Source organism: Lactuca serriola, chromosome 3 (assembly GCF_051521515.1).
Source record: "Lactuca serriola cultivar US96UC23 chromosome 3, Lser_US96UC23_V15, whole genome shotgun sequence".
NCBI lineage: Eukaryota > Viridiplantae > Streptophyta > Magnoliopsida > Asterales > Asteraceae > Lactuca > Lactuca serriola.
In genome coordinates this window covers 260,973,995-261,046,083 of record NC_136410.1, presented here as the reverse complement: position 1 = coordinate 261,046,083, position 72,089 = coordinate 260,973,995, and the positions used below count along the sequence as shown (strand labels likewise).

Sequence of the window (72,089 nt, the reverse complement as noted above, 5' to 3'; positions counted from 1 at the left end):
CTTTGTAAGAGTAAGATGATTGTTGTGATCTGGAGTGATTAAAGTATCATCGGGTGATCATTGGTTAATAAGAATTGTTAGAAGAGAAAGAAGCCAGTGGCCGGCTCGAATCAGTTGTCGTAACTCTGTGAGGGAAGAGTTGGACTTTATAGAGATTTGATAGCAGTGTTCGGAGGAACCTGAGTAAGTTGATACTAGGAGGTGCATTGTGGGAGAATTATCTGGAATTGTGTGCTGCAGCACGCTTCCAGGACGAAGTCTAATTTAAGTGGGGGAGAATTGTAACATCCCAAGTCAGAAACAAGAGTTCAGGGGGTAAAGTGTAAGTTTGGAAAAGAGGGACTCGGCGAGTAGGAGCTGCAACTCGTCAAGTCTAAGCGTGTGCCGGGAAAATGTTAAGTGACCGGACTCGCTGAGTCGGCGGTTGGACTCGACAAGTCCGTGCTGGAATGAGAAACCCTAATCCATAGGGTTTGCACCCTATTTAAAGAATAATATGCCTTCATTTCAGCCTCTATCTTCCCTGAGTGTTCTAGAGAAACCCTAAATCGTGAGAGACTCCATTGTTGAGAAGATTGAAGTTTGGAAGAAGAAATTGGTGAAGAGAAGTTGGAGGAATTTGAGGATAGCATCAAGAGAGCTTGTGGATCTGAAGTCTGCATCAGTTTAGACTCATCTCTAAGGTAAGAGGACATTACCTTAAGCTACTTGCTTGTTATTTCATCCATGGTGTGTGATTTAGGGCTCTTTAGCATGGTTGGGATCTATTTCGGGTATACAGACTAGATCTGAGGTTGCAACTTCAGATCTAGGTTGGTTTGGAGCCATGAGAACAGAAAGTGATAGCTTTGAGGCATGATTGAGAGTGTCCTTGCCTTAAACCTTTATTTTTAGCTTGTTGGAGCTTGTTGAGCCTTGCATGCACGTAAAGTTGGAAACTCTACGTGTGAATATGGCCTAGGAGTCTAGATCAATGTATTGGAAGCAATGGAATGGCCTGAAATCGTCTGGATGAAGATGTCACGTCTGGACTCGACAAGTTGGAGGAACAACTAGGCGAGTATATTGAAGATTGCCTTGGACTCGGCGAGTCTGGTTGTGGAACCCTAGCCTTTTCTGGTTAAGTCATGAATCGGTGAGTCGAGGGACGACTCGGTGAGTTTGAGTAGGATGAGACTCGGAGATTACTGAACTCGACGAGTCTTGGGGTAACTCGGTGAGTTGAGTCGTGTTATGGGAGTTTCTGAGTATAGGGACTCGACGAGTCATCGGGTTGACTCGGCGAGTAGGGTCAACCAGGAAGGTTGACTTTAATTGAGGACTTTGACTTGGACCAAGGGTTGACCAGTTTGACTTCCAGGGGTATTTTGGTAATTATTGGTGTTTATTGGATTTGGTTAATTTTGTAATGTTCAGTGGGGGAGTTCGTGCTGGTGGTCGGAGCAGCGTGATCTTATTTCTTCAAGTCGGCAGTTGCAGGTGAGTTATCCTCACTATATCAACAGGGTCTAAGGCACCAAGGTCGGCCCTTTATCGGATGGAAATCCGGGTAGTTGTTGTTATGTTATTTCTTTGCTATGTCTGCATCCTGGTAGTTAGGATAGTGTATGTTAGAGACCTGGTTATGGTCGGTATCCTGGTATATAGGATGATGCTATGCTAGTGACCGGTTATGTTGGTATCATGGTTAGGATGTTGCTATGTTATGTGATATGGTGGATCAGTTTGATTAGTTGTGAGATGTAATATAATTATATGTTTAGGTGCACATGGTTGTTGGACTGGGGTTGGTTTGAGGTGGGTCCTGCTTTGTGCTGTAGGCCAATATACTCAGGGCGGACCGGTTAGACCGAGGGCCCGACGAGTGGTATGGATAGGCTGAAGGCCCCAAGAGGGCGGACCAGAAGTGTCGAGGCTCGGAGAGTGGAACAGACAGACTGAAGGCCCGGTGCGGGCGGAACAGCATACTGTAGACTCAGAGAGAGGACCAGGTGGACTGAAGGATCGGTGCGGGCGTAGCAGTCATACTGTAGACTCGGAGAGAGAGTGAACCGGGTGGACTTAAGGCCTGGTGCAGGCGGACCAGTCACATTGTAGACTCGATATGCATGGCTGTTCTGTTTATGATATGATATGATATGTGTGTGGTATTGTGGTTGGTATTTTGGGGGTAACTCACTAAGATTTCGGGCTTACAGTTTCAGTGTATTGTTTTAGGTACTTCAGGAGACCGTGGCAAGGCGAAGGCGTGATCGTACCACTCCTTAGTTTTATGTTGATGTTTCTGGGATACTCTGATAATAAATGAACTGAAAACCTTTTTGTAATAAATTAATGAATATGGGTTGTTTTTGAAAAGTTTAAATTGGTTGTAAATTTTCACGGTGTTACAAAAGTAGTTTAGATTCATTGTATTTCGAATAACTGATAAATATGTACGAATAATTTCCCCAGAAAATCCGATATTTTCCGTTTTATAGCAATGTTTAGGTTTTTGTATCCTTAAATAAGAGTTTTGTATTGAAACCCTCAAAGAGTTTATCTATAAAAGGGTTAAATTTTGGTATCAAATCCCTAAATGAGTTGTAATAACCATGCATGATAATGACTAGGTCGCTCGTCTTGGTATTTTCCCAAATGCTGGTCTTGATAAGGATGTTGTTGCGCTAGACTAGCCTAGTCTAGCTGTAACGAACAACTAAGGCGTGGGGGGTCACCCTGTATAGATCTATACACAAACTCCCGCTTTCCACCCATGAAACTCTGATTATAACTACAGGCTATGATTATACACTCAGTGGTGCCAACCGTCATGTCTCACTAGATTCTCAACTCCTTTTTCGTACCATGTTTAATGTTCACACATATGTTGTAGGTTTGGATTCAAAAGGTACATTTTTATATAAGTATAAGACGTTAAATGATTACGCAATGGTATAGTTTTGATCGCAAGCATATGAATTCCATTCCAAGCCCAATTAGCATGTAAATGGACCACGAAGGCCCAATAACATGTAAAAAGGTAACTTAGGCCCAATAGACATGTATATGGGCCATAAAAGCCCAATACACATATAGTCCATAATTTAGGCTTAAATTAACATGTAAGTGAGTCGCAAGGCCCACTAAACACGTCATGGAACACATTGGGTTCAATATACAGTTAGTTAGGCCCTTTGGGCCCAAAGACCAGGTGTCGTGAATAATAAGCCCAATAATTGATTATCGACATAATTTGTTCGTTCTTTTTTTTTCGTGGTTTTTTTAGCTACGGGTTTACTAAATTGACGTAAAGAGTTTTTTTTTTTTTTTTTTTTTTTTTTTTTTTTTTTTTGTTTTGTTTTGTTTTGTAAAAATGACATTTTAGTCCATAAGTTATAAAAAGTTGCAGTTTTGTCCCAAATGTCTAAAAACTTACGGTTTTGGCCCAAAAAGGTATATTTTTACATTTAGAATCCTGTTTTGCAGAAAAGAGCATTTTTGGCACTTTGTTTGTAAAAGTTTACATTTTCGGCCCAATTTTGGAAAGTTTTACATTTTTGGTCCATTTTGAAAATAAATGTTATTTTCACCTCCAAATTTGATTTAATTACATTCATGACTCCAACTTTGGCCAAATAACATTTTAAACCTTAAAACTTCATGTTTTTTGCAAAATGGGCCCAAAGGCCGTGAGGCCTAAATGTTTGGCCCAATAAGCCTAAATTTGCATTTTTGACCCTTTTAAAAGTATGTTTAGTATAAAAATATCTTTTTATACGTATAGGACTTGTTTGGCCCCCTTTAAAACAAAATTTTCGCTTTTTACCCCTTATCTTTTGTTTTCTTGACAATTTTTGACCCTTAACAAGATTTTTGTTGAATTCTTTTGTATCTTAAACATGTGTTCTTCTTTGGCTTGGTAATATGATATGTATAATGTAATAGTTCAAGATTTGCTAAGATCTAACCCATTATTACCAAAAAAACAAGTATTCACACAAAACATGCATATAACACATAGATCTACACATTTTTCTTGTATTCTCCCCCAAAAATCATATGAAAACTGAAAACAAGGGGGTATGAACTCACCATTGCTTTGATGATTCAGTTTTGAAGAAGAAATGGAGAGAGTTTTCAATCCTAGTAAGTTTCATTGAGTTGATCTCGAGTTCTATGAGGTCCAAGAGTGTGCATCACGAAATAATGTGGGTTAAGAAGAGATTTATTGATGAATTCAAGAAGTTAACCCATAGATCTAAGTAAGAACTTACCAAGGTTGGTGGTGTTATTGAAAGATCCTCTTGAAGCACTTGGAAATCTCGAAAATTTTGATGAAAGGAAGGAGATGTTCTTGAGTGTTTGAGAGAGTTTGAAGGGAAATTTGAAGATGGTGGTGTGGGTGTGGGTGTGCGGTCTCGACCGAGAATAGAAGAAGAGGAGAGGGAAAGATAGTTGAGATTATAGGTGCATGGAAATATGAGAGTTCATAGATGTATGTTGTGTATATTGCATGGTTGACTAAAGGTTATTAGTGAGGTGGCACTTCACTAATCACCCTTGTATTATATTTATTTTTTTATTTCTTTATTTTTTTTAAACATGGGCCGGGAGTGGGCTAAAGGGAGAAGAAATAGGTTAACTTGGCCCACTTCTAATCTTGGTTCGAGATTTTACGGCCCATATAGAAAGTTTTCGGCCCATTGGTCCTTTAGAGTAGTTCACGACCCAATTTGAATACAAGAATGGCTTATGACTCACTAATGGTTAATTCGATTAGTTATGGCCCAATTAGGCCCATTATGGTTAAAATGGATCATTCTAGACCCAAATGGTCCAAAATGTTTTAGATTTATGAATTGGGTCCAGTTAGGATCCAATTAGGGCTTCTAAGTCCAATGAGGTTGAATTGGGTGCTTATTGGCCCATTAGGCCCAATAAGGAACTCCTAGTCTAATATGGACTTAAACTAGGATTCTTAGGGTTTTTAGTCTCTTTGTTGTACGTCATTGATGAATCTAATGAGCATAGTGTGAGGTTTACTTAGGGTATAAGATTTACAATAGTTGAATGGTTACACAGGAATAGAATTTCCTAGCTAAAATGTTAGTTGTGACAGATGATGCTGAAAAGGAAGAGATGCATGAAACTCATCAAGCACATGCATGGGCTCATATTAGACCATCCCTTAGAGCCGTTGAAGATATAATGAATGTCAGTGTTAGGCTGAAGATAGGTGTTGTAAAACTAAGAAATGTATCAAGGTCAGACTTCAAAGATTTTCATAGAGATGTCAATTTTAATGATTTTTAACTATTTTCAATTAAATAAATACCTTTTCTAACATTTTTAGTGGAATCAATCGATTTAAGAAGCAGTTTGCTGTTATTGAGGAGTAGAACGTCAAGGAAGGAAGAAATTCTCCACTTTAAGGCAATATTAAAAGGAGAAACATGTAAAATGATCATTTATAAAAGTTGTATCTTAAATTTACAAATAAAAAATATATAGAATAATTATCATAATATTTCTTATTTCAGAACTTATTAGAAAATATTGTTTCACAAACCTTTAAGGTTTATACCTTTTTATTTGTCTTAGTTTTTTTACCTAATCCGTTTAATTTTATATATATTTGATTGCATAACATTATCATTTTATCATTAATTTATACATAAAGATCTTTGCATCCCCTATCCCCTAATCTAATAAAGAAAACCAATTTTGCCACGTGGCATGCTATTAGCCCCCTCTCAATCGATTTATCCCGCTCAAATGTGTAAGTGAAGTTCCGATATTGCCCATATGGTCAAGTCAACTCTATACACGAAACCTGATTATTAGATACTCATTGGTTTATTCCATACATTACTCATTGTTTCCTTTAATTTTGCCTTCTTGATTTTGGAAACCAAATAGTAATTTAAATTTGAAATCATCAAATCTCGCAAGCAATTCCAAATCAACAATTTTGGAGGAAATTAGGGTTCTAAAACGAAATCATCTCCAAATCAATTCTTATAAACTATGACTGTGTACTTTCTTCTTAAACCTCACTGGTAATGAAACCTCATTAATTTTCGTTTTTTTTCTCCCGTCTTCCACGATTTAGGAATTTCAACATGTACTTTCTGTTATAGTTCATCGTATACGAGGTCTCTATTGATATCGTTTATTTTCATCATCTAGGTTTCAGTTTATTTATCGATTTGATTCCTATATTTGTTCATTTTGACCTTTAAGGCTATTTTTGTCATTTTTTTTTCAAAATAGTCATTTTTCTCATTTTAATCAGGTAAAACAAAAAAGTAAGTAATTTTTTTTATCATTATGGCTTAGCTTTATAGGTAAAAAACATATTTGGACCATTTTGCCCATTCTAACCATTAAATATATTTTTTCATTTGATCAAGTAAAACGTAATTGTTTTTGGTCATTTTAAGCTTGACAATACAAGTCATAAAATAAATTTGGAATTTTTTGGTCATTTGACCATTTATTTCTACTTATTTGATTTCATCAACATAATCTTTTTGGTCATTTGAATCGGGTAAAACAGGAAAAGATTAGTATTTTTTTTGGTCATTTTAAACTTAGCATTAAGGCACAAAAAATACACTTTGGCTATTTTAAACTTGGTCATTTTAAACGAAAATATGTTGTTATTTATTGCATTTAACCTTTTTATGTAAATGCAATAAATATTAATATACTTCTATGATTTGTTTGGGAATTATGATAGCATCCTACTTTCATTTTTTTTCCTAACATGCCTTCTAACTTGAATCTATAACTTTTGGAAAAATGATAGTATGTAGCTATAAATAGGTAGATACTTTCATTTTTAAGGAAGAGATAGCATCCTACTTTAACTTTTAAGCGGAAAATAGCATGCTACTTTGTCACACCCCCAAACCAAGGATGGCGGAAACGTCCGGGGGTGGAGGACTTCATGTATAGTATCATAACAACAGAGGCAATAGTGATGAAAGTAAACACAAATCAACATATATATAATTGAAAGAATTACATCATTGTAGGAATTACATGATTCAAAATCAATTACAATATGTTGACAAAATATGAAATGTTTGACGCCTTAACGTCCCATCCTCAAAATGCACTTGATTTCCTGTTTAGTGATTTCCTAAGAATACAAGTTGTTTGAAAAAGTGTCAACACAAAGGTTGGTGATTTGATAAGAGATTTTGTTAGAGAAGTAAACTGTTTTCCTTGTAAAAGCGATAGAGTATGTATCCAGAAAATCCAATATTTTCTTTAATATGTATATGTAGTCCTAAATCCCAGGACCGAGAAATAACAAGTATTTGCCATACTTAAAGATATAAAAGTGGTTTTAAATCGGCATAAAACCCTTTTCGATTTATAAAAAGTCCCGTAAACTTTATGTATTGTTAGCTCCCTATGTGAGTCGCTATAAACATACTATGACTAGAGGTAACCTGCACAACGTCTTTCAGACGCCCTGATCCTATGACTCTTGTCACTCACAGACCTCCCGGTCCGGCTGTAGCTACCAGCGAGGCGTGGGATATCAACCCCAATATAGATCTATACACAATTATGACGCTCTCCCTACAAGAGATTTTGGTTATAACTTACAGGAATTTGGATCCCGTACTCGGACGTACGGGGAGAGAATGTCTCAAAACCTGAGTTAACAAGTTTACGTGTGGTGTGCGTGAGTGTAGAACATTTTCGTATAAATGTACCCTTTTTGTATGAGTGTGTTATGTGGTGTATCATAAACTATACCTATTATAGTTTATCAAAACAAAGGTAAAAGTGGTAATGTACATAAACTATACTTAACATAGTGTATTCAAATGTTTGTACGTAATAGATGTACTTTGATTATAACACATTGTTATTTCTATGCTTTGTCTAGAAAAATCCATTTGTTAAATGATGTATGTCTACATACTAAGACAATATTGTCATATATTGAAATAACATATAATCACATAAAGATATACACCTTGCTCAACATATTACAAGGTGAAATGAAATTAATAGTATTTTTCTATTGATAACATTTTCTATCCCTGTTCTTAGAAAATTTGTAGAAAAATCATCAAAGGTCAAAAATCAGAATCCAAAAAATCTGAGAGTTTGGAAAATGAGTCTACTTTCTCCATAATTGTTCTCATGATTTTTATTGACCTCTAACATGTGTGAACAAGTCCATAATTACAGACTGGTCCGGATTGATGTTTGAAATGATAGGCAGTTTTGTAAAAATCATCATAAATTGTAGAAAAATCGTATGAAGATGTGAAAGTAGTAATTTTAAAGGTAAGAACTTGAACTATTTGAAACTAATACAGTTTTGAAAAATAAAATGTTTAAGTTGTCCAAAACAGTCCGTGAATGGAGTCCAACTTTTCTGATGAAGGCTGTTAGAAAAGTTTAGTTATTTTCTTGGTGTTTTAACTTGTATTCCCCCCTAGAAACTTGAGAAAACATGAAAAATGTAAAGGAATGAACTCACCTTGAGTGATTTCAGTAGATGATTGTTGAAGAATGGAAGTGTTCAACTCAAGAACACTTGAAGATGCCTTGAAGATTTTTGAGAATCTAACATTAAAGTGATGGAGTTTGTGTAAGCAATCGATGATTGGAGTAGAATGGAGTGTAATAATCTCATGGAGGATGTTAATACTTACCAAAGGTAGAAGAAAAGCTTGGAGAATGGCCTTGAAGCTCGAATTTTAGAGAGAGAAAATAAGAGAAAATGAAGTTTGATCTTGATGGAAGAATGAGGGAAAATGAGAGAAGTTAGGAGAGAGGATGGATGTTCCAGCCCTAAGGACGTGGGGAGGGTTGGTAAATGAGTGGAAAGGACATTGAAGTGACCTAGGTAAGGTGGGGAGGTGTGGCTGGTCATAGAGTGGGTGTGGGGTGGTTGTTTGTGTCATAAGATAAGTCAAAGTCAACACTGAACCTTTGTACTCCACCCACACTCATTTCTTGGATAATATTTATATTAAAAATGTGATTAATCAATATTTAGGGGGCCTTATATGTTAAAATAAAGTTTTGGGTGAAAATCCCGCGTTAAAACGATGAAAAAGGAAGCTAAAATGAAGTCGTAGTCGAAAACCGGGAAAAACTTAGTTTTCTGCGAGGCCTCTCGGTCCTGGCCGAGGTTCAGTCCTCCTAATGCTAGGCCCGATCGCGAAATGGAGCGAAAGCAGCAAGGAGCGAAATGGTGCGAAGGTGACTTCGGCCCAAAGGCTTCGGGTTCTGTTCCTTATGCAAGGTTCGGGCCTGAGAGGACTTTCGGTTCAGCAGCTTTCGGGTTCGGTCCAAGAGAGTTCGGTCCCTAAGAGGACTTTCAGCCCTAAGAGGGGTTTCGGCTCCTTAAGAGGGGTTTCAGCTCCTTAAGGTTGTTTTTCGCGTAGACTTCCGTTTTCGACCGGGTTTTGACTAAATTAAGGGTCGGGATGCCCCGAGTGTTTTTGGAGAGATTTGGGAGAGATTTGACATTCTTGGAGAGTTTTGGGAGAGATTTGACATTCTTGGAGAGATCTCACATACGGAGAGAAATTTGGGAGAGATTTGACATTCTTGGAGAGATTTCACATACGGAGAGAGATTTGGGAGAGATTTAGGAGAGATTTGACATTCTTGGAGAGATTTCACATACGGAGAGAGATTTTGGAGAGATTTGACATTCTTGGAGAGATTTGGGAGAGATTTGACATTCTTAGAGAGATTTCACTTACGAAGAGAGATAGAGTGAATACGATTGAGAGAGGTTTCGTTTGTGACATTTTTGAGTGTCCGGCTTCGCAATGCAAGTTCCGTAAACCTCATTAAGCCATGTTTTAGGATCTTACACACTCCAGATGAGTATGCAACATTGTTTTATCGGTTTGGTTCATTGTTTAGCACTAAGGCTAAGGAAAATTAAACACACGAATTTTCCAAGTGATATTTTCTCATTAAAATAGTGAGTTATACAGTAATTACATAACACAAACCCTAATATACAAGGTTTAATTGAGTTGACTGGTTTGACTCGATGACTTTGTTCGACTTTGACTTGACCCGAAATTGACTATTGTCATATCATCCCCCCGTTAGAGGGAATTTTGCCCCGAAATTTACATTCTGACAGGGACTTCAAGAGTTTGGGAAAAGATGTGGGTATTTTTATTTCATTTGGTCTTCGTGTTCCCAGGTGAACTCAGGTCCTCGTTTAGCATTCCATTGGACCTTCACGATGGGAATACGACTTTGTTTTGTTCTTTTGATCTCCCGATCCATGATCTCGACTGGTTCCTCCACGAAGTGGAGATTTTTGTTAACTTCGATCTCATTGAGAGGTATTACAAGTGTCTCGTCAGACAGACACTTCTTAAAGTTGGATACATGAAATGTGGGGTGTACGTTACTAAGTTCTTGTGGTAATCGGAGTTTGTACGCTACTGGCCCAATCCTGGCAAGGATTTCAAACGGTCCGATGTACCTTGGGTTTAGTTTCCCACGTTTACCAAATCGTATCATTCCTTTCCAAAGGGAAACTTTTAGTAGTACTCGATCACCGACCTGGAATTCCAAGGGTTTGCGTCGCTTATCTGCGTAACTCCTTTGTCGATCAAGAGATGCCTTTAGTCATTCCCGAATTTGAACAATCTTTTCTATGGTCTCCCTTATGATTTCAGGACCAGTAAGGGTGCTATTAGGGACTTGCCCGCTAGCTAGTTGAGTGTCCCCTACTTCTGCCCAACACAGGGGTGATCGACACTTGCGTCCATAAAGAGCTTCGAATGGAGCGACTTTAATGCTAGTGTGATAGCTGTTATTGTAGGAGAACTCAATCAACGGTAAATGGGTATCCCATGCCTTACCAAAGTCTATCACACAGGCTCTCAACATGTCTTCTAATGTCTGTATGGTTCGCTCACTCTGCCCGTCGGTTTGTGAGTGGTAGGCCGTACTCATGTCAAGCCTAGTTCCCAGAGATTGTTGTAGAGACTGCCAAAATCGCGAGGTGAATCTACTATCTCGGTCAGAGATAATGGATATTGGTACACCATGCAGTCGTACAATCTCCTTGATGTACATCCTGGTTAACTTCTCCATCTTGTCGGTTTCCTTTATCGGCAGGAAGTGCGCAGACTTGGTCAATCTGTCTACGATTACCCATATGGTATCAAGCTCGCCTAACGTCTTAGGCAACTTTGTTATGAAGTCCATGGTTATCCGTTCCCACTTCCACTCCGGTATATCAGGCTGTTGTAGTAGTCCTGAGGATTTCTAGTATTCCACCTTGACCTTGGCACAAGTCAGACACTTGCCCACATAAGTGGCAATCTCGGCTTTAATGTTCGGGCACCAGTAATACTTTTTGAGGTCTAGATACATCTTATCTGACCTTGGATGGATGGAGTATCAAGTCTTGTGTGCTTCATTCATGACAACGTCTCGTAACCCACCAAACTTTGGCGTCTAGATCCGATTCATGAGATAACGTGCTCCATCATCCTTGACTTCTAAGTTTTTATCCATCCCTCTTAATGCCTCACCTATCACATTTTCTGGTTTCAAGGCTTCTAGTTGGGCTTCCTTGATTCGTGTGGCCAGATGGGAATAGATGGTCATGGTTAAGGATTTTACTCGGCGGCCTGAATATTCCTTTCTGCTCAGAGCATCGGCCACTACATTGGCCTTGCCTGGATGATAGCGAATTTCGCACTCGTAGTCGTTCAACAGCTCTACCCATCTTCTTTGTCGCATGTTGAGCTCTCTTTGATTGAGAATATGCTGAAGACTTTTGTGATCGGTGAAGATAGTGCACTTCGTGCCGTAGAGGTAGTGCCTCTAGATCTTTAAGGCGAACACTACTGCTCCCAGCTCAAGGTCGTGGGTAGTATAATTGACTTCGTGTATCTTAAGTTACCTTGACGCATAAGCAATGACCTTCCCTCTTTGCATGAATACACATCCGAGACCTTGATTCGAAGCATCGCATCACACAACGAAGTCTTCGGTTCCTTCTGGGAGAGACAAAATCGGCGCGCTGCATAGGGCTTGTTTTAACGTTTGGAAAGCAACTTCTTGTTTATCTTCCCACTTGAACACCACACCTTTCTGAGTCAAGGTGGTGAGGGGTTTGGCAACTTTGGAGAAGTCTTGTATGAACCTTCGGTAGTAGCCGGCAAGCCCTAGGATTTGTCGGATTTCTGTCGGTGTTGCAGGTGCTAACCAGTTTTTGATTGCTTTGATTTTTGAGGGATCCACATGTATCCCTTTCTCGCTAATTATGTGGCCAAGGAATCCCACTTCTCGGAGCCAAAATTCGTACTTTGAAAACATAGCATAAAGCTTCTCGGCTCTTAGAGTCTCCAGTATTAGTCGCAGATGTTGCATGTGCTCTTCTTCGCTCCTTGAATAGACCAAGATATCATAGATGAACACGATCACGAACTTATCTAGGAAGGGTCCACACACTCGGTTCATCAGATCCATGAACACCGTAGGCGCGTTTGTTAATCCGAATGGCATCACTACAAATTCGTAGTGTCCATAGCGAGTTCTGAATGTTGTCTTAGGGATATCTTCTTCTTGAACTCGCAATTGATGGTAACCCGACCTCAAGTCGATTTTTGAAAAGTAGCTTGCTCCCTGAAGTTGGTCGAAAAGGTCGTCGATTCGGGGTTGGGGATATCGATTCTTGATGGTAAGTTTGTTCAACTCCCTATAATCGATGCACATGCGAAAGGATCCATCCTTCTTTTTCACAAATAGAACTGATGCTCCCCAGGGTGAAAAGCTCGGTCTGATGAATCCCTTGCTTAATAGCTCGCTCAATTGACTAGATAGCTCTTGCATTTCTGCCGATGCGAGGCGATATGGTGCTTTGGCTACGAGGGTAGCACCGGGAACCAAGTCGATTCGGAATTCGACTTGTCGTGCGAGCGGTACACCTGGAAGATCTTCTGGGAATACGTCGGGGAAGTTGCATAATTCCGGAATGTCTTTGATGTCCTTTACCCCTTGATTCTTATCTACGACGTGGGCCAAAAAGGCATGATATTCCTTACGGAGATACTTTTGGGCTTTGACACAAGAGATGATTTGTAGGTTCACACTAGGTTTGTCGCCATAAACGACGAGAGTGTTGCCATTCGGCAGATTGAGGCGGACGGCCCTTTCGTAACACAAATTTTCAGCACGATTAGAACTCAACCAATCCATACCAATGATGACGTCGAAACTTTTTATTATGACCGGCATTAGATCGATTTTGAACGAATGGTTGTCTAGAGTGAGGGTACACCCTGAGTAAATATCATTAGTGCGCTCAACCTTTCCGTTTGCCATTTCTACAACGTACGAATCTTTTAATGACTGGGGATTTTGTTTAAGTATTTGTTTGAATTGGTGACTTACGAAACTTCTTTCTGCCCCATTATCGAAAAGTACGCATGCATAAGAGTTATTGAGGAGGAACGTACCAGTAACCACCGTGGGGTCCTTGATTCCTTCTCCATGCCCTAAAGTTAGGACTCTTCCTGTACCCCCAGCATTATTGTTTCGTGCTTTTGGGTAGTTTCTTTTGAACTGCCCTGCCTCTCCACAGCCGTAACAGGTTTGACTTGCTCCGGTGTTGGCGGCCGGGGCGACTCGAGTGGTGCTTTGGGCCAACGTTTTACAGAATCGTGCAGTGTGCCCCTTCTTGTTGCATTTATTGTAGTGTAATTCCCGACAAGCACCATTGTGGTGGAAACCACATTTGTCGCACTTAGGGAGTGTCCCAACATATTGCTTCCGTGGGGCCGGAGTGGATGGAGTAGTGGCAGCATGAATTGTGACAGTTTGCTGTTTCTTGGCAGACTCTGGTACCGACTATTTCTTTTTGTTACTCCAGAACTTTCTTTTATTGTTACCTCCTTTTGTTTGACCGGGGGTGGTGATCACGGTACCATGGCTGGCCCTATGGTCGATAAGTTGTTGTGCCAATTCCTTGGCACTCTCAAAGGTAGTGGGTTTCGAGGCTAATACACTATCATGAATCTGGAATGATATCCCCCAAAGGTATCGTTCCACCCTTTTCTCCTCTGGAGTGACCATTGCGAGACAGAGGAGTGCTAGGTCATGGAATCGGGGGTATAAGCTTCGAGATCCGTCCCCGACATCTTGAGGTTCCAGAGTTCCTCTTCCAGTTTTTGCACTTCGCCTCTTGGGAAATATTCCTTCAGCATCAAAGCTTTTAAATCCTCCCAGCTTATAGAGTTAGCCATTGCAGGAGTAAGCGACTTAACTCTGCCGTTCCACCAGGTGAGAGCTCTTCCGATGAAAGTGAATGCCGCATACTTGACTTTGCTCGCTTCGGGGCAAGCACAAATTTCGAAGACTGCTTCGGTTCTCTCAAACCATTGCATTAGTGCGATGGCGCCCCCGCTTCCATTGAATGAATCGGGTTTGCCATTTGTGAAGTCCTTGTAAGTGCATTCATTTGTGCGCCCCGAACTGTCACCCTGATTAGATGGTGTAGCACCAGATCCAGAACCACCATTTCCATTAGTGCCGATTTGTAACATAGCTGCCGCCACAACCGCTATTACTGCAGCCTGGAACATTGCTAGGTCAAATTGTGGTGGCGGTGGCGGAGGAGGTGGTGCTTCGCTACTGGAAGGTCTTGGTCTTTTCCTTGGTGGCATAGTTCTGTCATAATTTTAAAATGACAAGTCGGTAAGACTTCAATAGTAATAACGAGTCGAGTGTTACTCGTTTCATCTCGTTTGTATTATATCCCGAGTTTATTACTTAAGCAGGTAATTCATCGAAAAGTTTATGCAATTAAACTTATGAATTAAATAGTGTTGAACCAAGCAGGGTCATGTGCTTGGTTCATGTCAACATCCAAGGAAGTAAAATACATGCCAATTTCATTGATAACTTGTTAGTACATATTGTTTTGAGAAAATTTGACCTCACAAGGGTCTACATTACATCATAATAAAAGATAAAGTTTTGGCAGTACAAAAACCCCTTTTTTGACTAGTTTGATCACTTAGTCGCAGGGTCAACCTATTCGCAATAAAGAGTAGCACCAACGCATACTCGAAATCCTAGATTTATAACAAAACATGAGAAGTGCGAACACTACTCGCGACGGGTGGCATCTGGTCCATGGTGGCTCTGAGATGAGGTCAAGGCTCCCTGAAGTTCCGCAATCCGGCGTTCGGCCGCGATCACTCTCTCCTCGAGAGCTGCGTGCCTCTCCTGGTACTCCCTTACCTCTGCTCGAGCAGTGGTAAGGTCCTCGATCAGTTGGTCCAATGGATAGAAGTCCCTCTCCAAATCCCTGGTGCGTGCATCGGTGGCTACCGTATTAGCGCTGAGATTTCGAACCTGATCTGCCATTTCCCTACTCTGGTTCCCCAAGTTCGTGATGTGTTGGACCATGACGGGGAGGGCTCTGTCAGCCGGTCCCCCGTGGCTGAGGTCATAGTAACCTCGTTGGTCACCATATGGTGACCGTTGGCGTTGTTGCCGGCTCCACCTCTCGATCATGGTTGCCCAACGGGGCTCAGGCCCGTTGTGGCCAAAGCGGTTCGCAGGCACCCTGGCGATGTAAGGAGGGTTGAAGACTTCTTCCTCTGGTTCTTCTTCACCTTCGTCCTCATCCATGTCTACCTCGTCATCTTCCTCTTATTCTTCTTCATCTATCTCCTCTTCTTCTTCTTCTTCAAGTTCCTCTTCGGGGTCCTCTTCAATCAGCTCTTCGGGCTCTTCTCCAATCCAGCCGACACTTCCTTGATTTGGAAAGTATGAGTCTCCTGGTAAGTGGAATCCTGCCATGTCGTCTGCGCGAGAATAGGGTTGTAAGAAGCAGGTAACGGTTAATAATAATAACATTGCGCTATAGCAACATACAAATACTCCTATAGTATTTTAAATGTTTAGATTTGGTTCTTAGAGCATTCTTTGTAGGGTGAAGTTAGGTTATTAGCTTTGTCTCCCCCTACGACTATCCCCCGGTATGAGTAAGCCACTTCTCGGACAGATATAGTTGATCAGGCTATATCCTTCCCAAAACTGATTACTCATACCAAGGCATACTTGTAGCGTTCAACTTCTCTTCTTTTAATTTGTGTTCTTCTAGTTATGACACTACGCGAGTATGTAATTCATGTAGGTAGACTTTTAAACAAGAAAAACTATTTATTTTCTAAAAGTGTGACCCGTTAAAGTGTTTTAAAATCAGAGACTTTTAGTCCTAAATGTGTTTATAGTTTGTATATCCTATGTTGTTTGATATACTTAATTCACTATAAACCATGCTCTGATACCAATCTGTCACACCCCAAACCAAGGATGGCAGAAACTAGGGGTGTCGAATGAGTAAAATTTTCGGGTTTCGGGTAGAACGGGTATTTCCTTAAGAAAATAATACCTGATACCCGACCTATATTATAATTCGGGTTTTCGGGTTTCAGGTATTCGGGTTTGAGGTCGGGTCGGGTAATTATCGGGTATACCCAAAAATTTCTTAAATGACACTTATTAATATTTTTTTTACGTGTTGGTTGGTTTAATAAAGAATTGGGTAGGAAAATACTTCATACAATTAACAAGTACATCTATAATAACAATACAAATCATTATAATATGTTATGTACTTTTTTTAATTCCATTACGTGTGATAGAGAAAAACTGAGAATTGTGATGACGGTTCAAGACTTCAGCTTCAGCGTCGTATTCCCTTTGCAAGTTTGCGTCGACCGTCGAGCCGTCGTTAATAAGAAGGAAACGAAGAGTTTTGTTTTATTTGAAGTGTGCGTACGTGATTACATTGTATATTTGGTATTATTTAAAAACGAATTCGGGTATTCGGGTATACCCGAAAATAAATATTCATACCTAAAACCCGACCTATATTATTATCGGGTTAATCTATTACCCGAATGTCATACCCGTTACTCGTTCTACCCGACCCATTCTACCCGAATTCGAAACGGGTCGGGTGGGTAGAATGGGTTTCGGGTTTTTTCGACAGGCCTAGCGGAAACGTCCAGGGGTGGAGGACTTCATGTATAGTATCATAACAACAAAGGCAATAGTGATGAAAGTAAACACAAATCAAGATATATATAATTGAAAGAGTTATATCATTGTAGGAATTACATGATTCAAAATCAATTACAATATGTTGACAAAATATGAAATGTTTGACGCCTTAACGTTTCATCCTCAAAATGCACTTGATTTCCTGTTAAGTGATTTCCTGAGAATACAAGTTGTTTGAAAAAGTGTCAACACAAAGGTTGGTGAGTTCATAAGAGATATCGTTAGAGAAGTAAACCGTTTTCCTTGTAAAAGCGATAGAGTATATATCCAAAAAATCCAATATTTTCTTAAATATGTATATTTAATCCTAAATCCCAGGACCGAGAAATAACAAGTATTTGCCATAATTATAGATATAAAAGTGGTTTTAAATCGACATAAAACCCTTTTTGCTTTATAAAAAGTCCCTCGTGAAGGAGATGTTATGATATCAAAGCCAAAAAAAAAAAGTGCAAGTGCTTCAAGGGAGATCAAATTGAAGCTGTATTTTTGTTAATATATGTTTAATTCCAAGAAGTAGATGCTACAATATTTTGACTTTTGTTCATCTTGTTGGTTGTCGGAGGTTTTATAAAGTCGTTGGATTTACGAGAAATGTTTAGGGAACAGAGGATGGAGGGGTACCTAATTGATTCATAATGATATAAATATTAATATGGAAAAATAAATAAATCATAAAAGAAATGAATAAGGGCAGTATGGTCATTTCAGGTCTAATAGGGACCAAACGCGTAACAAAAAAATATATTAGGTACTGTCCGAGTTAAAAAAAGAGATTAAGGACCAAACATGCAGATTACCCTAAACCATAAGGACCATTCATGTAATTTACCCTTTTTTTTCTCTTATTTACCTAATTATGATTAAAAAACATAAACACAGTTTATCTTAGTTTTCAATTAATAATATTATATACCTTTATTTATTAAAAAAACTTTAAAAAGATATTTCTTGTTATTTTTTTTACGTTTTATAAATTTAAAAATATAATAAATAAGAGTACATTTAAAAATGTAAATTATATATATATATATATATATATATATATATATATATATATATATATATATATATATATTAAAACGCATTGACAAAAAGAAAACAATATTCTTTTCTATATTTTAGGACTTTTGCCACATCTTTTCTACATTTTAATGCTGAAACTTCTTATCTTCATAATTTGACCATTTTATTGTATTTCTTTATAATTTTGCCACTAAAGTTTCAATAAACACTTCATTGTTATAATTTTGCCTCTTTATTTTTTACTTATTGATATTTTTGACAATAAACTTTCACTTTTACTTCTTTACAACCATTTTTCTTTATTCTTTATCATTTTCGTCTACCGTATTCTTCTATCCTTTATTTTTTTTTATTCTTTGGAATTTCCGTCAAATATATTCTTCTACATTTCATTTTTTCTAAAAAGAATGACCCGTGCAAAGCACGAGCCTTTTCCTAGGTTATATTAAGATACAAACTTTGACTTGACTACGGTTGAGTTTACCCAAACAATAACCTAAACATAATAAAACTATTAGATATTAGATATACTATTATTATAATCATGTGATAATACTAATATATCTAATATCTAATAAAAACAAATATATTACATAGGTATTACAACTAATAAAAACAAATAAATTACATAGGTATTACAACTTCTATTATATGCACTTACAATTTATATTACATCTTACGTGCCGCTTTGAAGAAAATAATGTTGATATACATGTAATCCTATTAGATATTACATATCATCATATCTTTAGGAAACGTGTCTACAATAAATGTATTGGTTAAAAAAATTTAAAGATGTAAAATTAATGGAAATTTTAAATGAAAATCTAATGATAGAACATTTAAGGGTCGATGAATGTGTGGAGCCCACACTGTAAGTCCCCAAAAACTAAGAACCAACTAGTGATCAACACAAAGAACAAGCCAAAATGATAAAACAAGGAGTAGAAACAAGAAAGATCCAAATTGCACACGTTTATATTGGCTGCAAACGTCAGGTACAATGGACTTGAAACACACACATACGACTGTAAACTGCTCCAACAATCTGGAAACTACTGACACTATATGTAGGGAACTGTGGTTGCAAACACGTTTACAGCCGTAAACAACAAACAGACAGCAAACACCACTCAGCTGCAAACCCATACAGATACATGAACAAAGACTAACACAACATATACAAAAGAATGCCTAGCTCAAACCAACTAAATATGACCTGATAGTCTCTGCCTTGGTTTGAGGCTAGCATGAACTCAATCTTTCTCAATGATCAGCACGTCAGATCTTCCCATGGCCCCTAACCACATCTTCTTGTTAATAATCTCAGCGATCATACGTGTAAACTCTTTAGCGGCAGACTCGAAAATCTCATTTTTACCACGATTTGATGTTGAGCCAAAGTGTTAATGTCACATTCACCAAACTGTAGGAGATCCTTTGCCGTAACGACAAGAAAGACACCAGTTGGAAATTTGATTACAACAGTGGCTGTGGCCTCGTCGAAAACCCAATATTCCATATCTTGAAGAGATCCATCACAGAAATGCTGAATAATGGGGATTTCTTTCATTTGCTTTGTAGGAGGCCACATCATAGATTTCATGGCTTTGTTGGTTTTTGGGTCAAGAACATCTTTGACTTTCTTCACAAAAGATTTTGCTGTCTTCATTCCATCAAACTTCCTCTTTACTTGATTCTCTTAAAGGAGTTTGAAGTCACTCCCCTGAGGATCATTTGATGGGTTGTAGAAAGGAGCATTAGCAAGTTCAATAAGATCTACTTTTGTCCAAGAACCAAAGTCATTCTTGTGCTTATAGTATTCCGAGTTTCCGCTCTTTCTTTTTACCACCCAAATATTTAATTTATCATGAAATCCCCACATCAGAATTCCTGACCGGTCGCCATATTTAGTTCTGAATCGCTTCTTTTCGACCTCAGTCACGGTCAATTGAGGCTGGTTGTGACAACCCAAAAATTTCTACCTGGTAAAGCCAGTCAATCCAATCAAATGTTAGATTTGTTTCTGCTATCTTTTTAGCATTGCTAAGGGTATGTTTGAGTGTTCTAAGCCTAGTACACTTAATGATTGTGTGTAGGGGTGTGTCAGCTTAAGTTCATTGGGTTTCAAAAGAGTCGGAAACTCCATCACAAGGAGTTTACGTCCGTAAACTCTTGTTTGGCCATGAACTAGTCTCAGAAGTATATATTTCCTTCATTATTCTTCACTTCTCACACTTCCAGGTCAAGAATACTCATTTCTCTCTCAAGTACCATCAAGAAGACTTCCTTTTCTCTTCAAATTTGTAAGTGATTCTTCCATTATTTCTTGATATCCTTCTTGATCTAGTAAAACCCTTTGATTTCATCCATGAATTCATCACTTTTGGTCTAGATCTTCAAGATCATCATCTTTCACCAAGAACACCAAGAACACACACTTGTTCTTGGTGGCCGTGAACTCCCAAAGGCTTCCAAATCGTAAGTATCTTTCCATATTCTTTTTAACCACTAGAAACTCTTGAAGCCTTATGAAACAAACACCCTTTTAGCATGAATCAAGGACCAAAATGCTTGATCTTCAAGAGTTTATGGCCATAAACTCTTCCTTTGGCCGTAAAGCCTTCATAGGATCATGACATGGCCGTGAACCCTTCATCCATGGTTGTAAACCCTTCTTAAGGCCAAGCTTGGGTCGTAAACACTTCAAGCATCATTGGCCGTAAACTCTAGTGTGGCTGTAAACACACTTTGTGTGACCGTGAACTCCCTTTAATCAATCACATGTGATTGTAACACTTCATTTCAAGTGCTTCCTAGTCCCTAAGGTTGTTTCCTTGCATGTTAGTTGTTTTAAACACTAATTACATGCCTATATATATGCCATTATATGTCATTTAGGACTTGTTTGTGTCTCGGGAATTCATTCGGGGAACTTCTCATCTGTCACACCCCAAAACCATGAACGGCGGAAATGTTCTGGGGCGGAGGACGTCATGTTCAGTATCACAACAATGCAAAGTAGTAAACAAGCAACAACATCATCCATTGCATTAATAATATTATTTCATACAAGTGTTTTCTGTCAAGTTATATAGACACCCAATGATGAGATTAAAACCTTAATCTTTGATGATCGATTAGATCTTAAACAGGTAATTAATTATAAAAACAGCAAGAACATGAAAATAAGAATAAGGCAAGAGTGAATCAATCATGTCGAATGATTAAAACAAAATCCTCAGAAGAGCTCGATTAAGAACATCAACTGTAGAGGATTGGTAGGTTACAAAACGCTTAAAGAAATCTGGAAATCCTATCGTTATGCTCTAGATGAATCGTTCAATCATTAACCTAATATGCATGCAAGCATATACTTATATAATAAACATAATGGGCTCTCGGTTGGACAGGCCCAAACCGGAATACAAAATAAATAATCAAACAGCCGAGCCCAAATGACGCAATCTTCAACAAAATCTTCAGCCCAACAATCTCCCCCTTTGCGTTAATTGGAGCGAGATCTTCACTTGTTACTTGGGCCAGCAGCTGAAGCAGGTACCTTCTTCTTCACGGTGTTAAACAGACATTTGGTGAGAGAGAGTATTGTCTGTCTAAACCTGACGTACCACTGGATCATGTCTTCGAAGTACTTGACATCATCAGCTGAATTCTCTTTACACCTTTTAATAATCGATAACACATGCTCCAGACAAGCAGTGGTGTAAAGGTGTTTGTCAGCTAAAGCAAAGAGACATTTCTGTCCTTCTGCTCTAGTGAACATAACCGAGTTGCGTCTCGGGTCGATCTTGCCCATTTGCATTTGGTTGAGATCACTGGCCGATCCCACAGGAGCTATCTTCGGTTTCTTCTTGAAGACTGTGGCAACCTCCATGAGGTAGCAGACTAACATCCTTTTGATATGGTCTATAATGGGACCATATTCGGCTTCATTTGTCAAAAGGATATTATGCAGGACAATCCAATCATGAGGATTTAAGTTCGGTAGATCTGCCAGGGAGATATGATGTGCAGTCTTTGCAGATCCTCGAATCACCTTGAACCGAACGTTTATGAACCTCCCTTCGGTGTAAGGCTTCAGTACCCGAACGTTCACTATCTTCTGGGCGCTCCAAGTTAGATACTGAGGACGAGCAGCCTTCAGATAGAAGTCAATGAGCTCCCTATCAAGTTCAGCATTTGGATTAGGGACTTCAGAGATATTTGAGAAGGCGTGGAAGGTAAACGCCTTTCGAGTCAGCGGCATGTCGAACTGCGAGTCGACAGAGTTGTAGCAGTCGAACGAGATAACCGGCTCGAGCCATAAGATGCTGGGAGTATCTATGGCCTCTTTGATCAAACGCTCCCGAGTCCAGGCAGGGAAGCGAGTCTTCCTGCTCTCGAGGAGATCGTGGGCTTCCTTCTGCTTACGTTCGGCTTCTTCAGCCTCTCGCGCCACACGATTAACATCATCATCCACATTGCGACTGTTCTTTCGTTTCAACAGGTCAGCAATGGTTTCATCATCTTCATCTTCATCTTCTTCCTCAGCTATGTTTTTCCCTTTGTCTTTCACACCCGAACCCGAAGCTTGACCAGTCAGAGGTGGTTCGGTTGTGTGAGTAGCTTTGGAGGAAGGAGGTGGTTTTGATCCGGTCTTTTTCTCTTCTCCCCCTTGTTTCGGATGGGACACGAAACTAGGTAAGCCTTCTATTTTGCTGAGAAGGTCCATAGCAGGAGAAAGCTTTTCAGCAAGTGTTCGCCTCACCGAATGGTTGAGAATGGGATCGTGTGCTTCTAGGATGTTTGATAAGGCAGCGTGTACATCCGAAACACAAGATTTGATGACCTCCCTTTCGGATCGAAGAGCTTCAAGTTGTTGTTGTGAGTTTGAAAGCTGCGTGCTCTTGATCTTGAGGGCGGTTGTTTTGCTCGCCAGAACGTCCATCAATGAATTTTCAGCTGCGAGATCCTCCTGAAGCTTAGCGAGGCGCTCATCGATGGAGGCACGAAGGGCCGAGTTGTCGTCGCTTAGAGATTGGCGAAGTGTTGCGAACGAGGTCAACTCCGTAGAAACAAACTTTGCCAATTGCTGAACAATCGGTTCCAAAGTTGTCTTTGTGGCGTCGGCGCTTTCCTGTAAGGACTTCAACAGGATAGAAGCGTCGGAGAATAGTTTATCGACTTTTTCGGTCGCTGCCTCACAGGCTTTGGTTGAGGCGTTTATAGCGGCAGTGGTTGAGGCTACCGAATCATGTTGAGCCCTGGAGAAGGCATCAACAATCTTCTGAAGTGCAGCTTCAGAAAGAGAGGACTGTTGGTTGGAAGATGAGGCGAGAAGTAGGTCAACCTTCTCGTTGAGCTCCTTAAGATGCTTCTTTGTCACTGGAGCATCATCCTCTTCATCACTTTGAACCTGAAACGGACTATAGTAGACCGAATCGAAGTTCATGTTGTCACCGCCAAGAAACGGGTTATCTCCATCAGAGGCATTATCTGGAGATTGTGGAGGTGGTGAAGCTGGGGGTGTGGTTGGTTTGGTCGGTTCAGGTTGAGTGGGTGTGGGGTTAGTTTCGGGTGGTGGTTGAGTATGGGTAGGATTGGTTGTATGCTGGGTTTCGGTTTGAGGTGGTTTGGTTACGGGTGGGGTTTCGGTTACTGGTGGTGTTTCGGTTGCAGTTGTGAAAATGGGTGGTGGTATAGGGAAAGATGTTGGAGGAATAGTGGTAGTGGGGATTATGGTCGGAATGGAAGTAGGAATGGTTGGAGGAGGTGAAGGAATGGGTGAGTTGTGGATTTCCATATCTGGGGTAGGTGATCGAGGTGGTGTGTTGCCTCGTTGAGGGGTTTCGCCTCCTTGAGAGCCGTCCGAACCCGAACTCTCGTTCTCTGAGTCACTCGAAGAAGAGGGAATTACAAGCTTTCGCTTCTGTTGAGTCTTCCTCCTCTTCAGTTGTGGGGACTGTGCAGCTTTAGGCTGTTTCCTCTTCTTGGGAGAAGGACCCTTAGGAGCTTTGGTCGCTTGCTTCCCTTTGTCCGCCTTTTTTCCCCTGTTCACCGGTTTGTCAGCATCATGGATTGACTTTAGCATTTCCGGTGTAAGTTCCCTAGGACCAGTTGCCTTGAATTCCTTGATCGTCCGGATTAGTCTGCTGTCAGAGGGGACGTCGCCATACATTGTCTCCGGAATAGAGCCAATGAATGAGAATTTAGATGCATCCGAGACGATGATCTTCTTGGTATGGAACGTACCGATTGAAGACATCGATGCACCTGCAGCAGTGGGAATGTCGAACTTGTCCATCGCCCACTTTGTGATTAAAATCCAGAATCGGGCCAGCGACACCTCAGAGTGTCGTGATGATGAAGAAAGGCTCTGGATGAGCTGTTGCCAGAGGACCATCCCAAAATCCAAATTAACCCCGTTGTAGACTGCATACATGATCGACAAGAAAAGTCGACTAACCCCGTCGGATCCCGAGCTCCGTTCCGACAAGCCCTTGAAGAGGACCGTGAACATGCCGTTCCACTGTGGCGGCAAGCAAGATTTCTTGAATTTAGCGACGGAGGTGAGAACCTCCGTGTACCCCATATTGTAAAACATGTTATACAGATACCCAACCGGAATCGTCTCCGGGTTTATTCTCGATGGGTCAACAGCCAACCCTAGCATTGTGCAGAAACGTTGTCGAGAAACAGAGGTCTTGTGTTCAGCAATCTCGAAGAACACCCGGTCGACCGCTTTGTCGTAATAAGCAGTCGCATAAACCTGCGAGAGGGCCACCATCGGCACAGACTCGATTCTAGAGAGAGCCGTAGCGATTTGGGAGTACTTCAGGCACTCGATGATCGGCGACATGTAGGAGTCGTACGCCAGAGGGTTGAGATCGATCACCAGGCATTGTTGCGGACGAATAGGAAGGATTTGTGATGTAGCATGGACGGAAGAGGATTCTGCCATTGTTGAAGGTAGTAGAAGAAGAAGATGAACAGTGAAGCTTTTGGGAGTTTTTGCTCTCTAGAAAATCTGGAAGCAGTAAAAAGGTAAATGATAGTTTAGACTGCCTTTTATAGTGAGGGAATGGAGAGAGAAGAATCGTTTCAAATCTTCTATGCGATGATCACGTAGGAAAGAGAGTGTCAGATTCCTAGGATCACGCCACCCAACAAGCGCCGTTTCAGAAGAAAATCGGTTCAAATCCTCACGCGCCTTTAAATTCCAGAGGGATGTCGCTTGGATTTCGCACACGCGTCCATAATGTCAGTAAAAGTATGGGCGTTTCAAATCCACACGCGCCCCCTTTTTGTTACCGTCGTTTGAATTTCAATCCGTTTTAACTCCCGCCGAGTCAGCAACCTTTCGTCTTATCTTTTTAAATGGCATCTTTTGAATTGAATACCCACGTGGATTATTTTTTACCACAGCTTCACAATTAACCACCAAAGTAATAATACAGCCTGTAATAATTAGTAACGGAGTTTTGGAAAATCAAGGATTTTCGTGCAAAGAGTGTAAAAGGAAAAGAAATAAAGCAACTCTTTTAAGGATTTTCTGTGATGTCAATAATGACACGAAACTGATGATCCCGGGCACGAATCTCTTCCTTCAAGGTCAAGAGAGACCTTAAAGTGTTAGTGTGGATTCCCGTTGAATTACGATCAAACACTTATTAATAAATGTTGAAAGGCTTCTTTTAATTAGGCTAAATAAGGGTGGCTTTCACTTTGATTCAGCAATTCTAATCTTGAAATAAGAAAGAAAGTGAACAAAGTACTTGTGAGACCAGTGTAGCCTGTTGAACAAGTAGGTAGGAATTTATTTTAAATTGGCTTGGAAAAATATAAAATCTCAAATATAAAATTTAAAAATTGGATCCCAAGGGAAGAAATGTTATGGTGTTTAACAATTTCATAGGAATCACACAAAATAAAATTTGAGATTTCGTGAAGGTACATTCGTCAATTCTTTGGTGAAAACTTGAGCAAATTAATTGTTCACCGTCAATTCAGATTTGGTGTTGAATTTTGGGTTTCACTCAGCTCATAGTGGCACGAAACTAAGATCATAAACACAGATGTTGTGTAACCATAAACCTCAGTGGTAATTTCTGAGAGTCTCAAGGGTTACGTGGAGGAAACGAATGTAACGGAGAAATGTAATGGAGATGGTGTAAGAAGATAAAGTACCTCTGCTGTGAAAAAAAGGACCAAGCAGAAAACTCTTATCTCATGTGAGAAGAGAGTGAGGTAGCTCACGATTAGAATAAATGTGTTAGCCTTATTGGGAAGACAAGGTTTGTGTATACCAAGTCATGAATGTTATTATTCAAAATCTTATGAGGCTTGGGACACATACAGCAGCATGCTTCTAGGGACACTTAATTAAGCCAACATTTATATTCCCATAAACGAACGAACACACAATAATAAAAAAATAAAAAATATTTTTGGAGTTTTTGAGATTTATATATATAAAAAAAATTAAGAGAAAAAAATAAATAAAATAAGTAAAATAAAAAAGATTAAAAAAAAATAAGTAAGAAAAAAAAACTGAGTTAAAAAAAACTTTGAAAAACCGAACCCAAACGTTCAGTTAGGAAAAATTTTAAAAAACCGAACCCGAACCTTCGGTTGGTTTCGGTTCCAGAAAATTTTGAAAAACCGAACCCGAACCTTCGGTTGGTTTAGGTTTTGGAAAATTTTAAGAAACCAAGGAATTTAGACATGCAATTGGAAAATACTTTCAATATTAAGAAAAAAAATTTTTGTACAAGTAATATACAACCAAGAAAAACTACCTTTGAAGTGATGAGCGAATCAGATGGGTTAACCGAACCCGAACGTTCGGTTAGATTCGCTTCTTACGTTTGAGGCTGAGAGATAGTGTGAGGTACTGACTCTGATTCCATCATACCTAGCCCTTGCAGTATTCTGTTGAATGATGCTTCAGGAAGAGCTTTGGTAAAGACGTCATCCAGTTGATCAGTGGTTCTTACGAAATGAACTTCGACGTTTCCATCTTCCACGTGATCTTTGATGAAGTGATACCTCAGTGCTATGTGTTTGGTTTTAGAGTGTTGCACTGGGTTATGACAGATCCTAATTGCACTTTTAGAGTCACAATATAGTGGGATCTTCTTCATATTGAGTCCATAGTCTCGAAGTTGACTCTGGATCCAAATCACTTGGGAAGTGCAAGATGCAGCGGCAATGTATTCCGCTTCAGCAGTAGACAGCGACACACATGTTTGTTTCTTGGATTGCCAGCTGACCAACTTCCCATCAAGGAATTGACAGCCACCAGTTGTGCTTTTTCTGTCGAGTCCACATCCTCCAAGGTCAGCATCCGAATAAGATTGAACGAAGAAGCCTGAGTTGGAAGGATACCATAGACCTAAGGAGGTGGTTTGCTTGAGATAGCGTAAGATGTTCTTCACTGCAAGCATGTGAGGTTCGCGTGGGTTTGCCTGAAATCAAGCACAATAACACACGGAAAACATGATGTCAGGCCTGCTAGCAGTAAGATACATTAGTGAGCCTATCATTTGACGATAGAGCGTGATGTCGACAGCCGGTTTGTCTAGGGATGGAGTTAGTTTGGTGCCGAATGCCATTGGGACTTTGACTTTTGAGTCTCCCATCATACCAAACTTTGCTAGGAGAGTCTTCGTGTAAGCTTCCTGATTGATAAAGATGCCTTCGGGTCCCTGTCTAATATTTAAACCAAGGAAAAAGTTAATAGGACGCATTGAGCTCATTTCAAATTTAGTCTCCATTAACTTTCTGAATTCAGCTGTTAAGCTGGGATTCGTAGAGCCAAAGATAATGTCATCGACATAAATTTGAACTATCATAAGGTGGTTACCTTCCTTTTTGCGAAAGAAGGTTGGGTCAACCGAACCTTGTTTGAATTTAGACATCTTTAAAAATTTTGTAAGCGTTTCATACCAGGCTCTCGGAGCTTGTTTAAGGCCATACACAACTTTATCCAGAATATAGCAATGGTTTGGATATTTTTCGTTCACGAACCCAGGAGGTTGCTCCACATACACGGTTTCTTCAAGTTCTCCATTAAGAAATGCACACTTGACGTCCATTTGGAAAACTTCAAAGTTTTTGTGAGCAGCATAAGCCAGAAATATTCTAACAGATTCTAGCCTAGCTACTGGAGCAAAAGTCTCTTCATAATCAATCCCTTCCTCCTGACAATATACCTTTACTACCAGATGAGCCTTGTTCCTTATTACATTCCCTTCCTTGTCCATTTTGTTCCTAAAAACCCATTTGAGACCAACAACCGATGCATCTGGAGGAGTTGGAATGAGGCGCCAGAATTTGTTCCTTTCAAATTCGTTCAGTTCGTCTTGCATTGCTTGAACCCAATCAGAGTGATCGAGGGCAGTGTTAACTGTCTTCGGTTCAACTTTTGATACGAATGAGTTAAACATACAAAACTCAACCTTTGAGAATAAGGATGTCTGTTTTGCCTTCAGTTGTGATCGGGTTAGAACCTTTTCAGAGACATCACTAACTACTTGAGAGATAGGATGATCTCTGGTCCATTTGGTAAGAGGAGGGTAATTTGGATCAAAGGTTGGGTCTAGTTCAGCGTTGATCATTTCTTCTGGCTCAGATTGGCTATCGTAGTCAAGCGTCATATCATCATGCTCCCCCTCGATTGATGAGCTTTGAGAAACTTGAGGTTCAGGAGTTTCTTGTGATGCTGGCCTGGCAGGCATTGATACACCTTCGGTTGGAGAAGCACTTTCGGTTGGAGAAGCATTTTCGGTTGGAGAAGCATTTTCGGTTGTAGTTGTAGAGCTTGGCTCCCCCTCGACATTTGAGCTTGGCTCCCCCTCGACTTGTGAGCTTGGCTCCTCCTCGACTTGTGAGCTTGGCTCCCCCTTGACTGAAGCATTGTTGGATGGAGGGACATCAGTAGTCGATCCTCCTTCATTCATTCTCTTGGCAGCTTCTTCGACAATTTGCTTCATGTGGTCGACCTTGTTGTCTGCTGCACCTGCTTCTGAGAGAGAAGCTTTCTCTGGTTCGTCAAAGAGCTCCAAAAATTTATCATATAAATTAGCGATCAAGACTGTGACTTGCCCAGTTTGAGGAAAGATTTCCCCACTGGTGTCTTCTTGTAGCCTTTTGACATAGCCATCGTCAAAGGTCACGTAATATGTCTCTTCAATTTTTCTCGAACGCTTGTTTAGGACTATGTATGCCTTGGATGTGAGAGAGTATCCCAAAAAGATTCCCTCGTCGGCTTTGACGTCGAACTTGTTGCGGTGTTCTTTAGAGTTGAAGATGAAACACCGTGAGCCGAACACGTGGAAAAATTTCACATTAGGTTTTCTGTTAATGAGAATCTCGTATGGTGTGAGCGTGAATCGTTTGTTAAGATAAGACCTGTTCTGTGTAAAACAAGCAGCAGAAATAGCGTCAGCCCAAAAATAAAGAGGTAAGGAAGCGAAACTTAGCATAGTTCGGGCAGCTTCACACAAGGATCGGTTTCGTCTTTCGACAATTCCGTTCTGTTGTGGTGTGTAGGGAGCTGAGAAGTTGTGACTTATTCCCTTCTCTGCAAGAAATTCTTCAAACTCCCTGTTCTTGAATTCTAGACCATTGTCGCTTCTGATGTTGCGAACGACCTTCTTGAGCTGAACTTCAATCTGCTCGATGAACACTTTCAGCTTATGAGTCGCTTCAGATTTGAGCTTTAGAAAGAACACCCATGTAAATCGTGAAAAGTCATCAACAATAACAAGAATATACTTGCTACCACCGATGCTTTCAATAGATGAAGGACCACACAAATCGATATGAAGTAATTCGAGTGGTTCAACAACTTTTGTGTTAATTACAGATGGGTGACTTTGACGACTCTGCTTCCCCATTTCGCATGCATCACACAAATGATCTCTGTCGAACTTGAGCAATGGAAGACCCCTAACATGACCTCCAGTGACAAGTCGGTTGATATCTTTAAAGTTGAGATGAGAGAGTCTTCGGTGCCACAACCAGCTTTCGTCAGATTGAGCTTTTGATAACAGGCATATAGCTGGGTTTCCTTTGATGGGTTTCAGGTTTAGAGGAAACATTTCACCCTTTCGCTCCGACTTGAGAATTACCTTCTTTGTCTTTTTCTCAATAATTTCAGAACCTTCATCATCGAATGAGACTTTAAGACCTGTACCTCCAACAAGCTGAGATACACTGATGAGGTTGTGTTGGAGTCCTTCCACATAAGCCACCTTCCTTATAGTAAAGTCACCATTTGTTATCATCCTGTATCCCTTTATGGTGCCGAAAGAATTATTTCCAAACTTGACATTGCCACCATTTGCAAGAGACCTGTATTCCCTGAGCTCCTCTTTCCTCCCTGTCATGTGACGTGAGCAGCCACTATCGATGTACCATTCTTCGTCGAACTGCTCGTCACTCATAACCTGCAAAAATTAAGCAGATTTAGGAACCCAAAGTTTCTTGGGTCCACGTGAGCTTTTCATGGGAACAGGCACAGTAAGAGAGATGTCAACAAGATATGTTCGTTTTATAAGTGTTGTTTCATCTTTCCTTTTAATGGTAAAAACTTTTATTTTATTAGGATTATGTGAGTTCGGTTTAGACTCTGGTGTGGATGAAGAGACCTTCTGTTTTCCCTTTTGTTCAGACGACGAATGAACAGAATGAACTTTAGAGCAAGATGGAGATGAGTTTGTGGAATTAAAAGAATTAGATGAACTAGAAGGAGTGGGTTTAGATTGAGAGGACTTCTTGGCCGGAGATTCTAAGTGACCCTTTTGCTTTTGATCATTGGAGGGACTGACCTTAGAGTTTTGATCTCTTTTGACTTCAGAACCGAACCTTTGCTTTCGGTTGGAATCGTTCTCTGAACCGAACCTTTGCTTTCGGTTGAAGTCATTCTCAGAACCGAACCTTTGCTTTCGGTTGGTATTTTCCTGTGAACCGAACCTTGGCTTTCGGTTAGTATTTTCTTGTGAACCGAACCTTGGCTTTCGGTTGTTGTGACTCTCAGGTTTTCCGACAGGATTGTTTTCATACTTCAGATTCTTGTCTTGATGTGAGAAGTATGCATTCTGGGATTGCCAGAATTGTCTCCTTTCAGAGAGATTCTTCTTGTATCTTTGGTTCCTCTCTTGTTTCTTATTCCTCATCTGCTTTGGTTGATGATGAACATTAGCTTTCATTTTCGGTTTCTCCTTGGCTGATTCATTTTGAACTGTAGGAGTTTCATTTTGCACTGAGGAAGCAGAGGGAACGTCTTCTGTTGCCGAACTTTCATTCTCCTGAGGAATGTCTTTTGTACCGCTGGTACTTGGCTCATCGAAATTATTTGGCTTATTTAAGGGTTCAGGTATGTATCTACCTTTACTCATCCAAGAGGTTCTTTCTGATAAGCCCACCGTTTCATCTGCATTATCGATTGGAGCTGACCAGAAGAACTCATCACATCCATCAGCATTGTCTTCGTTTACAATAGCTGTGAGTTCAGCGGTCTGATGTTCGGTTACTCCAGTGACCTTGTACACTTGATTTGGAGTGGTCTGGACCTTTTGATATACAACCGCTTTCTCTACTAAGATCGAGGACTAAAGTTGGGACAATCGAGCGAACTCCACTGAATTTTCAGAAATTAGATTCTTGTGGTTTTCAGGTTCGTTTTTCACAAATTCTGAGCAGTCAACCGTGTCCTCTACAGAAATTTCACTCATGTTGTCGTCCTCGTTAAGCTCAGATGCATTTTCAACATCGATTTTTTTTTCTGAGCTTACATTGGCGTTTAAAGAGTCAAATTTTTGTACGGTTTCGGTTCTCAGTTTAAGTCTATCATTTTCATCCAAAAGGTTTTTAAGCATGTCCTTGTGGTCTTTGGATTTAATGAAAGATTCAATTTTGTCCAGTCCATACATGTAGGTCGGATTTACATCATCAGATGATATCACACTCTCACAGTTATAAGCTTCGGCATCAATTTCATCCTCCTTAAACTCCAGGAAGGGTAAAATCATGCGATGGATCTTTTGGCCTATTTCACAGTCTAAGTGAAGTTGAGTAATATTAGAATAAAGACGTTTTGCAATTAAACAAAAAACATTCTGCTGTTTTAACAATTTTAAATTGTCTCTTTGTAAATAAATGTTTTCGTCCTTAATTTTAACTAATTTAGACTCCTTCAACTCGATCCACATGCGCCGCTCCTCACTCTTCGACGACACCCTGCTTAATTGATCAGTTAGGTTAGAATTGGTGACTCGAGTTTGAATTAAGCTACTATCTAGATGAGAAATTCTTGTATTAACATTTTTTAGTTCTTTCTCATATGAGGATTGTTGTACTTTAAATGAAACAAAAACCGATTGTACCTTCTTTATCAGTTCATCAAGCTCATTGAACTGTTGGCTGAGTGGTTTGCCTGTAAAGCACATGTCCTCCTGCACCTTCGATTCATTGCTTCCACTATCGGTGTTATATCCCCTCATCTGAGATACATCAGACACCATGAAGCATCTTCCTCCACTGCTCTCCTCCTTTGCCACATAAGCCTTTCCGTGAGTAGGCTTCCTCACTTCATCGTCTTCTGAGTCAGTAGACCAAACTTCCACTCTACCGAACTCATCATCAGCAACCGAACCCTGCACAATAAGAGCATTTATAGAAGGGTTAGCGGTAGACTTCTTCTTTCTCATCTCATCGAGCCTTTTCTGCAGCACAGCTTCCTCATCCTTTTCATCATCCTTTTCAGCCATCTTCTTAAGGACACAATCTTTAGCATAGTGGTTTTTCCCACCACAGTAGTAACAGCTTACTCCAGAATCACCATCAGCCTTCGGTTCCTTCTTGGGCTCTTCAACCTTCGGTTCATTGTTAACTTTTTCTGAACTATAACTCCCCTGCCAGTTTCAGTTTTTATTGCTGGGGAATCTCTTCTTTATAAACCTCTTGGGGTTGGACACCATCATAGCATAATCCTCAGACGTGAGGTCATACTCCTCCAAGTTAAGGTCTTCATCCTCCATCGCAACTTTACTTTTTGACAGGAGGGCCAGCGAACCAAGGCTTGAAACAACGTTCTTCTCCTGCAGTACAATCTTCTCCTGGGACTTGAGAATACCCACCAGTTTCGCCAAAGAATATGATTTAAACTGCTCATGGGCTTTGACTGTAGACACCACTGCTCTCCATTCAGACGTTAGACCATTTAAGAATGTAACCTTCTGCTTGATAAGCTTCCTTTCGATATCATGCTTGATCATCCTGCTGAGAAGATGATTGAAGCGATCGAACGTCTGGGTCACTGTTTCTTCTGCTCCTTTCCTGAATTCTCCAAACTCCGATAAGAGCAAGGTTTGGATAGAATGTTCAAGATCCTCGTCTGTAGAGTACAGTTCGCAAAGTCTATCCCAAACTTCCTTTGCCGTCGTGCATGAGCTGACCAACCTGAAGGTGTCGGATTGAAGGGCAAATCTAATCAATCTTAACGCCTTGATATTGCACTGGAATTTATCCTTTTCATCTTGTGCAATATCTTTAACATCCTTCAGCAGATCATTATACTCCTTTTGAGTTTTGATAATCCTGGACGTTGCAGAATGAGAAAAAGGTCCATTAATGATAGCTTCCCATAGGAGGTATCCATTATCCTCATATCCTATCACGTAGTCTTCGAAGTGATGCGCCCAGACTTCATAGTCATGGGTATATAGGATTGGAATCTTTGTCGTCGAACCGATGCTGTTGGAAATATTGATAGGATTTGATTGCGATTCGTCCATTATGATCGAAAAAACCTGTTAAAAGATCAGACTTGTAATACCTCAGATTAGGGCAAAACAATAAATATCAAGATACGTCAATAATGAGATGACGGCTCAATAAATATCAGTAATTGCGGAAAAACCCTAATTGAAACCTTTTCACAGAAAAGATGTGTATCGATTACGCAGCCTCCTGCTCTGATACCAATTGATGAGATTAAAACCTTAATCTTTGATGATCGATTAGATCTTAAACAGGTAATTAATTATAAAAACAGCAAGAACACGAAAATAAAAATAAGGCAAGAGTGAATCAATCGTGTCGAATGATTAAAACAAAATCCTCAGAAGAGCTCGATTAAGAACATCAACTGTAGAGGATTGGTAGGTTACAAAACGATTAAAGAAATCTGGAAATACTATCATTATGCTCTAGATGAATCGTTCAATCATTAACCTAATATGCATGCAAGCATATACTTATATAATAAACATAATGGGCTCTCGGTTGGACAGGCCCAAACTGGAATACAAAATAAATAATCAAACAGCCGAGCCCAAATGACGCAATCTTCAACAAAATCTTCAGCCCAACACCCAAAATATATATATCAAAATAAAAGACGAGTCTTGAACAAGCTCCATCTTCTCAAACCTGGCACCTGTACCTGTCTGCTGGTGACCTGAGAATACAAGTTATTTTGAAAGAGAGTATCAGCTTTAAAGCTGGTGAGATCATAAGTATATTAGTGTCTGTATTTCTATGAAAGTATTTGTAAGATGTTTTGTACTCTCCTAGGAAACCCTACGTTTCCTACTAAAAGTAGCCTTCTACCAAGGCATCTAGTATCTGGGTGTGTCTCTTGTGAGAGTGTGTATTTTCCCATGTCCGACTATCATTAACCAAAAATATAGTTTTTACATTACCGTGCATCGTGTGAATATTCACGAAGTGAATGTAATGGGAAATATTATAGTACTGTAGTATTGTAATAAGTAACTATTGTTGTACTAACTAACTTAAACCAATTGTAATTTAAAGTAACATGTGATCGGCCTGTATCCTGCTACCGACTCTAGTAAAACAACAATGTAAGAGGCCATAAGAAATGACATTTGGCACCCGTAGACTTGCAAGTCCCACTATAGCGAGCAACAAGGTGTAGGATAGTCAAACCAGTATAGATCTATACGCAAACTCATACGCTCCCCAATTAATGAGATTCTGGATACAAAAACGGTCATGGAAGGTAGTGCCATGCCCCGTTTAGTGGCTCACATAACTGCATGAATGTATATGTAATGTATGTGCTAGCTGTATTATGTGCTCTTTCTCTGTCTAGCCTGTATGTATTGTAATGTTCTGCATGTACTAGTTGTAATGTGTGTTCTCTCTCTATCTAGCAAGTATTGAAATGTACTGTGTGTACTAGCTGTATTGTATGTTCTCTCTTTATCTAGCAAGTATTGACTCACGAATGAACTGACTCATTGTATGATTCTTTGTTCTAGTAATAGTATTAGTAACTTCCTAAACTACGCCTATCGTAGTTTACTAGTAATATGACTTGTACGTGTGAACACAAATGTATACCCTTGCTACCCAAGGGTATTGAATTGACTGATAGAACTTTTATGTCTATATATGTATACAAGATATATAACTAATATTTAGACGACCTTCGGACGGATACCCGATGCCCTAAAGCCACATCCAAACAAGGTGTAGGATAGTCAAACCAGTATAGATCTATACGCAAACTCATACGCTCCCCAATTAAGGAGATTCTGGATACAAAAACAGTCATGGAAGGTAGTGCCATGCCCCGTTTAGTGGCTCACATAACTGCATGAATGTATATGTAATGTATGTGCTAGCTGTATTGTGTGTTCTTTCTCTGTCTAGCCTGTATGTATTGTAATGTTCTGCATGTACTAGTTGTAATGTGTGTTCTCTCTCTATCTAGCAAGTATTGAAATGTACTGTGTGTACTAGTTGTATTGTATGTTCTCTCTTTATCTAGCAAGTATTGACTCATGAATGAACTGACTCATTGTATGATTCTTTGTTCTAGTAAGAGTATTAGTAACTTCCTAAACTACACCTATCGTAGTTTACTAGTAATATGACTTGTACGTGTGAACACGAATGTATACCCTTGCTACCCAAGGGTATTGAATTGACTGATAGAACTTTTATGTCTATATATGTATACATGATATATAACTAATATTTAGACGACCTTCGGACGGATACCCGATGCCCTAAAGCCACATCCAAACAAGGAAAAGGAGATAAAGCAAGTTAGCCTTCCTAAGCCCTTTAAACATTACTTATATAACTATACATACATAGGCATGCATTTGACAATATAAAAGTATAAAAAGAGTTTAAGTAAAAGTATTTGACAAGCAAAAGAGTTTGTAAAGTAGTTTGATGCAAAACTGTATGATAACACAGTTTGAAAAGTAAGAAAACCATTTGTTTGGTAGTTATTAATCACATGTGATTGATATAATAACTATAATTGTTCAACTTGTATCCCCCCATAAAAGCATTTAAAACATTTAAAAGGTCGATTTAAGGGGTATGAACTCACCTATAGTGAGTGGTATGGTTGAACAGAAGAAACATGATTGCTAGGTGTCAAGTGAAGTCTTGAACACACACAAGGATCCTAGTTAACATATAATACCACATATATGTATCCAATTAGTCTTTAAACAAATAACCAACAAAGTTAAGACACCATAGGACATGCTAAACACCTTATATAAGTGTTATAAGTCCCAAAGATTTCATCTAAGTGTTGTAGGGCATTGCTATTGAGTTTAGGGTTCAAGGGAAACCCCTAATATGAGTTTACGGTTTTGTGACCACCACTCATTGAGTTTACGGTCGTAAACTCATGAGTTTACTGTCGTAAATGCATGCTTCTTTGACCATTAGTTGTTTTGAAGCTCTACAAGTCCTTAGAAGTATGCCACTTGAAGTACAAGCCTATGGAAGGAATTAGGGCACCATTTCACTCCTAAATGGAGTTTACGGTCCTTGGACCATTTTCCTTTGGGTTTACGGTCGTAAACCCCTATGGATTATGGTCTTTTGATGTTTTCAAGCCCTTAAATCATCAAGGAATGGATCTATGCATGTTGCCAAGGCTTTAGAGGGACTAGGGCACACTTTGGCACCCTTTATAGGGTTTACGGTTCAAGAACAACTTGAACCGTAAACACCTTGTTCTTGGTGTTTCTTGGGTGATTTCTTGATATATGGAAGTGTAAAAACCTTATGATACTCTAGGATAGAAGTACTTACAAGATAGAGGCTTGAAAAGGTGCTAAAAGTCCAAGAACACTAGTGTGTGTTCTTAGTGAAACTTGAAGATCTAACCTTTTGGAATGATTTCACGGATGAAAGTGTGTTAGATCACTAGATTAAGTAATATATCAACTGAATAAGTCTAGAAACACTTACAAGTTGAAGATCTAGGACGAAAAGTCGAATTCTACTTGAGAGGATTTGGGTTCTAACTTTGAAATGGTGAAGAAGTGTGAAAAATGGCTAAGTGCCATATATGTAGTCACTAGGGTTTACTGTCCAAATACCATTTGGGACGTAAAATGCGAACTCTTGAAATTTTTGGAACTCTATTGTTGTACAATAAATCCTAGGGCAACCCCTCTCCTGGAATCTCCCGAAGTACTAACTTAAAAAGACTCAAACTTAATCCAAAAAGCTTGAAAGTTAACAGAAACTGTTCTGACTTCTATTGAATTGAAATGTTGTACACAATAGAAATTTCGGGTTGTCACATCATCCTTACGTGAACCTTCAATTGAATCACCCACATAAGATGAGTTCATACCCATATAATCAATCTTTTAAATGCTTTTAAGGGGGGGGGGATACAAGTTGGACACTATGATATTGGGTAAATCTTCACCTATTTAACTGTCCGTTCGATATTAGATTATATATAGCTAGTATAAAGTAAGTGATTATAGAAGGAACTATTGTGGTTACTATTTTTACTAAAGGAAATATATGATTTTCTTAAAGAATGTTTTCATCAAATACAAAAAACTATTACAGTTAACCCCGTAAGTACCAAATAAATACGCTAGGGTTATATACACTGAAGATCTAACAAACAATGGGATATGTGACTTCAGCCTCATTCCCTGTTCCTTGTTTGGTTGTGGGCTTAGGGCAGATTCACACAATCGATTGTCTGTTTACTCTAAATTGTATATAACTTGTATCTATTTAGTACTCATAGAAAGAATTTTAGAGTCATTTTTACTTTCATTCATCATATCAAAAACTATAGGATTTTTTCTGGAGGAACAGGCAAACTTTTCTAAAAGAACTTACAACTTACTTTACATCACTTAAATACTTATGAACTCACCAGCTTAAATGCTTATATACTCTTTCAAAATAACTTGTATTCTCAAGAAACTAGTAGACATGTATGCGCGTTGGGATTTAGAAGATGGAGTATAGTAGCTTCATGTTATTTACTTTTGGAGTCAATCTTTTGTGAATCACATACTTTGTAAACACTTTAATATTAATGCAATGGTTATTTGTTACTTTGATTACTATGATGCATGTGTTGTGATACTAAACATGACGTCCTCTGCCCCCAAACATTTTCGTGTTCCGGTTTGGGGGTGTGACACTAGTCTTCACGGTCATTCTTGTCAGAATTCTTCATGAAGAGCCATTTCCCCTTCTTTTGAGTAGAGACTCGCTTCTTGTCTAGCTTCAGAGTAACTCTGGGAGTAGCTTGAGCAGGTTCGACTTCAAAGCGGTCAACAATATGAGTGGTTCTGACAGGTGGAGGATCATCAAGTGGATCTTGGTGAGATGTTGGGGCAGGGGGACTGAGAGGAGTCTTGAACGCACTTGTCTCTCCACTGGATGTTTTTATTTTGTCACCAAATCACTAATCAGCTTGTTCTTTAGATCAAATTATCCAGCAGATAGAGTGCCAAGATTGAGCTGTAGAGCTGAAATTTGTTGAGATTTTTCAAGTTTTTCTTTTCAAGATCAGAAACTCTAACATCTAGAGTTCCTATCAAAACATCTTTCTGAATAATCTTCTGGTTTAAAATTCCAATTTCTGCTTGAAACTCAGAAATTAATGGATCAACTCCCCCGAAACTCCTTGCACTAATAGATATCCCTTTGCCTCGGGCTGCAGGGTCAGAATCTTGTTGAGCTAAGAACATGGCAAGCCTCTCCGAGGCAACATCGTGTGTAGGTTGGGGAGTTGATGAGCCACTAGGAGCTGAAGAACTCCCAGCCTTGGATCGAAATCAATACTATGCTCGAAATCAAAGCTCAAATCATCATTGTTATAACCTGATAAATCATCACCTTGAACCATTTCAGTTCCATCATCATCATCCTCATCATCATCAAAAACTAAGACATCATACTCTTGACCCATCTCATCATCACCTTCATCATCATCATTATTATCATCAATGTCATCTACATTGGTCACTGGCACATGTTCTTCTGCAAAAATTGCGACAGAAGGAACTTCTTCTTCATGATCAGAAACAATGAAAACATCATCTTCATCATTTGAGGTACTTTCTGATTCAAAGGCTTCACGAATCTCCGCAAACTAACCAAACTTCTCCAACGGACGCTTTCCTTGAAACCCAAATTTTGTACCTTTACGGTTTTGCTTCATGAGACCAAATGTGTTTGCACCCAGAGACTTCAAATCCAAGGATTAACCTTTCCTTTCTAGATCCGGATATTTACTGTCAAAGATCATTTGAAAGAATCTTGGATACATCAAATATTTGTCCTTCCTTTTCCCTTGAAACTGTTCTTCATTTCATTCAACACATATCTTGAAAATTTGAATTCAAGATCCATGATTAAAGCAGCTATGGCGCCAGTGTTCAGGAGGGAAATTCCATCAGCACTTGTTTTCCGGCCAGAGATGCAAATCTCAAAGGAGTGAGCAAGAAAACGCCAATATGTTCAAGACACCACAATCTTTATTCCTTCGATAACGGATTCCACCGTGCTTTCTCTATTTTCTCCTTCATTAATTGAAGCCTTGTCCCAAAACTGCCTTACTAACTCCTGATAAATGATAGGATTTAATTGAAAAGCATGAGCAAGTCTGCAATTTGTAAGTCCATGAACCATGGACCTAAACTCTTGATGTCCCACTGGAGGATCGAACAAGTATGCAGCAATGTTGTGGCTTTCGGAAAAATTCAAGTTTTCCATTTGATCTACATGAAAACGAGCCAAGTGAGAAAATCAAGAATTTAAGCAATTAAAAATATTTTTTCTCAATTACAAGTTTATTTGGCCTTAAATTAATTTTGATTCAAATGAAAAATAGGTATATAGATGGAAATGAGTTTACAGCTGTAAATAGGTTTATGGATGTAAACGCGTTTGCGGCTGTAAACAGTTTAACGACGGTAAACGCTTCAAGTTCGACGACGAACACATTTTGGCTTTTATAACCTGCAAAATACGATCAAATCAAGTTAGATTTAGCATTGTGGGCTTCGCAATCGATATACCTTGAGGAATTGAGGTTCAGTTTCAGAGAAAAACACAAACAGATGATGAATCGAAGTCAGAGTTTGAGAGAAAAAATGAAGAGGCATTTGCATCTGTAAACGATAGAATGAAGAAAGTGGGGTTTATGGTCATAAATCCTCCCTTTTATACCATGTACTAGATCCGACCCAAAACCCATGGGCTGCAAACCAGAAGCCTTAAATCCAAACCCAATACATCCAATTTTAATTAATTAAAATAGAAAACATTTTGAAGACATAAAAAAATATAAATAAAAATTAAATAAAATCTAAAAAATTAAGTTCAAACTAATATTTTTTAATTTTTAGAAAATAAAAAATAAAAATAAAATAAAATAAAATACAATAACTCTAAAAGCTTTTCACCATTTCAAATTTTATAATTTTTGGGATCAATGTTTTGAGACAACCTTAACCTGTTTTTCAGTACATTCACCTTCAAGAATAAATATGGTCAATCGTCGGTATTGTGGTCCACTTAAACACAAAAAATTGTGACAATATTTGACAGATTATAAGTGACAAGACTTTTGACCCTATATACCTAAATAATATTCCTAATGGGACCATTTGGATGACGACGACCAAGGATATTGTTTTCCACCTAAATGTTCAATTTTAGATGTATTAGAATGTGTTTCCCACTTCCTGATATACCCCGGTAATCAAGAACTTTCAAAGGACTCCTTACTTTAGATGAGCAGACAATTATTAAGGAAGAAGATAGATTTAGAAATGCATGTGTCTTATTTCCAGGTCAGATCTCTTCCAATCACACAGAGGGATTAACATATGACCAACTGAATTAGAGGGATTGAGAAATAGAATGTTGTATATGCTGTGTTCCAGGTCGGATAAGCTCTTATCACAAAAAGTTGACATCATATGACTAGCAGACAGAAATAATTGCATATAGAAGAAGATGCATAGAGATAGAGTTGCGTATGTTGCAGTCCAGGTCAGATCTCTTCCAATCATGGAGAGGAGGCAACATATGACTAATAGAAGGAAAGCAAGAAAATAATCTTCTACAGACTTACTTTATCGGAATTCCCCAATCGCCCTACTAGTACCAGAATTAAGGACATGAAACCATACATTAAGGAAAATTTAATCCACAATTTTAGATATATATTACTTTAGTGTATCCCGCAAGTTCCCATGTATATCTCACTTCTTAATCTACCCGAGCATCGTATTGTCAGGCCAAACGGAATTAACTAGGTCCACAAAGTCAAGTCCTTTCAATTTCCAATCTATGTCAAGTCCTTTTGAATCTTTCGTCCCTACTAACACATTGAACACAAAGCTTAGACAATTCAGATTCAGTACTTTACACAAGTTAAAATTGCCCGTTTTCACTTACTTGATATCACTTCCCAAATAAGCACCAGCAAACGAACCATCATGAGATAATATTTTTGGGTTTTTTTTTTTTTTTTTGTTTTTTAATTTTTTTGGTGTTTTTGTTTCTCCCCCTGAATTTGTGTATAGGAAAGAAAGGAAATAAAATGCGCAAATTATATATATATATATATATATATATATATATATATATATATATATATATATATATATATATATATATATATATATATATATATTAAAATTGTATTACCTTAGCTACAGTATACCTGTTGGTTTTTTGACATATTTGGTCCAGCTATTAGCTCTATATCACAATTGGTCCAGTTCTTTTTTAAAATTACAATTTGGTCCTTTCTGGTCAGTGTTAGAGGCTAGCCAAACCAGCTCTTTTTTGGCTGGCTGGTTTGGAGCCGATGGGTCAGCGACTGGTTCATGGTGGCTGATTTCTTTCTTTGGCTGTTCAATGGCACTGTCATCGGCTTCATTTATACGTGTTATTTCTTCAGTGAACCCATAGCCTATACACACTGTCTTTTGATACGTCTTGATCTCTTCCTCTTCCCTACCTGTGTTTCTCACTCCTCTTTTCTATCCAATGTTTCTCTCGTGGTTTCTACAAACACCGATTCCATATTAAATCCACTTTTCCAGTGCTTCTTCCGATCATAATTCTTCTTCTTCACCCCTTACCGACTTAAACTTTTACCATCGGCTTCTGGCTAACGTTTTTATCTGTATCTGTTTTTTCTCCCACGCGATCTTTCACCCTTCATGTCATTTTCGATCTACCGAGGAGTAGACCCCTTCAGGCGCAGTGCAATTGTTGATTTCTCCGACTTTGAGTCCGTGAAAGTTGAAATACATAGTGCAATTTGTGAGTTTTTTGAACTTCTGCTCCTTCCTATGAGAATCTGAGAGGATTTGATATGCCCCTGTATTTCGCAGCCATCGTCCTCCATGTTTTTCTTTTGCTTCTTCTTTATTTTTTGTGTTTCTTTTTAAATCAGGCAATGTTATTCAATAATTTGCCTCAGGGTTGATGATAATGATCGACAAAGGGGAGGGGGATGGTCCTCGATTTCCGTTACGGATGCAGGATGACCAGCGATGAATTGGGGAGGAACAAAATCAAGTTCTTAGATATACAATCCTCACCCTTTCATCGCCAATTCTAAAAGGTAATATTTTTCTCCTTTTAATCATAGTATATTTAATACTTAATTCCATTATACAAGATCTACCAATTGACTTTCTTATGAAAACAGCCCAAGAGACAATTTGGAAGGTCAAAATCTTCGTTTTGAGATTGCAAGAACAGCCGCAAGTAAATTCTTTCATTTCATCTTTACTTTTTACTTGTGTGTCGAAATATTCATCTTATTTTCACCATTAAAGCCATATTAATATCGTCATTCGCAGGTTAAACGATGATTTTTTCTCTTACCTCAAGCTTGAATTAGACAACTTCAATTTGTTGTATTAGAAAATGAGGTATGATTTTTTCTTACCCTGTTCTTACTGACTTTACTATTACTATTGCAGATTCTGAATATGATAAAAAATGACCTTATGAAAATCATAAATATTATATGTGAACATAATAGATTAGCATTTCTATCTATTGCTCTGCTTATGTTTAAGGTTTCCATTCCTGAAAGTTCTTCTTAGGTTTCATGATTGGCTGAATTCAAGAAATTGGAGACTTCACCTTTACCAATTTGTTGTTTCTTGAGGTAAAGCTATACTCATCTATTTTGACCTACATGCCAACACCTTGGATTTTTGAAATCCTAAAATTAATTTTGCATTTTTATATTTCCTAATTAAAGTTAAATTCATCTACATTAAAACGCACAAGGAGTCCTACAATTTGTTGAAATTGTGGCGCCTGATAGCATTATAATTATTTTTGTTATCAATCATGAACATGAAAGATACGAGCTCAATCTCAGAATGCATATTTGTTTGTTTTTTATTTTTATATTGCCTTTTTTTATAAGAATAATAAACATCACTTAATGTGGGTTTCATGTGATTGATAAACCAGGGGCTAAATCAATGTGTGAATGTGAAGTGGTTATCCGTTAAGCGGAACAAGATCTGAAGCTTAAAAGGGATAGAAGGGTGTGTTTCTCTTACGGTGAGTTGCATTTGTTTCAATTTTCCGTCATGAAGATTATGATTCACAAAGAAAAAAAGTACCCCATTGACATACTACTGTGCTATGGTACCGTATGTTCTTGCACAACTCATATAACTCATCCCTTTATATATATATATATATATATATATATATATATATATATATATATATATATATATATATATATCCACACTTACAAGCTTGCTTCAATTGAATGGAAATGGAATTTGAGATTCCATTCCATGACATATTTGGTTGCCGAATGGATAAAATATAATTTTATTGTCATTTTTCAAATTCCATACTTGGTGGATTTCACCCTTCCTTGAGACTGGAGAGGATGGAAGGAATTCCTTTCCATTCTTGGATTGTTATTTAAAGACCAAATAACCTCATTATCAATATTGGAATAAATAAATAAATAAATAGATAAAAAAATCAATTATGCAAGTAATACCTTGATAGGTGAACATACATAATTGTAATCTACCAGTCCTAGGTGCCTACACTACCATTATCCATTTTATAAACTATTTGCTCCAATCAATGGAGGAGGTCAGCAGTCTTGTGAGGCTACATGCACTAATCTTGAATGGTAATACAACCTTAATTTTTTTTTCATGTTGTTTCTATCTATCTCTACTGTAGGTATGATATTAGAACTTAATAAAGCTTGTTATTGTAGCATATCAATAAGATCCCAGTTAGTATTCCACATTAAAATAGTAACTAATGACTTTTTGATTTAATTTTATGTGGATATGATCCTATTTTAAAATCCACATGATTTTTGCTTCTGTGCCCTACCTGCAGTCCTTTCAAGGAATCCAATTTCTAAAATTGGTGAAAGTCTAGGCAAGGCTAACTCAATCACAAAGCGTCTGGAAACATGTACGTGGCAATGTTTGGTTTTATGGTTTAAAGTCGAAAAGTAATTTCCCTTAATTTTTTTAGATTTTTTTGTATGGCAGACAAAAAATAACTAGTGTGTGATGCTTATATTTTCAATGATAATTGACGCAGGAAACTTGAGGTTGTTAGAGTGGATCCTGCAATTATGGCCATATGTATTGCTGTTACAATTTCAATTGCAGTCAAATCAACAGCTGTAGAGATATTCTTGTACGTTCATTAGCCGACATCCAAAAATGTGAAGCTTAGATTTAAGCCTAAGGATAAAGACACAAAATGTCATTCCGGAATCAACCTAAGGCTTCCAACCCCCGCAAAACGGGGGAACCTTCATTAGTTTAAACTAATAAAGTCTATCCTAAAAAATTAGTCTTCAAAACGGATCATTTTTAGAAAGCTCACAAGCACATCGAATAGAGCTTTGTTGAAAGGTTTGGTAAACAAATCTGTCACATTGTTATCAGTGTGGATTTGTTCGAAACGAATGAGCAAGTGCTCATAACAATCTCGAATAAAATGAACTTCGATGTCAATGTGCTTGGTTTTGAAGTGTTGGACTGGATTTTTAGCAATTTGGATAGTAGCATCATTGTCAAAAAAATATTGGAGTTTCAAGAAAATTCAAACCATAATCGAGAAGTTGATGTCGAATCTAGATGACTTTGGAGCAACAAGCAGAAGCAACAACATATTCAGCCTCAGTTATTGATGTTGACACGGTTTGTTGCTTCTTACACTACCAAGACACTAACCGATCTCCCAAAAATTGACACTCTCCCGATGTTGATTTCCTGTCAAGCTCACATCCTCAATAGTTACTGTCAGCAAATGCATATAAATCGAAATCGGGATTTTTAGGATACCAAAGACCCAATTTAGAGCTACCTTTAAGATACCTAGAAATCCTTTTGACAACAATTGAATGAGAAAATTTAGGATTAGTCTGATAACGCGCACATTGACAGCCTGCAAACATGATGTTGGGTCTACTGGCCGTTAGATACATCAGGGAACCAATCATCGAGCGGTAGTCTGTCTGATCAACAGGCTCCCTCTCTGGGTCAGGAGACAACAACGGTCTTTCAGCCAATGGAGTCAGTGTGATCTTTGAATCTTTAAATCCAAACTTCTCCAACATTTCTTCAACGTATTTGCCTTGATGTAACAAGATTCCGACTAAATCTTGTCGAACTTGAAGCCCTAAAAACATGGTCATTTCACCCAACGAATTCATCTCAAATCTTTTCTTCATGACAGTCTTGAACTCTTTGCACAGCTTGGAACTTGTCAAACCGAAAATGATGTCGTCCACATAGATTTGTACAAGAATTAGGTCTGCACCCACATGCTAAATAAATAAGGTATGATCGATCGTTCTTCGTGTATACCCATGTGCAAGCAAGTGCTCTGTAAGAGTTGCATAACAAGATCTGGGAGCCTGATGTAACCCATATAGAGCCTTGTCCAACTTGTAAGCATGATTCGGAAACTTGGAATTTACAAACTAAGGTGGTTGATCAACATAAATTTCCTCTTTCATAGCTTCGTACAAGAAGGCGGTCTTGACATCCATATGATAAACAGTAAAGTTTATGTATGAAGAATATGCGGATAGCTTCCAAACGTCCAACTGAGGCATATACTTCTATGTAGTCTAGACCCTCTATCTGCCTGAATCCACGAACGATCAATCGAGCCTTATTGTGCAAAATCACCCCAGAAGCGTCTTGCTTATTTCTAAAAACCTAGTGCGTGTCAAAAGACTTCTTGCCCTTTGGTAACTCAAACAACTTCCAAACACCTAGTTTTTCAAATTAATTTAACTCTTCGTGCATCGCATCAACCCATCTTGGTTCATTTAACGCCATTGTCACACTCTTGTGGCCAATGACATTTTCAATCGGATGATCACCTTGAATTCTTTTTGGGATATCATGGTTGAGATCATCGACTGAGACTGGAAGTGTGTTGATATTGAAGAATCTATCTTCAACTGAATCACTTACCTCAGACGATCTAGGATCGTAAGAGGTACTCGCCAAGTATTGATTTGAAATTGGTTCAGGAAAGAGAAGCTCCATGAACGCTTGAGTAGCAGCGGAAGTATGCCTTGACATGACTCCTCTTTCATCTGGAGTAAGGGGATTGGCTTCAGCATCAGAGAAGATTCTTTGACTTTGAGAACTTGAGGAAGTACTTGGAGCAGCTTCATCCACTCTAGGAGACCAGGGAGTCACCAGGGGTAGTCTGTACACAACATCTTCCTCTTTATCTTCAACAACTGTACTTAAGTGTGAGCAGGAACCTGAAACATTATCAGAATACATATTAAATGATTTAAACAATGATGCATAATTAAATAACCAGTCGGGTCCAACTCTAGCATCTGTCTCATTCTCCTCCAGCCAACGCACGTCACAAGATTCCAACATTTTCTTGGTGAGTTCGTTGTATACTCGGTAAGCGGTGTGTGCGACGTATCCCATAAAATAGCAGTCATCGGCCTTTGAGTTGAACTTGGGGTTGGATTTGAGGTGAAGAAGGGTGCAAGGAAATCCAAATATTCTGAAATGAGCAACTAATGGCTTGTGATTGTATAATATCTCGTATGGGGTCTTCATCCAAGCTTTGTTGATTATGACTTGATTTTGAACGTAACAAGCAGTGTTGATTGCCTCAGTCCATCTCACACCCCCAGACCAGACGGTGGAAACGTCCGGAGGCGGGTGACTTCATTGTGCAGTATCATAACAATTGAATATAAATTAAACAGAGCAATCCAAACTTCATACATTTAGATATCAAACTTACATTGTTTACATATTGTATTTGTTCTTAGAGTTACACAAAAGAGACATAAGCAGATAAATTCCAAATTAGAGCTAAATAGTCTAGCATCCGCGTCCCTTGTTACCTGCTTATTAGATTCCTAGGAATACAAGTCATTTTGAAAAACGTCAACTAAAAAGTTGGTGAGTTCATAAGAGTTTTTGTATAAAATAATTTTACACTTGTTTAAAATCGTTTTCATTGTAGTTTCAGAAAATACAATATTTTCTATAAAATCGTTTGAAGTCTTGCTTTGAAAATCATGGGTAGATGCGTGCATGTCAATACTTTGGTTCATCCTTATAAGGAGTGATCTTTGAAAAGTAGTATAGTTTGTAAAGGCGAGTTGTTTTCGAGAATAGTTCTTTTGAATAGTAATAACCAATCGTTTCAGAAAAATCCCCTATTTCCAAAAAGAATACAGCTGTAAATCTTGTTTTTCTTATCGGGTATAAGTGAGTGTGCGTTCTAGTTTATCATTATCGAAATCGTATAAAATCGTTTTCCTCTAGAAAATCCTATATGTTCTGCTATAAAATGTTCGTAAGTTCTGTTTCCAATTGTGTATACTTGCACGTGTGTGTGTGTGTGTGTGTGTTAGTTTATCGTTTTCAAAATCGTTTACAAACATTTTCCCCAGAAAAGTCCTATGTTTTCTTATTGGTAATATAGCAGTATTAAGACTCTAATACTTGTTAGGTGAAAGAAATCAACATGGCGATTATGGACATTCTACGTAATGAAAAAGGACAGTCAACACAACAAATGCGGACCATCACTACCATGCGTAAAACAGTCAACACAAAGAGCCAAAATTTATTTATGAGGTTTTCCTTATATAAATTTCTAGCTAACATAACGTATTCTAGTGAGTCGTCATAACCATACTAATATGATGGAAACCTGTTTTAGCGTTTCTCAGGCGCCCTCGTTTTGGATAAAGACATTTGTCACCCTAGACTGGCCGGTCTAGCTGTAGCGAACAGTGAAGGTGCGGGGTGTCAACCCCGTATAGATCTATACACAAATTTCCACTCTCCCTCCAGGAGACTCTAGCTATAACTCCCTACAGGACTTTCGACGTACACTAATATTTTTATATTTAGGCACTTTGAGATTTGTCTGACTAGAATACTATCAACCTTTTGAGCAATTGTCAGAGATCCATTATTTGTTAGATAAAATAATGATATCCGTACTCATTGAATAAAAATATCATTTTCGTTCGAACTCATTTATTGTGCTTGTTAACTAGGTGCCTCGTGTTCGTTCCGTTTCGTTTATTGAAAAATAAGTCATTTTGAACGTTTATCAAAATGATCCAACATTTCGGAATTTGGAAAAAATGGTTTCCCTTTCTATAAATAGTCGAATCAGACCCATATTAGTCAAACGAAAAGTGTCAAGTTATAACTAGTGTAATTTCATGACTGTGGCTTATGACACACATTTTCTATTTTATGACATATAGATCATTACTTATGTTCCTGAAGGTTTTACGACAGTAGTTTATGACATGCAAATACTTTTGTCATGAAAACTCTGTTTCGTATATTCTTCTTAATAAAATTATTTATATTAAATATTTATAAATAATCTCAACTAGTTAGTTAATCTAGTAAAAAGTCATGAGCATGACATAATATTCCAAGATAACCTTTATATTTATGTTTGACCGACAATGATTCCAACATTTTATTATATCCATAATTTAATCACTTCCCAAAATATTTTATCTAACAACTTGTTTAAGTAAAGCTTGAAGCAATTCCTTAGAGTTGTTGCTATAAAAATCCGTAACTTATGCTTGGTATATAATAGTTCTTGTTTCTAAACATGTTTTGTGAAATATAATCCAAATTCTTGAGACTTAACCAAAATCTCGAGTTTTTGGATTATTTATAAGGGGTTTCCTACATAAGCACATGTAAGAAGGCATGCATACACAATAAACAAATAGATCATGATTTATGCAAGACTTTGATTTGTATTCCCCCCCCCCCCCCCCCCCAAAAAAAAAAAAAAAACAATAAAACTTTGAGAAAAAGGTTGGGGTATGAAGCTCACCTTGAGTTAGTTGATGAGTTGTTTGGAATGATGGAGTGAAGATCTCAAACTTAGACCTTTGGCTGAGATGAGGAACTTCCTAAGAGGAATGTTATCATCACATATTATTATGAATCAAATAATATGGATTCATTTTGAAATTTACATAACATGTTAGATGAGTGGAGAAACTTACTTAAAACTCAAGAGAGAAGTTGAGAAATCTTGCTTTCAGCAAGATCCTTGATTTTTGCTCATTAGAGGAGTATGTGAGAGAATAGGAGAGAAGTGAGGAAATTTCAAGCCCGATTTTCTTTTTACTGTCGTTGCCTTAAGAGTATAAGAAAAGGAGGGAACTTTGGTGCATGGGGATCTGATGGTTCATGCATGGTTATCTAGTGGTTAAAACATTGGATACTATGATTTGCATGTAAATTGGAAAATTACATAGAATCACAAGGTCAAACCTCCTTGTCCTTATCTTGATTTAGGATAAGATCTTCATAAATACTAAACTTTTATTTTATGTTAATATGATTTAAATAATCAAATTTGGCATAAAATAGAGGTTTTACGGGTCTAAGTTACGAAAAACACGCGTTTGATGGGATTCCCGATGTCCAAATACCCCAAAATGGAGAAAAAATATGAAATAGTCCAAAATTCGGAGTCAAAAGGTGAAATCCGAAGCCACATCATGAATTCCGAAGCTCCTCTTGGAATTCCGAAGTGATCTCTTCGGATCCGAAGTAAGGTGCTCGGCGGTCCGGTCCGACCAGGGACTTCCGAAGCGAGGCGAGGCGAGGCGAGGCAAGTCTTCCGGAGTAGAACCGAGGGGTCCGAACAAGGTGATTCCGGGGCTTAAACTTTCCGGAGCATGCGAGGAGTCCGAAGTAGAGGAGGTTCCGAGATGCAGTTCCTTTTGGCTCCTTAGAAGGCATTCCAGACCAAGAAGGTTCCGGCCAAGAGGGTTCAGGACCAAGAAGAGTCCGTACCAAGAGGGATCCGGACCAAGAGGAGTCCGGACCAAAAGGGTCCTATTGGGTTTCCTCTTTCGGTTTTAAGCTGTTTTCGACTGAGGAAGGTACTTAAGGAGATTTGAGAGAGATTTGAGGTACGTGGAGAGATTTGGGAGAGATTTCACATTCTTAGAGAGATTCGATATGCTTGGAGAGATTTCATGTACTTGGAGAGATTAGGGAGAGATTTCACATACTTGGAGAGATTTGGAAGGGATTTGATATACTTGGAGGGATTTCACATTCTTGGAGAGATTTAGGAGAGATTCGATATACTTGGAGAGATTTCATGGACCTGGAGAGATTTGGGAGATATTTCTCATACTTGGAGAGATTTCGGAGGGATTCGATATACTTGGAGAGATTTGGGAGAGATTCGATATACTTGGAGAGATTTCATATACTCGGAGAGATTTGGGAGAGATTTCACATACTTGGAGAGATTTGGGAGGGATTCAATATACTTGGAGAGATTTCGCATACTTGGAGAGATTTCACATACTTGGAGAAATTTCATTCTAACACTACATGGATCATTAGGAACTCATACTTGGAGAGATTTCACATACTTGGAGAAATTTCATTCTAACACTACATGGATCATTAGGAACTCATATTGTACACTTAAATGTGTTAGCACAATTCTCACAATAGTCCTTGCTTACTTGAGGACGGAATTTCCTAGCCAAAAATGCTAGTTGTGACATCATCCTCCCGTTAGAGGGAATTTCGTCCGGAAATTCTTTCGAAAGATAGGGTTATTAATGCGGAAATAGGTGAGGGTACTTTTAAGTTATTTGGTCTTTGTCTTCCCAAGTGAATACCGGCTCGCGCCTAGCGTTCCCTTGAACCTTCACCATCGGGATGCGGCTTTGTTTTTGTGTGCTTAACTTTTCTTTCCATAGTCTCGATAGGCTGGTCAACTATTAGGAGGTTCTAGCTTACTTTAATCTTTTCTAATGGAACTGGAAGGTTTTTGTCCGATGGACAGTTTCTAAGTTCGACACATGGAACATCGGGTACGTCATGAAGCTTGGAGGGTAGTTGGATTTTGTAGGCTACCGGACCTATCCGTGTGAGGATCTCGAATGGTCTGGTGCATCGGGGATTTAGTTTACCTTTTATTTCAAATCGTGTCATCCTTCCCTGAGGGAAGATCTTTAATAATACCCCGATCCCCTATTTGGGACTCCAAGGCTTTAATCTGCCATCTAGATAGCTCTGTTGTCGGCTTTATGATGTTTGGGGTCGTGTTCGGGTTTGAATATCCTTTTCGTGGTTTCTTGAATAATCTCTTGTCTATTGAGTATGCTATTAGGCGTTTGTTCTCTTGTCAGTTGGATGTCTCTCACCTCAGCCCAATAGAGGATGATCTGCATTTCCAGCCATGCAGGGCCTCGAAGGACGCAACTCCTATGCTCGGGTGGCAGTTGTTGGTATATGAGTACTTGATTAGGGATTTGTCTAGCATTAGCCGAAGCTTTGAGTGCGTGATTTAGGGACAGGTGGGTCTCTCAAGCCTTGCCAATGTTATTACACGTGCTTCTCTCTGGGGTGCGGATTCTTGTTTACCTCAGTCTTGTCAAGTGGGATTTCTAGGGCTTCGGTGGTCCGACACTTATGAGTGTTGAATATATGGAAGGTGAAATGTCTAAACTGAGCTCTTAGGTTAATCAGAGGCTATGGGTTATCAGACCTTTCTCAGTCAGGACTTTTGAACGTTCTTCTAGGGATGGGAATCCTGGTGTCCTAGAAGTAGAGTTTTCTAGGCCTTAAGAGTTGGTACTATGGTTACCAAGGTTGAGTTTGCTTGTGATGTAGTTAACTTTATGAGTCTTAGATTATCATGGGATTTTTCTCCCTAGGGTTTTTTTCCAAGCTAATGGTAGGTTGGCCTTTGCCAATTCCTTGCTGGTGGTTGAATGATTCTCCGATTCGGGGTAGGGAGTATTGATCCTTGTGGATGGGTTTGTTTGGCTTACTCGTAGTCAGTGGTGCTTATGGTAATTTTGTCTTTCTCCCTTATTAGTTAGACATGTGCTTCCTGTGGTTAGGGACTGGGTCTAATGTTTCCTTTACATAATATGCCGATCTTATGACCAGACACTATTTGTTCTTGTGAACAAGCTAAGTCGTATCAGGTGTTCGGTTATTGGGGTGGTTCCAGGAGTCGGGGTGATTCTATATCTGCTTAGCACATGGTTGAGGTTTCCAAGAGGTTTTGGGAATCTCTGGAGGAAGGTTGGAAGCCTTTTGGATTCCCTTGATGCCATTTTCTTCTTGATTTTCAATCCTCATTAGGCTAGGGAGGGGCGTGGTATTTCTTACACCAACACTTAGTTGTCTGGTTGCGAGGGATTTGACGTTACCAGCTGGAAAAGTTTTGTTATTTGGTTGAATAGAACAAAAGTCTATTTGTAGTGCTCGAGGTTTGTAAGGTGATAATCAAGCTTATCCGTGTCAACTGATGACATTGGGCTCCTTGTTACAACAAGTGTTTCATCGATTTGGGGAGTATTGGTTGCTAGGAATAACAGGGTGTTCTACGTCCATGTTCTTATCGTTTCTAGTTTCGTTTGTGTTGTTACCATTGGGTCTATCTTGTTTCTACTTGTTAGGTGTTCTGATGTTCATGTTCTTATCGTTGCTTGTTTCATTTTCGTTGTTACCATTGGGTCTATCTTGTTTCTGCTTGTTAGGTGTTCTGATGTCACAAGGGCGCTGCTATAAAGCAAAGGAATTCGAAATCCAAATTCCACTAGGTTTTTCTACTATAGATGTATGTGACCTGACCGCACATACTTAGGATTTTTACAAGGTAATTGACTGTGGGGTTCTATCCTAATCAACATCCAAGCCAGGGACAAGAAAATGACGCGGGATCGCATGCTCTTAGTTTATGGGATCCTAACTATATATGATACTAACGATCATATGGAACCATCACAGTCCTTACGCTAGGATCTCTAGTTTCTCTGTGTCTTACAGGATTTGCTCGGATGGGGAAACAAGTTTTGATTATGTTCTCAATTTGCAAAACCTTTTTGTGAAAATTCATTACATAAAGTTTATTGTTTGAAACGTTCCAAAAATCTCGATAGGGTTTCTTGTCGTCTCTTCCTGTCTAGTTTTCAACTCCTTCGTTAGTCATCTTTGTTGGACAATCTCTCTTGAAATGTACTGTTTCACCGCACTTGTGGCAAACTAGACTTACTTCTGGGTTGAGGGTCGGAGTGACGCATGGGGCCGGGGCCCTATAGTAGCGGGAGGTGTGTGCCAACTTGTTGCATCTTCTGCAACGAAATGTCTGGCAGGGTCCTCGATGATGGTATTTGCACTTGTTGCAGGGTGGATTACTCCCAAGGTATGATTGTCTCAGTGTGGGAGGAGTAAGGTTAGTAGGGGTAGGGGTTGATCCCGCTTGTTGCCTTTTACTAAGCCTCTTAGTCAAACTGCCTCCTTTTTCGTTCCTGAACTTTCATTTCTTGTTCTTAGGTTTAGGGTTTTGGGCGCATTTGTGAGTTGTCCTTCGTTGGTTTCCTTGGTTATTATTACGGTTGAAGTTACCGACACTGCTTCCAACTTCGTTTGTGTTGTTGGTATTGAAGTATTCCATGACGACTGCCACGACCGTTGTTACAGTGGCTTGGAAAGTGGCGGAGTCTATTTGTAGGACCGGTGGATGGTCGAGGTACCGATTATCTTCATGAAAAGACATGACTCTGTTGCACACAAAAAGGTGGGCTCGTAAGTACTCGTAGTTAGTTTTAAGTGAGTTTACTCTTATAATCTTAAAGTAGTGGTGTTAATTGAGTCAATCCACATCCCCATGATACAGTTATGGCAGAGAGTGGAAACATGTATTGTCTAACGTAAAGTTCATCAAAATAGCACATAGCTAGCAATATAGTTAACAGATTTGGTTGTATGGATTCTTGGAGAGTGTACTCCTCTTGGTTTACTATTACTGGTTGCATTTAACGAAATTATAAACCTATGGCGAGTAGTGTGGTGATCCTCTTCTACCGACATGGTGCATAGAGTGCTTGGCCACTTCACTTATATTATGAGTGCCCTTTTTGAAATTCCTTACACTGCTGAGGCTGTCCTAGCCTTGATTGCTATGAGTTGTGGTCTCCAAATGGCCATTTCCTATTTTAAAGAGTGTACATGGTTTGCATAGTTTTCTGGTCCTACTTATGGATTTGGTTGTATGGATTCTTGGAGAGTGTTCTTGTTATTTGTAGGGGATCAGATTTACATTCCCGTATACTGGACTTTGTTTATGGGCTCCAATACTCCATGACAGAGGGTTAGAAACCGGGGGTCACTTCAGGTTACTTGTGACCCAAACGGATGTCTAATTCCTGAGGGTGTTGGCAATCGGAGTTCGGTGCACGTCGATTGTGGATCGGATTGTATTTTGTGGAGACACGCCCTGAACCGGGTAGGAGTCAATTCCTAAGCTTGTCTTTGTGTGGGTATTGTTTTGTTTCTAGGTATGTTCATTCCAGGGGCACTTATATTGGGTGGTTTTGTATCTGGGAAGAGAAAGGTGAAAGGGTCGCTGGTCTACTTTCAACTGGGTGAAGCTCGTCAAGGGTTTCCTTGACGCCTTCATCCTTTTTGGTCTCTTAGTCGAAGTCCTCCCTTTCATAATTCATCTCTGGGTATCCCTTAGGATCCACTTCTGGGTTTTTCCTCATGGGCTTCTTTTGGTCTCTCCTTGCCCCATCCGCAAATCACCGTGACAGGGTAGTAGAAGTCTTGGTGAGGAATTTCAGCTATGTCGTTGGTGCAAGAGTCACAGCACGAGATATATGGGGATAGTTTAGGTGTGAGAGGGGTTTATAGTATCCTAAAGTAATCCTATAGTATTTTAAACTTGATGTTTGATTCAAATATTCTCTTGTACTTATAGTTGGTAGGTTTTAGGTCTGTTGCAACACCACCATCACTCCCAAGCACATATTGGTCATATCTCAAATAAATATAGTTAATCAGACTATATTTATCCTAGATATGATTACATAACTACCCAAGTTTGACTGTAGTGCTTAACCTTTAGTTACTTTTGGTTTCTTGTTGTTATGATATTAGGTTAGTACTTATGTACACTTTTATAAAATACTTATCTTCTTAAAGTATACTTTTAGGCAGAGTGTGTTTTAGTCCCATTGTATTTGTAGGTGTATATCTTGTATGGCTAGATATACAAATTTACTATAAACAATGCTCTGATACCAATCTGTCACACCCCCGGACCAGACGGCGGAAACGTCCGAAGGCGGGTGACTTCATTGTGCAGTATCATAACAATTGAATATAAATTAAACAGAGCAATCCAAACTTCATACATTTAGATATCAAACTTACATTGTTTACATATTGTATTTGTTCTTAGAGTTACACAAAAGAGACATAAGCAGATAAATTCCAAACTAGAGTTAAATAGTCCAGCATCCGCGTCCCTTGTTACCTGCTTATTAGATTCCTAGGAATACAAGTCATTTTGAAAAACGTCAACTAAAAAGTTGGTGAGTTCATAAGAGTTTTTGTATAAAATAATTTTACACTTGTTTAAAATCGTTTTCATTGTAGTTTCAGAAAATACGATATTTTCTATAAAATCGTTTGAAGTCTTGCTTTGAAAATCATGGGTAGATGCGTGCATGTCCATACTTTGGTTCATCCTTATAAGGAGTGATCTTTGAAAAGTAGTATAGTTTGTAAAGGCGAGTTGTTTTCGAGAATAGTTCTTTTGAATAGTAATAACCAACCGTTTCAGAAAAATCCCCTATTTCCAAAAAGAATACAGCTGTAAATCTTGTTTTTCTTATCGGGTATAAGTGAGTGTGCGTTCTAGTTTATCATTATCGAAATCGTATAAAATCGTTTTCCTCTAGAAAATCCTATATGTTCTGCTATAAAATGTTCGTAAGTTCTGTTTCCAATTGTGTATACTTGCACGTGTGTGTGTGTGTGTTAGTTTATCGTTTTCAAAATCGTTTACAAACATTTTCCCCAGAAAAGTCCTATGTTTTCTTATTGGTAATATAGCAGTATTAAGACTCTAATACTTGTTAGGTGAAAGAAATCAACATGGCGATTATGGACATTCTACGCAATGAAAAAGGACAGTCAACACAACAAATGCGGACCATCACTACCATGCGTAAAACAGTCAACACAAAGAGCCAAAATTTATTTATGAGGTTTTCCTTATATAAATTTCTAGCTAACATAACGTATTCTAGTGAGTCGTCATAACCATACTAATATGATGGAAGCCTGTTTTAGCGTTTCTCAGGCGCCCTCGTTTTGGATAAAGACATTTGTCACCCTAGACTGGCCGGTCTAGCTGTAGCGAACAGTGAAGGTGCGGGGTGTCAACCCCGTATAGATCTATACACAAATTTCCACTCTCCCTCCAGGAGACTCTAGCTATAACTCCCTACAGGACTTTCGACGTACACTAATATTTTTATATTTAGGCACTTTGAGATTTGTCTGACTAGAATACTATCAACCTTTTGAGCAATTGTCAGAGATCCATTATTTGTTAGATAAAATAATGATATCCGTACTCATTGAATAGAAATATCGTTTTCGTTCCAACTCGTTTATTGTGCTTGTTAACTGGGTGCCTCGTGTTCGTTCCGTTTCGTTTATTGAAAAATAAGTCATTTTGAACGTTTATCAAAATGACCCAACATTTCGGAATTTGGCAAAAATGGTCTTTCCTTTCTATAAATAGTCAGCTCAGACCCATATTAGTCAAAAGGAAAGTGTCAAATTATAACTTGTGTAATTTCATGACTGTGGGTTATGACACACATTTTCTGTTTTATGACATATAGGTCATTACTTATGTTCTTGAAGGTTTTACGATAGTAGTTTATGACATGCAAATACTTTTGTCATGAAAACTCTGTTTCAAGTATTATTCTTGATAAAATTATTTATATTAAATATTTATAAATAATCTCAACTAGTTAGTTAATCTGGTAAAAAGTGATGAGCATGACATAATATTCCAAGTTAACCTTTATATTTATGTTTGACCAATAGTGATTCGAACATTTTATTATATCCATAATTTAATCACTTCCCAAAATATTTTATCTAACAACTTGTTTAAGTAAAGCTTGAAGCAATTCCTTAGAGTTGTTATAAAAATCCGTAACTTATGCTTGGTATATAATAGTTCTTGTTTCTAAACATGTTTTGTGAAATATAATCCAAATTCTTGAGACTTAACCAAAATCTCGAGTTTTTGGATTATTTATAAGGGGTTTCCTACTTAAGCACATGTAAGAAGGCATGCATACACAATAAACAAATAGATCATGATTTATGCAAGACTTTGACTTGTATTCTCCCCCCAAAAAATAATAACCTTTAAGAAAAAGGTGGGGGGTATGAAGCTCACCTTGAGTTAGTTGATGAGTTGTTTAGAATGATGGAGTGAAGATCTCAAGCTTAGACCTTTGGCTGAGATGAGGAACTTCCTAAGAGGAATGTTGTCGTAAAGGTGATCATCACATATTATTATGAATCAAATAACATGGATTCATTTTGAAATTTACATAACATGTTAGATGAGTGGAGAAACTTACTTAAAACTCAAGAGAGAAGTTGAGAAATCTTGCTTTCAGCAAGATCCTTGATTTTTGCTCATTAGAGGAGTATGTGAGAGAATAGGAGAGAAGTGAGAGGAAATTTCAAGCCCGATTTTCTTTTTACTGTCGTTGCCTTAAGAGTATAAGAAAAGGAGGGAACTTTGGTGCATGGGGATCTGATGGTTCATGCATGGTTATGTGGTGGTTAAAACATTGGATACTATGATTTGCATGGGAAATGGAAGATTACATCAAATCACAAGGTCAAACCTCTTTGTCCTTATCTTGATTTAGGATAAAATATTCATAAATCTTAAACTTTTATTTTATGTAAATATGATTTAAATAATCAAATTTGGCATAAAATAGAGGTTTTAGGGGTTTAAGTTACGAAAAACACACGTTTGATGGGTTTCCTGACGTCAAAATACCCCAAAATGGAGAAAAAAATTCGAAATAGTCCAAAATCCGGAGTCAAAAGGTGAAATCTGGAGCCACAAAATGAATTCTGAAGCTCCTCTTAGAATTCCGGAGAGATCTTCTCGGATCGGAAGTCAGGTGCTCAGTGGTCCGGTCCGGCCAGGGACTTCCGAAGCGAGGCGAGGCAAGGCTAATCTTCCGGAGCAGAACCGAGGGGTCAGAACAAGGTGATTCCGGTGCTTAAACTTTCCGGAGCATGCGAGGAGTCCGAAGTAGAGGAGGTTCCGAGATGTAATTCCTGTTGGCTACTTAGAAGGCATTGCGGACCAAGAGGGTTCCGGCCAAGAGGTTCAGGACCAAGAGGGTTCCAGACCAAGAGGGTTCCGGACCAAGAGGAGTCCAGACCAGAAGGTTCCTATTGGGTTTTCTCTTTCGGTTTTGAGCTGTTTTCGACTGAGGAAGATACTTAGGGAGATTTGAGAGAGATTTGAGGTACGTGGAGAGATTTGGGAGGGATTCGATATACTTGGAGAGATTTCACATTCTTGGAGAGATTTGGGAGAGATTCGATATACTTGGAGATATTTCATGTACTTGGAGACATTTGGGAGAGATTTCACATAATTAGAGAGATTTGGGAGGGATTCAATATACTTGTGGAGAGATTTCACATACTTAGAGAAATTTGGGAGAGATTCGATATACTTGGAGAGATTTCATATACTTGGAGAGATTTGGGAGAGATTTCACATACTTGGAGAGATTTGGTAGGGTTTCGATATACTTGGAGAGATTTCAAATACTTGGAGAGATTTGGGAGAGATTTCATATACTTGGAGAGATTTCACATACTTGGAGATATTTCATTCTAACACTACATGGCTCATTAGGAACTCATATTATACACTTAAATGTGTTAGAAAAAGTCTCAGAATAGTCCTTGCTTACCTGAGGACGGAATTTCCTAGCCAAAAATGCTAGTTGTGACAGCCCAGAAAAAGACCGACAATTTGGAATCACAAAGCATTGTCCTTGCAGCGTCCATCAGAGTATGATTTCTCTATTCTGCAACACCGTTTTCTTGAGGTGTCCGAATAGAATTGTATTGACCCAAGATTCCCTTTTCTACACAGAAGTAATCCAGAACTGCATTCTTGAACTCTATGCCATTATCAATTCGAAGCACCTTTACCTTTTCATTCGTCTGATTCTCAATCATTACTATGAACTTCTTGATCAAGTCAGCAATCCCACTCTTTTTGGATAAAATGAAAACCCATGTGAAACGAGAGTAATCATCAATCACAAACAAGACAATAAAAGTTCTTGCAGATGCTGAGAACGTTAACTGGACCAAACAAATCCATATGCAACAGTTAAAGAACCTTGCTGATTGAATTGACTGTCTTTGGCAAGTATGGCTTGCGATGATGCTTGCCCTGAGCACATGCCACAAATTTTTAGAAGGTTATGAAGTCCTTTACGGGAAGACCGCACACAATCTCATTTTTAGCAAGGCGATTGAGGTTCTTAGCATTAGCATGGCCGAGACGACGATGCCAAAGCATCACATTTAGAGAAAATATAAGTGACTTGCTCGGGAATGTTATGATTCGTGTCAATAACATAGGTATTCCCTTCTCTTTCAGATCTAACCAAAATTCATTCTTCAGGTATGATGATTTTGGGCATTAAAATGATACACTCTTTATTCGTAAAATGAGTCGAATAGCCTTTATCACAGATCTGAGATACGCTCAACAGACTGTGTTTTAGCTTAGGAGCATACTTAACGTTCTCAAAGGTAAGCACACCATTTGTCAGTGTACCTTTTGAAGGGTTTTGAGTATTCTAACACTCCTATGGTGTACATGCAACCCTATAAACCTTGGATCTGTGTTTTCTCTATTATGCATGCAAATTTGATTTTCCAAGGTTCTTAACCTAACTAGCATGGCATAGGGAACTTTGAAACATAAAAGCTATTAGAAGAACATACCTTTCTTGTTGCTTGGATTCTTTGAGAACCTTATGAGCCTAGCACCTCAAATATGATGCCTCAAATGTTTCACACAGCACCACAACTCTTGGAATAACTTTGAGAGAAGTACACTATCACTCAAAATCAGCTAGCCTTCTTCTTCTACACATAGTGCCGATTTTGGTAGCCCATGAGGTCCTTTTATAGTTGTGTCACAAGTAGGGTTACAACATGTAAACCCTAATTGACATGGCTTTTCATATTCCGTGATCCATGGGTTTATAACCTCCATGAACTATCCATGGAGCACCTTATGGGTTTTATCCCAATTCAATAAACCATGGATCATTAGCCCATTATAAAAGAATGGATGATTTGCACAATCAACCCCATATATTTAATTACTCTCCTTTTGATCACCAAATTAATTCTAAATTAATTCTTGATCAAAACTAATTAAATAATATTATTAATATATTAGAACTTATAATATATTAATAAACCATAAGTGTCCTTTTTCTCATTTAGTCTATCCAAGTGTTGCAATGCCATGCAACCCAAATGGACCATGCTAACCAAGTCAAGTACATTCCAGAAATAGTTATGAACTTAGACACCTAATCCAATAGTCACCCACTTGGATAAGTCTAATACCTATAAATGCAAGAATGACTTTAGGAACCAATCAACAATCGTAGCTCTTTAAAGGACTCGCGGAACTGAGATGATAATGATAGAACATTTAAGATAAGTGATCATATAATACTTTGTTCTAGATATCATCTAGAAAAATACATGGAACAATGTCTTACTTATGGTCCAACAGTTTTTTCCCGATATTCGATTTGTTGACATAGAAGTTAATCGGACACATCAATTTAGTTCTGACCGGGCGCGGTACATAGGTCAACACAAAATCATCGAGGGGCCCAGATATCGCTTCTAATCCAAGAAGGAACAGATAAACTTCGACTCATATGCTTGCTCTACTACTTGTTGAATCATACACAAAGGAACGTTTTATAACATCGAGTTACCAATGCGTTTTTGTACAATCAATGTATAACCAACTCATAGTCAACAACTCATATCTCTAGGTTTGAAGACTTATATGATATTACCATCTCACGATCACTTGAGATAAATTTGATGAAGTGATACAACTGAGTGTGGGTTGAATCCAATACTCAAAACTTATGAGCACTCATGAGTGTTGTAGCAACTCTTGCTATGTCCAACACCTTAGACATCTACAAGCCAAGTTCATGTCAGTCTTGATTCATACCTACTTCCAACATATGACTGACTGTGGATGGTTTGAATAACTTAGTCATTTGGGAAGAATGACCTAGTTATTATGGAAGTCAAAACATGCAAAGTAAAACACAAGAATAATTGAATCCAATATGGTCTCCGAACTTATGAATATAAGTAGAACACCTTTTATTTATCACCATATTGATTACACATTATTCATTGTATAATGTTTCAACTAATCAACTTTATATTTAAATCTAAACACTAGTCATGCCTCTAAGCATGCACACTATGTTTATCCAAACAATAGTCATGCCATACACCAAGTATGCACACCATGTTTGTCCAAACATTAGTTATGCCATACACCAAGTATGCACACTAAGTTTGTCTATGATCTTTACTTTGTGAAATAGATCGATTGAACACAATTCCAATGATTCTCATTTCACAATTCCAAATCCTTATCGTAAATGTAAGAATTCCAAATTCCTACCATTTACCGAAATTTAGATTTTAAACTTATATGCACTGATCCTCTTGTAATGATTATGCACAAAGTCACAAAGACTTGTAAACAGTCATTACAGAGTATTCCAATGGAGATCAACTCCATGGAAACGAAGTCAAATATTCAAAGTACATTGCTTTGAACGACCTTCTTGCATTAAGTTATCTAATCTTACACAGATTGAATAACTTCCACCTATGGAGACATTTCCATATTCCCATTATGAGTATAACATCTGAACAAGAGTTGCCTCCTTTCAGAATATGTCAATATGGTCCTTCCAAAAGTAACACTATACTTCCAGCTGTCCCTGAGCAACCAATCTTTGGTAAACCTTATATTGTCCTCGACAATTGCTAAATCATTTTAGTCATATCCAATTCTAGAACCTTTTCCCCTCTAAATGCCCCCAGACATTTGAAAATTTTAGAAATGATAAATATTATAGCACATGTAATCGATGTTGTACCCGAAGATGATTAAAATCTCAATCTATGCTTTTTAGAATTGAAATGAAATATATTTTCCGAATTGAAAATTTTGTTTTCTATAACTAATATTGCTGACTTGCAACACTTATCATAATTATCATGCTCCCACTAGCTTTGACATGTACTCAGAAATCAGCTGAACTTCTTGAAATCAATACTTTATTGACTTTCTTACCAAAGTTTTAGACTTCTGATACGAGATGCTTTTATAAAACTTTATCAAAATCATACACCTATCCTTAGATAGCACACATGTGTGTCTAAACAATTTTAGAAGTATGAAAAAGGATGTCGTAATCATAGTCTCAATTGTTTAGACCTTTGCCATTCCTCACAAGTACATGTTAGTGTGCCACACACGCTCCACTAACAACTTTGAGAATGCAAAAATCACAATTGCTATCTACTTAAAACCACTTAGTGAAAACGTTTCCTCACCATCATTTTCATGAATCGGAGAGAAACCTTATGACACTTAGATTTTATGGTGTATGTGTTCCTATCCATGTGAATTTGTCAAAACCATAATCACAAGACCAGGTTAGTGACAAATCCAAATGCATATGAACTGAACTTGTGCAATCTTAACTTCTTGCCACTTGGCAGCACAAGGGCCTGCCATTGCTTCCAAGTTGTTATGCAACCAATTGAGGACTCTCAGAACTCATATACACAACCAACTTTAACTGGAATGGGCACAGAAATAGGAATATGTCAACACGGTGAGTTATAAACCTCAAGTTGTGTGCTAGTGATAAACTACAGGTTTTATTCTTGATTAGATCTTGAAACTATTTTAGGATCTTTTAGACACCCACTATCCTCTTGACATACAAAACTCTCTTGCCAAGACCAATTCCTTGACACACAAATATTCAAGAGATAGTGCAGATTCTTATCAAGACAAACACTTCACAAAATTGGCCTTAGTTGGTCTTTGTTTTATCCAAAACATCACAGCTTACCAATTTCAAATGTACAGGAGTAGAACACATTTTACTTTTACATTTGACAAGTGTTATAAACCTTCTTTAGGATATGTCACTCAAGTTACAATCTTGGAGTATGACTATAATAATTGTTTTGGAACGAAGTATGACTCGTCTTCTTGATTTAACCATTTTCAACAATTCATGATTCCTCTTCATAGCTATAGGAATGCACTAAGATGTCCTTTGAGGACTAATTGTAATATGATTTCTTAATCATTAAGATGATTACAAAACAAGATACTAAAGTACTCTCTCATCTTTTCAGATTTGAGAAACTTTTATCTTTCTGCATAATTTGATTCTTCTTATTCGTTCTGCCATACATCGAAACTTTTCCAACGTTTCAAAATTATACTTAAACTTATAAGTATAACCATATTTACGAAACTTCAGTAAATCATGATGAATAGTCATATCTATCTTTGTGGTGGACTTGACCAGTGAACAAGAATGTGTACTCGACCCCTTAGTCCTTCACTTGATTCTTATATACATGTGAACAAGGAATCAGACACTACCACAAATGAAAGAATCAAATTCATATTTCCATTATTGCTAGAAACATACAAACATCAATTTTCCATAAATGTCAATGTAAGGAGATATAAAATAAAACAAAATTTTATTTATTTATTAAAAAGCGGAAAATTTTTTCCTTACAATGAAACAATAAATGAAAACTATGGTATTACATATTTCCTAGCAATTTATCATAACTCCTAAGTAGTAGCTCAAGAATCCGATCTTCCAACCATGTGATTGAAATCCATCTTTGCGATTAGATTCAACATACTCTTCCTTTAAGTTTCATTCCCTTTGCTTGATCCTGCCAAACATCAAAATGTAACCAAGTCACATTTTGTATTAAGAATCATCAATTAGGAACTTAACAGAGTTAGATAGTGGACTTAAATGAAGTAGAGTCAAAATTTTTGATTCTTCCTTCTCTCATATCTTTCAGGTGGCCAGGGAAACTTCGCAACCAATGCCCCTTCCTTTGGAAACAGAAACATATGGACCCTTTGGGATGGTACACGGGACTATCTCAGACTTAGCCTTTCTCTTTACCATTTGGTCAACCGAGTTGACTATGGCTGATCCCTTTCCATTGGGAAGAGAAAGCTTTTGTGGATTTCCAATGTTACCATTGTCAATGTCCATGGACGTTTGGGAAGTCGATCTCTCATTCAAATTTGCTTTACAACTGCTCCAAATCATTGCTGATTAAAAAGCATCAAGCAAATAGGTAAGATCATTAAGGGTCGTTTCACAGTCTGATACATAGTAGTCTTTAAAGAACGCACTATGCGACTTAGAAAGTTATTAAAGAACCTAGTCAACAACCAACTTCCTCAAGACTTTGACATCCAACTCTCTCGGCTTGTCAATATGTGACTGCATCTCCAAGATGTGTGCACACATAGACTTTCCCTGCCAAAAGGGCTTGAGTGAACTTGAACTATTCAAGAACTTGTATGTTAGGGAGAATAATTAGAGGAGGTGGAGGAAGAGAAGTATGATATCCATGAGACTTGGGAAGATCATAGTTGTCTGAACCAGACATCTACAATGGGAGAAATTCAATTCAGTTGATTTAAGTCCTTAATATAACATCGAAAATGAAATATTAAGGCTAGGACCCAACACAATATTTTCTATCTTGGAAGAGGGATGTCACACCCTCAAACCAGGATGGCGGAAATGTCCAGGGGCGGGTGACTATCATGTAGTGTATCATAATAGTTGAGTAGAAATGTTCAAAGCAAACACAACCAACATATATATATATATATATATATATATATATATATATATATATATATATATATATATATATATAATTGAAAAAGTTACATCATTTGTATGTATTACATGTTTCAAAATATCAATTACAATATGTTGTCAAAAGATTTGTTTAGATGCCTAAGCTTCCCATCTTCAAAGCCAGTTGTTACCTGATTTACTGATTTCCTAAGAATACAAGTTATTTGAAAAGAAAGTATCAACATTTAAGTTGGTGATTTCATAAGCATTTGTATGTATATTTGTAAACCTTTTCGATGAAATGTATTAATGTTTGTTATCCAAAAAATCCTATATTTTCCCTAAAATGAGATGTGGCCTTAAGTGAACGAAGACCGAAGCGTATAAGTAATTTTCCTACTTAAAATGATGTTATGCAGTTTTGTTTGTATATAAAACTGTTTGAAGACTATCTTTGCGTAAACTAAAAGTGTCGTTATTGTTTTATGTGAGTTTTCATTTTTATCTTATAACCATGCTTGATTGACCCAGACTTCCATGTTCGCAACGTTCTTCAGGTGTCGATTTCGTTAAGACATTTGTCACCCTAGACCTGCCGGTCCAGCTGTTGCAAGCAAGTAAGGTGCGAGATTGTCAGTCCCAATATAGATCTATACACAACTATCACGCTCTCCTTACAAGAGATTCTGGTTATATTTAACAGGACTTTCGTGTGTACTTTATAAGGTACCGTGAAGACAAAACTCACTAAATTTGATCAACGAGTTTACATGTTTTTGTGCTAAAAATGTTTGTATAATGATCATCCCCTAAGACTGGGATAACTATGAAAAATGACGTGAAATCTTTAGATATGCATTTGATAATATTTTACCCTTTGCGCAACGGGATACAAATGGGGTAAAGTTTCTTAAACTATATTTGTATATTTTTGATGCAGAAGACAAGTTTTTAAAGAAAACATATATATGCAAATTGTTATATATATATATATATATATATATATATATATATATATATATATATATATATATATATATATATATATATATATATATATATATATATATATATATATCTGTGTGTGTGTGTGTGTGTAAAAATTTTAAAAGATGATTTGGTATGTTTCGTAATTGTTGTTCATATTCTTACGTTTTTATTAGAAACTTTGCATGAAATAATCCTAGTTTGATAGTAAAGACCTTTTTGTACTTATCACTTTTGTTAAAATAGTAATTAAACGTATTTAAATGATTGTGTTTTAACTTCATTAATGTATAAACCATGCTAAAAAATGTTACAAGGTGTTAATAAATCTATAAACCACTTTTGACAGTTTTACCCTTTACTGTCCCTGTTTTAGAAAACTTATAGAAAAATCATCGTAAGTCAAAAACTGAATCCGTAAAATTTGAGAGTTTAGAAAATGAGTCTACTTTGTTCCAAATTTTTATTATGATTTTTAGTGGTCTCAAACTTGTGTGAAAATGGTCATCTTTACAGACTGGTCCGAAAACACTTCTAAAATGACAGACAGTTTTATAAAAATCACCATAAATTGTAGAAAAATATTACGAATGCATGAAAGTAGTCCTTAGAAAGGTATAAACCTGAAATATTTGAATATTGTATAGTTTTGAAAGATATTAAGTTTAAGATGGTCAAAACAGTCCGTGAACATGACTCAACTTTTCTGTAGAAAGTTGTCTTTTAAATTTAAGTTATGTTTAGTGTTCTAACTTGTATTCCCCCCCCTGGCTTAAAATTTGAAGAAAACATGAAAATGTAGGGGGTATGAACTCACCTTATGTGAATAATTGAAGAATGGACGGTTGAAGATGAAGAACTTTTGGGTGTTGGTTTGATGCTCCAAAACAGCCACTATTTTGGCTATGTTGCTGTCACGAAAACTTCACAGCAAAAGAGTAAGAAAAATGGTAGTTTACTCACTGTTTTGAATCTATAATTTTGAGTAGCATAAAAACTTACTTCCAGGGGTATCTGGTGGTAATAATATCAAGCAAAAGGGAGGTGTAGATGGGTGAAATGGTGGCTGAAACACAAAAGGGACAACAACCCTTTAGTTCAAGGTTTTGATGGCTTTGGAAGGAAGTTCTTGTGGCTGAAAATGAGATGAAGCTTGTGAGTAATTTCTTGGAGTATAGGCTGGTGAATTGAGGGTAAAATGAAGAGGAAATTTCATGATTATGAAAGAGGAAAGGGTGGAAGAGGATAAGGGGACAAAACGTAGACTAGTTTGTGATGAGATGTGAGTTTAAGTGATGTGATCTTGTCTAACCACTTGCTTGGGTGGTTGCTTAGAGACAGGGTTAGTTAACTAACTAACTACTAGTTATTTAGTTAGTTAGGAGTTCTAGTCAAGGAGAGGGAAGGTCTTAATCTCGAAAATTAGAAGAGGGAAGGGCTTCAAATGGCATAGCCTTGATGCTGGTATGATAACTATTGTTGTAGGAGAATTCAACCAAGGGTAAATGGGTGTACCATGACTTATCGAAGTCTATGACACATGCTCTCAGCATGTATTCCATGGTCTGAATGGTTCTCTTACTCTACCCATCTGTTCGCGGATGGTAAGTTGTACTCATATCCAGTTTAGTTCCAAGAGCTTTCTGCAGGGACTGCCAAATTCTAGAGGTGAATCTGCTATCTCGATCGGAGATAATGGAAACTGGCACACCATGCAGACGAATTATCTCTTGGATATAGATCCGAGTAAGTCTTTCCATCTTGAACGTTTCTTTGATTGGCAGGAAGTGAGAGGATTTTGTTAATCGGTCGACTATTACCCATATGGTGTCATACCCACTCGGAGATTTGGGTAATTTTGTGATAAAATCCATAGTAATTCTCTCCCACTTCTACTCAGGTATCTCCGGATGCTGGAGTAGACATGGGGGCTTCTGATATTCAACTTTCACCTTGCCGCAAGTCAAGCACTTGCCCACGAAGGTAGAAATCTCTACTTTCATGTTTGGCCACCAATACAACTTCTTGAGATCGAGGTACATCTTATCTGAACCTGGATGAACGGAGTATCTGTTCTTGTGAGCTTCGTTCATGACAACCTCCTTGTATCCTCCGAACTTTGGGGTCCATATCTGGTCCATGAAATAGTAGACTCCGTCTCCCTTGATCTCTAAGTTTTTTCCATCCCCCTTAAGGCTTCTTCCGACATGTTCTTTGGCTTCAAGGCTTCTAATTGAGCCTTTCTGATTTGCGCGGATAAGTAGGAATGAATGGTCATGGTTAGTGCTTTCACTTTCCGACCTGAGCATTCCTTTCGGCTAAGGGCATCTACCACCACATTGGCCTTCCCGAGATGGTAGAGTATTTCGCACTCATAATTATTGAGTAGTTCTACCCATCACCGTTGTCTCATGTTCAACTCCTTCTGTTTGAAGATGTGTTGCAGGCTTTGATGGCCAGTGAAGATGGTGCACTTTGTTCCTTAAAGATAATGTCTCTATATTTTTAATGTGATGACTATTGCTCCCAACTCTAAATCATGAGTTCTATAGTTGACTCCGTGTACTTTCAACTGTCTTGAGTGATAGGCGATAACCTTTCCTCACTGCACGAGCACACAGCCTAAGCCCTGATTGGATACATCATAGTAGACAACGAAGTCCTCTGTTCCTTCGGGCAGAGACAGGATAGGTGCGCTGCATAGGGCATGCTTCAATGTTTGCAACGCAGTGTCTTTCTTTTCATTCCAACAAAAGGGTACACCTTTTTGAGTTAGAGTGGTTAAGGGTTTGAAATTTTGGATATGCATTGATTTTGGAAGGGTCCATGTGTATGCCTTCCTCGCTTACCACGTGACCTAGGAAGGTTACTTTTCGAATCCAGAATTCGCACTTGGAGAATTTCCCGTATAGCTTCTCCTTCCTTAGAGTTTCCAGCACTAGTCTCAAATGCTGTCTGTGATGTTCTTTGCTTCTGGAATAGACAAGTATATCATTGATGAACACGATTACGAGCTTGTCCAGGAAGGAACGACACACCCTATTCATTAGGTCCATGAATACCGTCGGTGTGTTGGTTAGATCAAAGGGCATTACTATGAACTCGTAGTGACCATATTGAGTCTGTGTTGTCTTAGGAACATCACTCTCGTAGACTCAAAGCTGATGGTACCCTGATCTAAGGTCTATTTTTGAGAAGTAGTTGGCTCCTTGAAGTTGGTCAAATAGGTCATCGATTCGGGGAAGGGGATAACGATTTTTGATGGTGAGTTTGTTTAGTTCACGATAGTCAATGCACATCCGAAAAGATCCATCCTTCTTTTTCACAAATAAAACAAGGGCTCCCCAGGGTGAAGAACTCGGTTTGATGAATCCTTTGTTGAGGAGCTCATTGAGTTGGATGGATAACTCTTGCATTTCTGTTGGCGCTAGACGATATGTGGATTTAGCCACGGAGGTAGCTCCGGGGATTAGGTCGATCCGAAATTCTACTTGGTGTTTGGGAGGACTTCCCGGAAGCTATTCAGGAAAGACATAAGGAAAATTGCAGACTTCGGGGATGCTCTCGAGGTCTTTAACTTCCTGTTTCTCATTAACAACATGGGCTAGGAATGTCTGACACTCCTTTCGCAAAAAAATTACGCTTTGATGCACGAAATGATACGAAGGTTCAAAGCTAAGTTTATCACCATAGACCATAAGGGTTTCAGCAGATGGAATATTGAGACATATAGCTTTTTCGTAGCAAAGGATATCGGCATGATTGGGGCTCAACCAATCCATGTCGATGATAACATCGAAACTCTTTATGGAGACACGCCACTACTAGAAAACAACCCTTTAATGACGCGCAAACAATGACACTCGCTGATAGAGGACGCGCATTTGTGCGTGCCCTAAAAAATAATGTCAATTTTGCAAAATTTGAAGGATAGTGGACACGCATTTGTACGTGCCCTAAAATTAGTGTCAGAAAGGAAAAAAATGCGAAGGGCGCCTTTCATAAAATGTGCGTCGTCTAAGGTGTTGTTTGTTTTTTTGCAAAAAAAAACCTCTTCAAACCTCTTATTGCTGCACGGTTCAACACACGCACAACACTTTTCATCTCGCAGCTGTTTGTTTTTTAGAAGTCTTCTGAGTCAAAAACCTCTACGTGTGCTCTGTTTGGCGCAGCACTTGTACTACTTCTTCCAACCTCTTCTTTTTCTTCTTTCATTGCTGAAATTTTGATTATATGTTGTTAAAATTTTATTTCACATTTTTTTTTCATTTTTTTCGTTTATTCTTGTTGAATTTATTTTTTGTTTTTTTATATTCAATAATGATAATTTCTTGATGAAATATCACTATTTTTTACTAAAATATTTTTATTTTTTGTTGAAATATCATTATTTTTTTACTGAAATATCATTAATTTTTACCAAAATGTTATACATTATTAAATTTTACGTATTAAAAAGCTATTTTCGGTTTATACAGCAGTATGCAGATGTTAAAAAAACAAACACGCTTCTTATTATAGTTGGCAGCCGTTTGGTCCACCTCTTCTACTGCAGAGGGTTGCAGAGGTGGTCCGCAGACTTCATGAATTTTTGCTTCAGAAAATCAAACAGCACCTAAATGTGTCACTTTATAACATTTTAATGAAACACGCGTTTTTAAGGCGGGATTTCACCCGCCTATTGAATCCCAAAAACTTAAAAACCCCACCTTCCTTTTTTTTCATTCACATGAACATTCCACCGTCATCACCAAACTCAAGACTCTTACTCTCAGTTTGAGTCTTTAATACCAATAGATCTGCGTGGTGCTGGTTGGTATGTTTTCGATCAGAATAAGAGACAAAAAGGATTCCAGATGAAACCTCTCTCGATCAGGTTCAGATTTTACAATTTCCTCAAATTTTTTTCATACGCCTTTTGATTTCTGAAAATTTTACTTTTTTATCTTAATAATATGTTAATTCGTCTTAATTTGTGTTGAAGGTGAAAGATTTTGTGAGGTCAAAATTTAGGGACCTATAAAATTAAATGGATGATAACATGAACGATGATATGGTTATAGATCTTGATTTGAACCAAGAGCCATTAGTGGACCCTCCACCACCTCCGCCTTTTGTTTATGGTACTTTGCTAAACGAACTAGAGACCACACATGGTAGAATCGAGGATCGAATTAGGAAACTTGAAGCTGTTACAGCTAGGGCTAGACAACGGCAGCGATGGCGACAGGCAAGAAACAATCAGGAATTGAGTTAC

At 38.3% G+C, this 72,089-nt stretch overlaps 1 long non-coding RNA gene across 6 annotated transcripts; it reads left to right on the top strand.

Moving 5' to 3' along the window:
* The first annotated feature begins 42,280 nt into the window (after positions 1-42,280).
* Positions 42,281-66,718, top strand: LOC145093947 (uncharacterized). 6 transcript variants are annotated; one of them, XR_013703152.1, is made up of 9 exons: positions 42,284-42,732; positions 42,866-43,036; positions 43,124-43,182; positions 43,278-43,349; positions 43,517-43,591; positions 43,906-43,998; positions 44,815-44,892; positions 45,025-45,123; positions 66,403-66,718. It is a non-coding gene; the product is annotated as an uncharacterized LOC145093947 (long non-coding RNA). The 6 variants fall into 6 exon arrangements; XR_013703150.1 differs by lacking the exon at positions 66,403-66,718 and having other exon boundaries at positions 42,281-42,732; positions 43,906-44,085; positions 45,025-45,292; XR_013703149.1 differs by lacking the exon at positions 66,403-66,718 and having other exon boundaries at positions 42,281-42,732; positions 43,906-44,090; positions 45,025-45,292.
* The last annotated feature ends 5,371 nt before the right edge of the window (positions 66,719-72,089 follow it).